At 38.0% G+C, this 58202-nt stretch overlaps 2 protein-coding genes across 3 annotated transcripts; one reads left to right on the plus strand and one right to left on the minus strand.

Annotated features, from left to right (window-relative positions):
- Positions 1–751: 751 nt before the first annotated feature.
- Positions 752–11449, minus strand: LOC139686980 (calcium load-activated calcium channel). The gene is made up of 5 exons (XM_071584030.1): positions 11281–11449; positions 11117–11194; positions 9002–9176; positions 6281–6425; positions 752–1565 (listed from the first exon to the last, which is right to left on the minus strand). The coding sequence occupies exons 1-5, from the start codon at positions 11339–11341 to the stop codon at positions 1473–1475; spliced, it is 552 nt and encodes a 183-aa protein (XP_071440131.1). The 5' UTR covers positions 11342–11449; the 3' UTR covers positions 752–1472.
- An 81-nt stretch (positions 11450–11530) lies between these two features.
- Positions 11531–57876, plus strand: dbo (Kelch-like protein diablo). 2 transcript variants are annotated; one of them, XM_071594523.1, is made up of 13 exons: positions 11531–11914; positions 20590–21028; positions 23150–23327; positions 28254–28438; positions 32207–32370; positions 34895–35053; positions 40948–41158; positions 44027–44210; positions 48111–48254; positions 51183–51316; positions 52794–53002; positions 56011–56198; positions 56595–57876. In XM_071594523.1, exons 3-13 carry the CDS (start codon positions 23161–23163, stop codon positions 56635–56637), a joined length of 1788 nt encoding a protein of 595 aa, XP_071450624.1. In that variant the 5' UTR covers positions 11531–11914; positions 20590–21028; positions 23150–23160; the 3' UTR covers positions 56638–57876. The 2 variants fall into 2 exon arrangements, with proteins under 2 accessions (XP_071450624.1, XP_071450619.1); XM_071594518.1 differs by having other exon boundaries at positions 23153–23327.
- Positions 57877–58202: the final 326 nt, after the last annotated feature.

Genomic DNA, 58202 nt, shown 5'->3' on the forward strand with positions numbered 1-58202 from the left:
TTAAAATGAAATGAAAAGTCCAACTGCACAACTATTAATATGAGGAAACTGCTATAAAGCATTACCAGTCTAGTATGTAACCTATGGTTTGAAAAGCCCAGTGTTGTTCATGTTCAAGTTTGCCTAGAGAAGGCAGGATCAGAAAAACTGGATATCAGAGTAGTTTTCTTATTTTTGCAAATGAATTAATAGCATTGCAAAATTTATATTAAGTTAAAGGAGGAGAACATATTAAAAATTATTTTAAACTTTCAATTTGCTGTATATTGTGAAGAAATAAATTAATGACATTTTTAAGATAATTCTCACTATATGGTTTGCCGGAGGTTGGTGTGGAAGTCTACCAGGTTCACCTTCAATCAACTATTGGTAAGGATTATAGAACTAAATGCCACTTTCATGATATTTCATGTGATTGTTGATCATCTATTTTAAAAATGTATATTGGCCTTTTCTTATTTATAGGCACATGTAAACAAATTCAAAAAAATTTCTTCCTAATCATTTGCCATAAGATGGAGAACGAAGGGCTAATTTGCTCAAAGATTCTTAGAATTCATGAAAGTTAAATCAAAGCAGCGATAGAGGCCTTGGCAGTTAATTTGCAAGAAACTTTTGCTTGCTTTTCAAATGTCATCAATTTTTATTTGACAACATATTTGTTTTTCTCTGAGAAGAAGGTTAAGTTGCTTATAATCTAAAATCCCAGACAGCAGAGTCATTTGGGTAACACAGAATAAAACTTCATCCATGAAAATTAACTCGGAGAGTAAATGTTTTATTTAAACTCTGTAAATATGTACATCAACATGACTTGTGGGGTCTGACCTTGTGAAGGTTTACAAGGATTCATTGTCTCATGATTAAAATATGAATACACACATTCTAGTGAGTGAATTCATTCACACCCTCATTCCTTGCACACGGTACATACTGCCAAGCATGTTGGAGGTTCATCTCCAGAGGCAAATCAATGGAAGACCTGTCAGACAGCCCACACAGTAGGGAATTAACTTCCTACAAGTTTATTTATTTAATGAACTTAATGTGGAGAATGAGACATGACAAACTTAAGTGTCGTTTTACTATCACAGGTGCATGAACAAATTTGTCCAATATTTTTACAACAAACATTTAATGACCGATTATAAAAGGTGAAAGCAAGAATAATGATATATAAAAGTCAATATGACAATCTAATTGCTTAAAAAAGACTTAATAAAAAATTAAAGCGAAATAGTGGGGAATAGAAAGTAAATGTTCATCACTCATGTGAAGAAGGATTTGAAGCAGGACGGGACATTTGACGGTTTTGATAGATAAAACTGGCTCTTCCTGAGAATACTCAATTTCTCACTTCAAAAAGTCATGAGAGTTTCATTTGTTGATAGCTTAATCTTGTGATTGCCTGCTGCAGATGATTCGAGATAGGATGGTCAGCAGAAGGCAGCTCAGCTCAGACTTCATGTCTTTCATTTAAACTGTTGAGGCGGTGGACCAAATATACTCCCGCTCTGCTTGCTTGCTGTCCTTGATGGGGCAAACCCAAGCATCTTCTGTATGTTCTGTGAAATTAAAAACACAGCATATAATGCATTCTTTTACATTTAAATTCAGAATCATTCAATGATACAACAACATATTAATTAACACTTCCATGACTGTGCAGGGTAAATCAGTTACCCCATATTACATTTTTAAAATGTAAAATCTATACCTATTTTTTTATGAAGTTCTATTAATTCATACAATATCTTTTTGGCCACATTTATTTGCTAAAATTATTCATTTCAAAGTGTCTGCAAAGGTGCTTAGGTTTTAGACTGTATCGGGGAGTATGCATGTAGAGTATATCGAGTAGACATCAATCTTCCAATGAGGAGTTTGATCTGCCTTTTCATGAAAAGGTTTCACAGAGACATGCAAACAATGTTTTGACATTGCTTAATTTTACTTATCGTTCGGAAAATTGTTGAAGAAATTGTAGTCTGAAATCAGGAGTGGAACACTAACAGCTATGTAATCAAATATTTGGGTTAAATTTCCCAGAATAAATTGAACGCTAATCATTCAGGTAATGAAAAGCCATGACAAGAGGTGCCCATAAGTGAAATATCTGCTTTTATAACAGTGTTGATTACTAAAGGAAAAAACTGGAGAAGAAAGCTTCATTTAACTGAAGTTTGGACTGAAAACAAGCTGGTTAGATAACCCTTTTACCTTGCAGTAATGTTTAGTGATAGATATAAAGCCTCATTTCAAAAGATAAGATTTGATGACTGATCTACAAAAGTAGATCTGATTGAGCATACAAGTGAAAAATTGGAAGCGATACAGTCAATAATACACCAATCAGTATTAAACTGTGATAAGGGTCTTTCATATTGCTCGAATATTATAGTTTATGAATGACTTGGCAGCATTTAGAGGAAAATGTCCATTCAGAGTCCATAAAAAAAGTGAACCTGGGCATTGTGGATTTAAAATGTGGGTTTTTTGTGATTCAGAATCATCTCAGATACTTTCACTTCAAGTTTACAATGGATTGATAGAAAATCAGAAAGAAAAAATCAAGGGAGGATGGTTGTTTCCAACATTGACCATACTATGAGACAAATTGGGGAGTCACAAGTGATAACTTTCTCACTTTCATGCTGAGAGCTCAAGAACTGTATTGGAATAAACCAACAATCAATGGTGCCCTTGGAGCAAATAAAAGAGAAATTCCAGAGAATTCCTCTCCTATCCACCATCCTTTTTCTAGCAAATTCAGGTTTAAATGGTGTCAAGGCTTTCATGGTGTGAACATTTTGAGGGCTGCAAGCTCCTGGGTTTCACTAAGTGTTCTACTCTCTGCTGGCAACTGTTTCGTGGACATTAGAGCTGGCATCTGCAGTTTGAAGTGATGATGATATTTTGGACGTCCTCATATAGGTGGGTGGCTTGATGGCATTTCACTCTCTAATTGGTCAGATTTTGAGACAAGCATTTCCACATGTTGTGGAGCTGGTAGCAGTCTTCCCTGTTCACATTTGTGGGATGTTTAGTTATTTCAATGGCTTCATGATTCTCTTGAGATCATGTTGGCCTCATCCAAGTTCACCCCATGCCCAGGCATGTTCTGCCACTGCTAAAAGGTGGAACTGCTTGTTTTTTGGGGCTCTCTGGTATTCCTGGTGGCAGCACTTAATTGATCTGCTTGACCGTCCTGTATAAGACTTCCCACAGGTTCACTTTATCTCGTTGACTTCATCGTAGGCAGTTTGTGGGATGGGGTTCTTTGGCGACAAAGGAACAGTCGGAACAGTGTTTCAAAAGGCATTCCAGCTTTGAAGAAGGCAAGATGCATGAGGAATCATCGCCAACACATATGCCTATATTGAGAACCTTTCAAAATCCAACTTTTTGGCTATGACCTTAAGTTACTGAAACAATGGGAAAAGTGTGTTGAGCTGAAAGGACAGTATGCTGAAAAATTAGAAAAAATCTACCCAAAATAATTTGTTTCTCTATATTTTCCCAAGAACTTACTGAACCGCTCATGTATCCCATCATACTTTTTCTATCTAGCTATCTAATATTCCTGTGACCATCTATCCTCATCTACATCACATTATTACCTTGCTCTTTTATATATATTCTTTTCACCTTTCATGAACCACCGCCATTTCCATCAATAACTTTCCTACTTTATCTTGTATGTGTAGTAGTATTTTTTTCCCTAGCTACATCTTGTAGATTCCTGAACCTCCCTTTACTTCTGCATTTCCTGTCCCTGAAATATCTCCATATCCTTGCACTGATTTTTCCACCATGCATCCTTAGCCCTATTGTTTCTCAACAAATTTAACTATTTGACTCTGTGTACAGTTCACAGTTTCTGGCTTGATGTGGTTGAAGAAATTCATATTTAAAATTAAAAGACTAAAGCACTTTCTTACAAAGCATGCTTCAACTGACAAGAGTTATCTTCAGGTACTAGACAGACAAATTAAGAGGATCACAGTCTACGCAATCTTCTTGGTTTGTTCGCCTTGTGCTGCAGGTGACTCCGAGTCAAAATGCATGTATAAAAAGAAAATACTTTGTTCTTTCACAAACGCAAGTGGAAGAACAAAGTATTTTCTTTTCCAGTACGAATCACTTCCACAAAGTGACACCTCCAACCATCCAATTGGAAATTTATGTTGTTTATTTAACATAATAATATTTTGAAAAAGTGCTGATTCTTTTATTTTTTTGACTGATTTTTTTTATGACAACAAGCCAGAAACTGGTTATTTAATTTTAATATAAATTTTGCCTACACTATTTGGTAAAATTATTTCAGGCAGAATTGAACCTACTTTTCAACTGGAATTTTTTAAAGCTAGAATTTGCACCCATGTGTGTGACCATTGCCATGAAAGCATCCCATTCAGCATCACATCATTCGGTGAAGAGGGCCAAGCAAATCTGGATAAAAGGGAGTTGAAGGCAAGCAAGAGAAACGTACTCCAACTGCATTTTCTCGATATGAAATGATTGGCTGTTTTTCAATTCGCTGAATGGAATGAATTTACTTTTTTCATGCAGTCTCTGGTTAATGATCCGTCCTAAAAAAATTCTACATTATTTAGAGGAAGCTTCACACATTGAATCCAGACTGATAGGTCTTCTTTCCTCAGACCACTTCTCACCAAATGTGAGACTTTAAATTTTACTATACGGTTGAATAAAAACTTATCCAGTGGTTTATTCTCCAAGCCTGAACTAGATCTATGTAAAAGTTTCAAGTTTGGCCCAATTGCTACTGTTGTGGCAGGCCCTTTAGAACACTTGATGATGACTGCGAGATAGTTCTTCTCAGTGCTCATAAGGCTTTATAACAGGCTTGTGCTGAGAACATAATTCCAGTAGTTTGCTGAGGCTACGCTGTGAGCCCTGTCTATCTAGAACCACATCCTACAGCAAACAATCAAGGTCTGTAGTTGAATCCGCAGAAAGAGGACCTGCTCATGTCCAAAGCAGACAAATGCAACTGTCTAGTAATCATGGATGGATCAGTACATGAGGTGTGTTGAAAAAGTAATGGGAACCTTGTAATTTCGCAGAGTGCACCATGGGTTCTTGCCATAAGGTCAAACAATCCATCAAAAGTATTGCTTTGCTTGCAAGAGTATTCAAGGTCAATGAAGAGAATTGCTTACAAGTTCCATTCCATTTGCATAAAAGCAACGCGAAAAAAATGCCGGTATTTGTGGCAAAACAATTCATGACTTTTGCACCACCATGATAATGCACCCGCTCAGACTGCTCACTGCTTGTTGACATAAATTTTTGGCCAAAAAGCAGCACTTTAGTAATGATGTCCCAGCCTCCATATTTGCCAGGAATGTCTGACTTTTTTGGTCAGACAGAAATAAAAACAGCACAAGAATAAAAAGAACAAAGCATTAAGAAACCAAAGACAGTTCATCCCTCCGGATTTAACACCTCATTGAAAACACTTCAGCATAACTTTGATACAAAAATTCTACACCTCAAGAAAGGGTCCTTGACTGAACCTTTTGGGAAAATTGGAGATTGTACCACATGGCCTCTATACTTAATGACCTACTTTTTGCAAACCAATCTCCCATTCCCACCATTGCTTTCCTGAAGACTCTGTACCCACACTCTTTCTTCTTATGCCTTTATTCCCTTCTGGGATGACATATTGATCTGTTGCGGCTGCACTCTCCCTACCTGCAATCGCCCTCTACTCTCCCACTCCCCCTACTTCCTTCCTGAACTTTCTTTCTGTCCACTTCACTCCGATCCTCTGGGTTTGTTCGACTAGTACCTGAAGTAGATGACTCTTGGAGTTGAAACACATGTCATTTCCTGAAACTTTTTATTTTGGTTCAGTTATTGGCAGTTTGGTCGGGAGTGAGTGGTTTGGGTAGGAAGAGACACTCTAGGAGTGTACAGCTATCAGTGATGGTATGTTTAAAAATGTCTATCATAGAACAGAGATGAATGTTCCCCATAACATATTGCTCATCACAATCAAATCATTTATTCATAAGATACATATATCGTACAAACCAGGGCATTTAGAGCTTTTGCATGGATAGTATGTACCATGCATGGTTGGATGCTTGCAAATTAGTTTTGCATAATAATGGAAAGCCTTTTGCTTTTGCCAATACATCTGAAATGCAGACAATGACTCCTCCCCAGAAAAAAAACCAGGAGTCAATTATGACCTGCTGTCAGACAGTTGATGGTTCAATCCAAAGGTCTCTCGTCAACTCACCTGCCTAATGGACATGGTGCAGAGGATGTAGAGGAATATAAATGAGCATTCGGAGTAATCTTCCCCATGCAGGTTGCGGTGGGAAAGGCCCTGGATCCATGATATTGGGATGAATGGGAGGCGGGCCACCACACGCCCATCAAATCTGAAAACAAGAAAGTACACTAAGGCTGCAGGGACGTCAGAGTCACTGAAAGAACACTTGCTGTCAAACACTTGGAAAGTATTTGACAGATATGACTGGGTGGACAAATAGTGCAACTTTTGCACTGGAATGGCCCCATACTTCAGTCAATGAGACAGAAATACAAGTCAGTGAAACTGACAATCAGTTAACTCATATTGATAATCAGTCAGTCATATTATTACCAACATAACCTTCAATTTGAATTTTACCCAGGGGATATCAATGAAGTCACATCTTGCCGACAATATTGATATCTAAGTAAATTACAGTTACTTCCAAAAGCATTTCACCACTTCTCAACGCAACCTGCCCAAAATGCGTGCTTCCCTCGTGACTCGACAACCCTGCTGTGCAGTTAACTGGATGCTGAACTCCACAGAATTCCACTGCCAGTTGCCAAAGGACCCAACTACCACATGTGCTAACAAAACCTTGCCTTGTTAGGTGAGGTGATGGACAAATTATTGTGACTGGACACAATACCTACACTGATCAGTACCCCTACCTAGGAGACTTAAGGTTAAGGTGCTACTTCCACCCGTAATGCTTGCAATATTATTCCATGTTTTTCATCAAATAAACAAAAGGATATTAAAAAAATTTGGGGGTCATTGAGATTTTAATGCTGTAAATAGTTGAACAGAATGTGTTGCTTTCATTAGGCATCCCAAAAACTTGACAAAATGCAAATGTTCAAAGTTGTTCCAAGTTTTGAGGAAAGATTTCAAAATAAATGACATTTTTGAGTCTAGAGACCAAATCATGACTTTATACTTCTTTCGATTCATCCATGCATTACATCTAATTTGCATAGTTGCAATTGGCATTCCTACCACTCAGTATGTTCTCCTGCAAGTTAATTGCAGCGTATCCATCACACATATGTAATGTATTTAATTCATTAAGAGCAAGGGATTTTCCCCATTTGGGTGGACGCCCTTCAGGCATACTGCCCATACAAACAGAATCTCTCGCCTCACCCAATGAGAACATTTCTGCTGGCACATCTGGTGATACAGTCCTTCTGCCACAAGCAGTGGCAGGCTGCTACATCCAGTCCAGTTATCCACACTGCAGGGTCATCAGATTTTCAGGGAAGCACGCAGATTAGAGGGTTGCATCAAGAAGAAGTGGCAAGATGCTTTTGAGAGTAATGTGCATTAAAATAAGCTCCAAAATTCATAACTAAAAATTATTCCATCAAAAAAAGATATTCTCACTTACTAACATTGAAGAATTTTGCCAAGCCCTAAAATTGGCTAATGGAGATTCTGAGTATAATTCTCTTCCATTTCATGAAAACCTTAACACCTATCTAGATAATTTTTAAATGGTTTTACACTGATGTTTTCCTTCAAATTGAATAAAAGTCATATTAAACAAGGCTCAAAACAAAAACTGTGCCACTCTATGAATGAATAACCTATATCTCACAAAATTAAAAATTCTTATGGTTACCCCCTAGGCCCACAACAATAAGTTAACGGCAATATAATACCCATGAAAAACGCTAAATATAAATTATTGAAAACGATTGTTGAGACGATTTCATGTCACTTCATAAGGCTCCTCAGATAACAAAACTAAAACAGCTTGGAATATGATCAATGACAGCTTCAGTAAAATACTGAAATGTAAGTCAACTAGTAATTCAATCCTTAATATTTCTCTAGTTTTTGAGCCATTGATTATGCCCACTGACCAAAATGCCCAACTCCAATCCATCAAAAACCATCTCTCTTATCCACACAATCAGATAAACTCCCTCTCTGAAACATTTTTTTAATCCATTAGTGAGAAAACAATCAACCAACTATTAATAATATTAATAAAACTGATTAAGCCGAGTGGGATGACGTTTCTTGCTCCCTTTTTCATAAGGATCTGCACCAAATATCTGTTAGCCCCAAAGGAGGTTAGAATTAGATTAAGGAGACAAAAGCTTAATAAATTAAGAATATAGCACTTTTGCAAAAAATAAAACTTCATTAAATGACGGACTTTTTGACCCACAGAGCCATTAGGTACAAGACATAGAAAATTACTGAATACAGAGCAAAAAGGGGGGACGGAGGAGGAATAAAAAGCATGAAGGGGATGTAGGTGCAGGAATGGAGGGATGAAAGAGAGGTGGGAGGAGGAAGTAAGCAGCAAAAGAGGCAGCGGGGATGGAAGGGGGAGTTGTTGAGAGGAGGATGCTGCAGGTGGAAGTGCCACTGTGAATGGAAGGGAGGTTAAGGGGGGAAGGACAAGAAAGGGAGAATATTAACACTTTGTGAAAGGTATGACTCCTGAATGAGACAAGAGGGTCAATCTTGCCCTTGTTGTTGCACAACGCTTTGACCAAGGAATCACTGTCATAAAAGCAGATACTATATTTGTATATTAATATTTGACTATATCTATTTCAAGAACTGCTCAATTAATGATTATCTGAATGAAAATCATACTAACGTGAATAAATTCTGTGAATATTCCTAATTTCCCAACAAAAGTCGGTTGGCTTAGATTTATTTTTAACTGACCCAACTTACATGCTGTTGAACATACTGAGCAGAGCTGTGAATGCAAATCCGATGGCAAACATGGACTTCATTTTGACAAGTGAGAGGTCACGGTTGTTGTTCTTCAGGCGCTCCTCCTCTCTCTCAATCTTCTTCTTTTGCTGCTTGTCAAGTGAGTCACCATGCGCCTCTTTTCGTTTCTCCACTGCAAATGACCGAAGCAAACATCTCAAGTTGGGTCATTCAGAAAAGAGGATCGATGTAGATTGGATGATGAAAAAATCATACCAGTAACTTCACAGCAGACATTCGTTGCACAGAAATGAAATGACACAGGTTAAATGCTTTGGAGGAGTTGGAAATTTGGCAATCCCTTCAGTCTGACAGTTTTGAGGTGGCCAAAAAAAAATACCTATCCCATTCCCCCTCTTAAAAGACTCCAATATCTTTCCAGACCAACCCCACCCCCACCAAGGCAGCGATGACCATTTACTGTCCCTTAATGAAGGTCAAACCATTGCAGACAAAAACCCCCATAATTAGATGTAGAACACAATGTGTTTTTCTTGCAGCTATTTCAAAGAGCAGTGGAGTGTTACATTGTGTTCTTCATTTATTGAACATAAACTTCCACAAACTTTAGTCAGAAACCTTCCAATGCATACCCTCCCCTAGCCCACTAAAGGTTTCTGCACCTGCCCTTAACTTACCCCTCTCCATCATCCCCTACATTCCTCTTTTCTTGGAGCCAGGCTATGCCGGTTGAAAAATTTTTGATTTGTGTCACCTGATGATGATACACAGCATTGAAACCATGGCCGTGAAATATTAAATCTTTATGTGGAAGTGCAAAGTTTCTTTCTTTACCCTCAAGATTGATTGAGGTTAATTGGTTCCTAAAAAAGGACGCCTTGAAAGCTTAACTGGCTAAAGCACTCGGCCGGACATCAAGGGATCCGGGTTCGAATCCTGGTCAAGGTGAATGATTTTAACAATCTGAAATTGTTGCATTGTAATGCACAAATAGTGGATGACTCCATTAAAATTTACTGCTGAAGCATTTCCCACAGTTTCTTGAAATCCTATAAGACATGTATGGAGCATGCAACATTAATTACAAATGATGGTCACAAATAAAAAAGAAACCAGTAAACAGAATGAGCAACAGCGTACATAAGAATAAAACTATTCATCAACAGAGAGAGGCATGAATTCATCCACAGTATGGAATTGATGTCTGCACAGGAATTGATAAAGTTTAGATTTGAAAGACAACAACTTTTCTATTTCTCTTAGTTTACTAGGGAATTCTTCCAGGAATTTGACATTACCATAACAAGGATCGTCAGTAAACATAGTAGAGTTGTGAGTAGCTATCCTCGAGTCATTGCACCCTCTTGTGCTATGCCTATGTACATCAGCATTGGTTATCAAATTGAACATGACTTTGTTCTGCTGTACAATAATAATAGAACGGAAAATATATGTGCATACAGGGAATAGTTAAAATATTATTTTTTTAAGTAATGCCTACAACTACATGCCCTTGGAACTTGACCTATAATTCTCACTGCCCATTTTTGCAGCCTAGAGAAGCGCATGGAATGACTGATATGAGTACCCCCACATGGCAATTACAATTTCAGTCGAACATGAATGAATGCATGATAATGAACTGCGAGAGGCGTACCATCATCAACCAGGGCCACAATTTTCTTCAGAAGGTAACGTCATACGACAACTTGAGAGCTAATTTTATCTACACGAGTTTCCCAGGGTAGAGTATGCATCCCTAAGATTTTGTTACAGTAGAAGATTGAGAAGGGACCCATTTATCCTCAAAAGTGGGAAGGCTACAAAGGCCTACTTGAATAATCTCACTGTATGATATTATGCAATCTCGTACAGATCAACTGCATGCATACTTTCACACAGTGATTCTCTTTTGTGATACTCACTGTGGATGGTGGCTACACAACTATTTCTACGGAGGAATTAGTGGAATGGATCTCCACTGTGTGGTTACATTGACACAAAACCTCACCTTTCAGGAAAATTAAAAATTGGGACTGATCTCAAATCTAGTATGCCACCAATTAATCCTAAAGACAGGTTTGAATTACTAGAAGTATGACAAAAACTTACAGCGTTTACTTTGCCTCTCAACTTCAGCTTTCAGTTTTTGATATTTTTCAGTTCTATACACCATTAGCCATGTTAAACCTGTGGAAAGATATTTCGGCATTTTCTAGTGGTAAATTAAGGAAAGTTTAATTAAAATAATGCTTAAGAAACAGTTTTTAAATTACCTTCTCCAAGAAGGGCAGTGCAAATGGAGATGAAAACAATCAGCAACGTATCGGACCACATGCTCGCCGGCAATGATTTACTTGCGGGTAGTTTGTATGGATTTGTGATTACCGTAAACGAACCGAAAAGCAATCAACTTAACAGCTTACGTTGCCCAGATTTCCTATGTTTTCTGCTACTTCGTTTCCGGTATCCGGTGATGTGATGCCATCTGTAGTGGATTGTGAGAAGCTTCTCTAATATCTCCAGTTGATGAAGTTGTTTGCAAGTGTGATAGTCACTTAGGTTAATGAACAGTTACGGTTAATTTTTTGGAGTAATGGAACTTAATAACGTTCTAGTTATACACATTTTTGAAATATTAGGAATTGTATACAGTAGTTTTGTTTTCTGAAGACTTAGAACATTTTGAGTGCCATCTTGTCAGTGGATATGTCTGAAATAACAGAACTTAATAAGGAATTTTTTTAACCGAAGTGAAAAACTTGAAGTTGGGACTGCATTTTTTGTAACCCAAATGCCTTTATTACTGAGGAAGATGGTTGTTCGTCAGAGACTTTTTAGGGAATAAGTGGTGATAATAGCTGTCAAGTTTGGAAAAGAATTGCTTGGGTGAAAACGTAAATATCGAAGGTTGGTGGTTTTTTATTTTTCCTAAAGATTAGTCCGTTAATTAAAATTACTCTATTTATTTCTGATACTCTCCAAAGTCTAAATTATGACCACAACAGGAGCTCACCTAGCGTTCCTTAGTAAGGAATTCATGTCCTCGACAGGTTTTTGAGATAACTTGAGTATATTTGAGTCGGAATGATAGTATTCCTTATCCCTCCTCTTGGAATTAGTTAATACAAGCACGAGCCAAGATTATTTTGATGAACATCGAAGTTGAATTACAATCACGTGATCAAAATGATCATGTATTGACAGTTGTTAGATTAGCGTGGAAAGCTCGAAACACATGAACCATAATGTGTTCTAATAAACTAATATTTCCAATGTATCATAGGTTTATTATTGCCTTAACGTTTGTATGGAATTTATTCTCATATTTATATATAAATAAACGGAATAACAAATATTTTTGCCGTCAAAGACAGGAATACATTAGCTGAAATCCAAAACAGTATACCTTAACCATAACTAAATTACATTCAAAACATATACCGTTACCGTGCACAGCAACATTACATAATGTAATTTGTTTGGATAGCTGCCACTATGAACTAGCATTCTTGAATTTGGCTACAGTCATTGTTCTTACTTTGCTTGGTAGCTTTTGGAAATTTATAGTACCCTTAGTGCTCCGCTGCCCATGTATCTAAGTTATTCTGCATCGAGGAAGATTCATTTTTGTACCGTATATTAATGAAATGGATACTAGACCTAGTGGGATACAAGCAGTCTTGTCTTCATATGCATGACATCAGTAAAGTTATGCATAGTACGTGCTAAATATTTTCGATGCAAGTCATAAAAAGTGGCTTTCTCTGCACTCTGAGTGATGAACCGTTCGCAAACCTTGAGGCCTTCTTTTGAATCTTTAAAGTACGTGTTTCGTCAGCAGCTTATCCATAAAATAGAATCCTAAAAGTTACATGACTGTGATTTTAAGCAAAATGTGTATTCTTAAGTAGTGGCGTGGTAGCCCCGTGAGTAGATTTCTGGGTTGGTGACTGAAGTGCTCGTGTTTAACTGATGCCCATGGGTGCCCTCAGCACCACTGTGTAATTTACTGAGTACCTGATCTTCCTGGGAAACCATTGGACGGCAGGGGAAAAGGAACTGGCCCCCCTACCCTTATTCATAAATGGCACACTCCGTATATGGATGGCTCAGTACTAGTTGAGGTCTATCCTTCTTAATCGCACCAACCTTCAGATTCATAACTGTGATTGTGGTTATATATTGTGAGGTATTTTGCTGGCATTAGCATTTTATTATCACTTTGGCGAATAGATGCATTTCAATAGCTACTAATCCTATGGTTAGATACTAATTCCTAAGATGTGTGAGCCCTATCTTAGCTATGAATATTTTAATACCCTCTAAGTTGTTTAAGTTTTGGTCTTGATTCAAAGCAATAATGCCACTAATTAAGATTCAGGTAGGATTCTTAATGTTTCAATGCTGACCTCCACTCTCCACCTTTTGTCTTGCAGGTAGACTTATCAATTCAAGTCCCTGAGCTAATAGTTTTTAAGCTTCTGTAAACAAAATTGATATACTACCTTAAAGTTTTGTAAGGTAACATGGACATGCAACATTTATCCTCAAATGCACAGGATGGTTTTGTCACAAGTAATTCTGTTGCATGGATTTTGTTTTCTTAATCAACATTAAAACAGTGTTAGACCTAAGTACACAATAAATATCTGCTCATTTATAGTAGCTTTGGAGGTTTTGCATGTGTTTGAAATAATGGAAATTGGACAATAGCTGCTCTGGTCCCTTTTGTATCTATTTAATTAATTGGTACCGACTATTGTATTATATTAATATTTATTTTAATTCTTCTGGAAATACACCACTTTGATGGCAGATGATAATAATGATTGGTATTGGTTCCAATATAGAATACTCGTGTGTTTACTATGATTTAAAAAAATGCTGTGCTTGTCTCCACTTTTGGATCTCTTATAGTTTTTATAGCATTTATAATTTCTTATGGTGAGTCCATTTTCACTTTAAATCATTCTTATTTTTTCTTGATTTTCCATGGGCTATCTCCTGGGTGCTATTTATGTTGGTAGCAATTTAATTTTGAAGATTAACAAAATATTCTTCAAAGCCATCTAATTACATAGTGGGCATAGAGTCATCCCATTTCAGAGACATGGGCACGGAGATGAAGTGGTGAACAAATATCTGGAAGATATAAAATATTCTGGGCTTAGAATTTTGATGACTATTTATTATAATAATATTTCATTGGCTTGAGCATTCCTTGCCAGTGGTACTTTCTGTATGGGAACTCTAAATAGCTGACAGAAGGGAGAAAAAACTGAGGAGGGGAGAGGTAGTCAATCACTGAAATGAAGACTGAATTAGTATCTTCAAGAGGAAAGATTCCTATCCTACATTTGCCCACCCTGACTGACATTCCCCTCCCAGGAGTCACCACCCAGAGGTTATGGTTGCTCATGTAGGTTGTCTTGAGGTCGTTGATTGCCCTTTTCTCTTCTCTGGTAGGATTAGTTCTAGGTGCTTTTGCCTTGAGTGAGATATGCCCCGCTTCCTCCCTGATGTTGTCAGGTTATTGTTTATGCAGTTCACAAATAGCGTCTTCTACTGTGCGGACAATGTCTTTCATAGGGATTCGTCTCAGATGAGGCGAATCTCACCAGAGAAAAGAGAATGGCAATCAAAGATCTCAGCTAAGGATAACCTAGCATGAGCAAGTTGCTATCTCTGTGCTTTCGAAAGGTCTTACCTATGCTGTCTGTCCAAGCCGAGTTCCTATGGAAGATATTGTCACCACAGTATAAGATGCTTGAAAACTGCATAAATAAGAAGCCAACGGCATAAGAAAGGAGTTTGGACGTATCTTGCTCTAAGCAAAACCTCCTAGCACCAATCTCACCAGAGATGGGAGAATGGCGATCAAAGGGCTCAGATCCAAGGACATCCTACTAGTAATTGAAACTGATAAGGGCAACGCCACGGTCACAATGATGAAGGATGACTGTCACAGTAAAACAAATTTATAAAAGTGGTGACAGGGAGGATCCAAGTAATTACAGACCAATTTCTCTCACTTCTATATGCTGCAAAATTTTGGAGCCCATTATTGTCTGTTCCATAATGAGATACCGTGATAAGATTAACTTTTTTAAGTGACAATCAAGATGGATTCAAGAAAACCCACTCATGCTAGACCCAATTAGGATTATTCACACATGACTTTCTTTTATTGGGTGAAGGTGGTAGGCAAGTGGATGGAATTTTTTTGGATTTTCTAAAAGCATTTGACAAGGCTTCCCCTGGGAAACTGACTCATAAACTGAAGTTTGCAGGTATAAACAAGGGCGCAATAAATTGGGTTGAAGAATTTCTTTCAGAGAGGGGCAGAGGGTAGTCCTTGACGGTGCTAGTTCCGACAGCATACGAGTGACCTGGAAAGTGTAATTGGCCATTGCTTTTCTTGATTTTTGTTAATGATTTGAACCGTGAAGTGAAAAGTAAGATTAGGATGTCTGTGGATGACACAGTGATTTATTGGGAGATACCTGGGGATGAGGATCATATAATTCTAGCACAGGATCATGATTGCATTACTAAATGGTATTCTAAATGGGATTGTCATTAAATCTTAATAAATGTTCGGTGGTAAATTTCTTTAAAAAAATCAATGGGACCTGTTCAAAAATTAGCTGGATTTGGCCTAGAAGTAGTTGATGGAGTAAAATACCTATTTGTTACAATCTTACAATAACTAAGGACTTAACTTGGGGGACCCAGATACATAAATCTGCGGGCGAGCATTTAAAAAAATTGGGATTTATTGGACGCACTGTTGGCAGAAGTGACTCCAAGGTCAAGGAACAACGTTACCATGCCTCATTTAGAATATGCATGTAGCGTATGGGATCCAAGTGAAAAAGGCCTCATTTGAGAAATTGAGAAAGTTCAATGTCAGGCAGCCCTTGCGATTGCAAAAGACTTATGATAAAACAAAAAGCGTCACTGAAATGCTTATGGAGTTGGGGTGGGAATCATTAGAAGAAAGACAATTCTATGTTACTAGGTTGAACTTACTAAATATATTCAGGTGCATATGTTTCAGCGGCGAGGTCTTGCAAATTATTCACACTCCAACATACATTGGTTGCTTGGATCATGTATGTAAAATTCAGGAAATAGATGCCCGAACTAGCAGACTCAAGGACTCCTTCCCACGGACAATACGGGATAGCAATTGTAGGGTAATAAACAAAAAAAAATTCCACTGGCCACCATCAGCGTCTAGGGAATAATTAGTTCAACTCAATTGCTTACAATTTCACTAACCGTGTTTGTTTTTTTGTCAAAACCCGTCCCGCTTGACTGCTATAGAATGAAATTAAATAATGTAGTCCTCTTAACAGTATTGCTTGCTCTGCTTTGTCTGTTTTCAAGTTTCTCCCTCCATCCCTTGTCTCTCTGTGGGGGGACCCTCCTGCTATCTACGGCGTTGTGTCATATTCCCTTTCTGTACCCTTGGTGGAGGAGACCATTGTATTTTGCATGTTAATATGGTAGTGAAATTTCCCCTGCTTACTTTTCAAAATCTAGCTTGCACGTCATTGGATTAATTTTTACCATATTCTAAGGTGCAGTTGTTTGTTAGGTGATAGTATATCTATTCGCATGGGTGTAAGTTGAAAGGGTTTATCATGAATGTATTTACTACTGTGGTGTAGATTTACATGGATCTGTTGATTTTGCATGTGGTTTTGTTCTCTTTTATGGGTGGTGACCTAACACCACCAGCCACACCTTTGTTGGGGCTTGCATGGTATTATATAGATTTATAGCTTTAACTGTGATGCCATCCAAAGAGCTGTGCAGATAGAAGAGCAGAAACAAACTTTGGCTGTGAAAAGGACCGTCGAGAAACTGACAGGGACGAAAAAACATCCACTTTCACCATAATCCCTTGCATAGCAAGTACAACAGAATGAATAGCTGAGCGTAACGTAGTGTCCAGGTTTACCTATGTCACCAAGTCAGCCGACCTTTTCCGCAAAGCTAAAGATCAGGTTCTAATGGATGTACAAAGTGGTGTATTCAAAATTCAGGGTAGCTGTGGGAAATCCTATGTTAGGAAAGCATCTGAAGGACTAAGAAGCCACATTCAAAAACACACGGGTTACGAAGATGGACAACTACGTCTCTCAGTCTGTGCTGAGCATACCTGGACAGGTCCTGTACTCAAACCAACTTCAAATAAGCTAAATTGGTTGCTAAATAAAGTACTTGCATCCCTAGACTTATTGATGAAGCCGTGGAAATAGCCAAGAGGCCCAACAATTTCAACAGGAATGATAGCTGCATGTTTTCCAGCTCCTAGATAGGCATTTTAGCAAAAAAGAGATTTGACCATCACAGTGCACCTGCTCAGACAGGAGGCCTATATAAGATGGGCAAAAACAAGTATTAACAATTTCTAACTGAAAGATGTCGACTATAATGCCGGCAAAACTGTTGTCCTAGAAAATGAATCCACGCAGAAGAAATCTTGGAAGATTTGGTTCTTCAATTTTGTTGCATGAATAAAGGCCTAATTTCCTGCAGTGATGTATTTATGCATAATCTGGGTGGTAAAAATGAGAGTGAAATGTAATGACATTTATAAAAAGGTGGAAGTGCTGGAGAGGGTTGGTCATGGGGCTCTCTACTCCTGATGGATAATGAGAGCACATGAGTTCACCATAAGGACGATTATAAATTACAAAATGTTGACCCGGCCAAGTGCTAAAAATTGGGCATTTGCAACTGTGTCATTTATTCCTTAAACAGAGAAATTAAATATTGCAAACTTGATAGAGCACTATGGCATTTTGTGAAAAAGTCATGTAAATAAACAGACATTTTGTATCATCAATCAACCACTTATGAGAGTTGAGAATTCTATGAAAGAAAATGTTGACCCTGCAAATTTTTTGGAGAGATGCCATTTGAAAAAATATGAGGAATGTTCACACTCACATAAAGTCCTTTAGAACAGGTTCTCTTGCCATAAAATATGATTCACCAAGATTGCTATCATGAATTCCAATATGATCACATCAGGATGAATATTCAGATAACAATACCTTGTCTTTTCAAATAGTTTATATAAAATCTGTTTCAGCTTTATCAGAATAATCGAATTGATTTAATCACTATCGCATTTTATTGAATCAGGTGTCTCTTCCACTCCAGTCTCGAGGCTCAGTGCTTTCATTGTGGGGTGTGTAATATTATTGCGATTCAGGATTTGCACACCACACTCTTTTTCAAAGATGATATTAAATATTATTAAACCTATGGCATAAAGTGAATCCCTATTTGCATGCTCATAACTTGTGTGGTAGTTATGGCAAAATCTTGATATTAAGTGTTGCAATTTATTAATTACTCCTATTATCAGTTGCCTTCATTTCATCCTCTATGGTACCACACTAAAATTATTACTTTCAGTCGTTAATTTATACTTCTCTGTAAAGTATGAGGAAAAGCAGTGTATTTCTGAGAATATTTGATTCTGAGATTTCAATTAAAATGATATATACTACCTTGATCAAAAAGTTCCCGGAATAACCACCGTGTGGCGCTCCCATCGTTCCGATTTGAGTTCTGTTTTTTTTGTTAAATTGGTACATCTGTTGTTGATATTCCCTTTAAATCTTAGTGTCATAACTTGACATTTGCAAAAGTTACGTAGCCAAGAGTACATCTATCTCTGTGTGTGTTGGCGATTTTTTACAATTTCAGAAATGGATTTAAATTTGCAACAACGAACTTGTATTAAATTTTGCGTAAAAAACGGATTTAGTGGCGCACGGACGTTGGAAATGTTGGAAAAGTGTTTCGGCAACGATTCTCTAAAAAAAACGGTCGTTTACCAGTGGCACGAGCGGTTCAGAAGTGGTCGTGAGTCAATCGAAGATGATGAACGCAGTGGCAGACCATCGACATCGAAAGTCGGTGAAAAAATTGATAAAGTAAAAGAAATGTTGGTCAATAACCGCAAATTAACCATCAGAGAAATAGCGGAGGACTTGAACATTGCCTATGGATCCGCCCAAGACATTGTGGTTAATGATTTGGGTTTCCGTCGTGTAGCAGCAAAGTTGGTGCCAAAAGACCTCAATTTCATGCAAAAAAGAGACCGTGTTGACGTCGCAAAAGACATGATTTGCGAGGCTGAATCCGATTCCACATTCATCAAAAGGATCATTACTGGAGACGAGACGTGGGTTTATGAGTACGACACGCAATCCAGACATCAGGCAAGTGAATGGCGTTCACCAAATGAGCCGAGACCAAAAAAACCACGTCGTTTTCAGTCAAAAAAGAAGGCAATGCTGACGGTTTTCATGGATTACAACGGTGTAGTGCATCATGAATTTTTGCCAGAAGGCCAGACAGTAAACAAAGAGTATTATTTGGGCGTTATGAGATGTTTGCGTGAAGCAATTCGCCGAAAGAGACCAGAAATGTGGGCAGAAAACTCGTGGATTTTGCACCATGATAACGCACCGTCGCACAGTGCTATCATTATTCGTAATTTTTGACGAAAAATGCAACAAATACCATCCAACAGCCACCGAATTCACCTGATTTGGCTCCCTGTGACTTCTTTCTGTTCAATCGAGTTAAAAAACCATTACGGGGAACGCGTTTTAGCAGCCGAGAGGAAGTAATGGAAAAATCGCAGGAAGCACTGATGGACATACCGAAAACCGAATATAAGAAATGTTTCGAGGATTGGATCAAGCGCTGGCATAAGTGTGTTGCAGTCGATGGGGATTACTTTGAAGGGGACAATATAGATTTAGATGAATAAACTTGTATTTTTAATTTTCTGAATAAATTCCGGGAAATTTTTGATCAAGGTAGTATTTAGAGATTTTCTGAATGTTCCGACCAGTTTCTTCATCTATCTGTACTTGAATGGTTGTATTGGTAGTGTTGGAATTTTGTGGCGTGGTAATAATTTACATAACTATTAATACAAACTAAGTAAAACTAAACATTTATCAATTTTATGTGATTAAAAAAGTGATATGTTTATTGATAATATCAGCCTCCGAGAAGTATTAAAGTTTTTTCTCTTATTACCAGTATTTCAGATGTATCTAGTTAGATTTATTTGACCAGTTCTCGACCAATAACTGGTCCCTTTAAGTGAAAGATATTTATAGGCATCAAATTTTCATCATATTTTCACCTTATCATCTATTTGAGTTCTTGTTTGATACTCAATGAAAGAGAGTGAATGGCTATTGAGTTATATTCTTAAGCAATTGGATTATCACTGTATTTAGTAAGCAAGTGCAGGTTATTTTAGCAAATACGTGTGACTAGTCATGGGATTATTCAATTAAGTCCCTAAAGATGTGAAATATTGCTATTTCAAGAATTTAAGCCAGCAGTGATAAATCTTGAAGTTGGTTTGTTGTAATTCAGATTTGTTGAGTATGATGCCTCAATGATGGCATGGTTGCAGCCCTTCCAAACGCCCCTGAGCACACAAGCATGCCCCACATTGAGGCCAATTGGGTTTGAGATTTTATTGCATTGAAATGACCCCCCTGCCCCCCATTCTCTCTTTCTTGCAGATTGACTCGGTGTGGGCCTGGGCCCCCCCGCCATCTCCCACGCCTCCCCCCCCTCCCAACCCTCCCCCCTCTAATCCATCGCCCCCACCCCCGGCACCCCCCATTCCATCTCCGCCCTCTTCTCTGCCCTCACCCCCACCCCCCCCTCCTTCTCCCCTCACCCTTGGACCGGCCTCGGGTCTCTTTGCCTCTGTGCCTCCCCTCTCAGGGGGGGGGATTATCACACCACCACCCCTGCGGCTGCGTATCTCCCCACCCCTGCCACCGGCTGGACACCACCAACCCCCCTGCCCGCGGCACCAGCCGGCGTGCCGTGCTTCGGGGCAGCAGCCACCTACGCCAGCATCCCTCCCTCCTCCACAGCTGCCCCTTCGTCTGGGCCGCCTCTCGCAGAGGCAGCCAACGCCTCTCTCTTCATCTTCGGGCTGCAACCGCAGTGGTATGGTAGCATTATTTGCATGCACTGTTTTTGGGTATGATATTCTTTTGTGTATTACTCTGCTTCTGAAGACCTTGAAACTCCAGCTCTGTCTTCAATGGGAGTAAATGCTTCTGGATTCACCGTTAAGCAGATAAATGCAGAGGGGGAGTAGCTCTAGTTATGAATAGACTCTACTCTAGGCTTTCAAATAGTTATGTTGAGAATGATTGTTCTGTTATAGTTGGAGAAGTGGAAATAGTATAGACTGTTAATCACCAGTATGCTCAAGTGTGTTTTGCATGTCTCAGGGTAGTGTTATCATTTGAATTAAGATAATGAACAAAGTACATTATCCACATGCTGCACATAGCTTTGAACACAAGTAGAGGTTCATATGCAACTATGTGGAAACTTGCTGTGGATTGAATAATTTTTCATTATAGATATTGAACAGATTTGAACCACTACCTTCCAAATTCAAAAAACTATGATAGATACCGCAGCAGTTACTTTAATGGAGGCATCCACTGACTAGCATTGAAATGGAGAAATTTCTCAGTGTAAAAATCATTCACCTTGAATTCAAGCCCCCTTGATTTCCAACCAAGTGCTTAAACCAGTTAAGCTGCCTAGGAATTTGCATTCTTGAAGAATTCTCTTACAATGTGAACTTACAGGGGATTTAATGAGCTCCACCAACCTGGATTCTTAAATGCCCCTAGAAATTCACATTGTAAGATTAGGCTTTGGTAGCTCAATTGTTTAAAGCACTTTGTTGTAAATCAATGGAGTCCAGGTTCAAGCTCTGGTCAAGGCAAATGATTTTTACTCTGTGAAATGTCTGCCTTTCTGCATCTTCCAGTTTTTAGTCGGGAGTGACATGTATTTGTTAGTCATGAAGTCATGAAAACCAGCTTTTTTAAAAGAGGGGTTGATGAACAGGGTTGCAAAATTGAGTGAATAGCTCTGCTTGGTTGTTTCCTATTGAAATAAATGATTTCTAATCGTATGCTTATTAGTATTCTTCCTTGTAGATCATGTTTGGTGTTGAGCATTTTAGACAAGTCATAATTGAGATCAGAAAATAAAGTATGCAGCACATTACTCTAGGCTTGACTTTGTCAAAACACTCAATATTCTATAAATGAACAAATAATTTTTATTATTTTCCCAAATAATCTTGAATGCTGCCCATGTTTTCAAAAGATTACTCTCAGTGATGGCTGATGATGTGAAACCCCATTTTGCATCTTTTTCATCGTGATCTCCCTTAACCATTCATTGAGAATGCTGTTGCCTCTCTACAATACTACAGCACTCTTTGAGAAAATGTTCAAATGTTCCAAAGTGAAAATATTTGCACCATTTTGTAGTTCTGCTCGTATATAGTTGCCCTTTTGGCTGTGTGCCTTAGGGCCCCTGAAAACACATTTGGCCAAGGTGTGGCCCAATTTTCACATGCTTGGAAGAATTGTATCACCCCTCCCCACAAGTGACAGTATAGCGCTCCCCTAGTCTGGCTGCAGAAAGCGACGCGATGGGATCACTCTTGCTCTCCTCGCTATTGTCTAAATGCATCCATTGGCCAATCCATGGATAAAACATGCAATGGCCAAATGATCGACTAATTTCACAGGTCCACACTTCTTGCCGTATCACAGAGAACTGATTTTGTCAAATCTATTCAGTAGCAATCTAATGTATGGAATGCGGGATAATTTTCCACCACACAAACTTATGCCCATGATTGTGTATTATCCCTGACTGAGATCTTGGAGTAGTCTTCTCCTAAAATCCAGGACTTCATAAATTTCAAACTATCTTGCATGCAGAATCAGTAAGATCAAACCCTAAAATGACATTCTCTGTGAAAATGTACGACATCAGCTTAGAGAATGTTGCAGTTTTGGGTGAGAACAGAGAATATCAAAAGATCTGAGCTCTAATACCTAAGGGCATTGAATGATATCTACTTTGAAAATGTTCTTCCATTTGTTAATACGTGCATAATATAATTGAAGTTGTATGGGAATGTACCTCAAATCTGTGCTCATAAATCTGTGATGAATGCATGTGTGTGACTGGTGGCTTTTCTTCGTTGTGAGTGTAGTCTGTAGTCATTTGTGTGTTGTTCTCTAGCAGCTGTAAGAATGGGGGAGATGGTGCTAGGTGAGCAGCCTCTCTCGCCGGCTCGCCTTGCGCACACTTCAGAAAAGCATCCCAGGGGCACACTCACGGAGCTGAATGTCTTACGCAGGCATAGGGAGCTCTGCGATGTGGTACTCAATGTTGGGAACCGCAAGATATTTGCTCACAGGTCAGTGTCCCATTTAATCAATTCCATCTTGTTCTTCCAGTTCAAATGGCATGTTATATGCCTCCTTATATTTAGAATCTCAGTTTGTCTCAGCCTTGTGGTATGTACCCCAGTGGTGACAATACGCACCCAATGGATAGCAATATGTACTAGTGTATTTTCTTGTTGCAAGGGCTAATTGAAAGGGAGGGGAGAAAGCTCCAAAGAACCCTCTGAAAAACTAGGTCATCATCTAAAGTGTTTGGCCCTTGAGTATTCATACCAGATGGTTCACACTCTACCAGTGTGTTGGCAATACATGATGTAGATTGGTTGAGATCCAATCAGGGCAAGTACTTCAGGTTAAAGTAATTGTTTTTAGTAATCATGATATTTCTTTCAAAAAAAGTTTGGTTGCTAGGGATGGAGAACTCAACATGATCAGTGTTGAGCTGAAATAAGAAAATCTTTCATGGTGACTGTATTTTGTAGGATTTAATTAGTATATGGAACAAAAAAATGTGTCAGGTAATATTTTTTTAAATAAAATGTATTAAAAAAGTAAATGGTCAATTTTAGTCTTTAGTCATCTGATTGAATCTAAAATGTGTCGTGCAGGTTTCTTACCCTCAACTTAGCATTGTTTGATGCAATAAATTTCAATAAAAACAATTTTTTCCATTTTTATTCACTTTTAAAAGTCAAAATCTCTTCTCTCTCTACCCATGACAGTATTTTTATAGTTCCAAGTGGCGCAGTTCTTCAACAATGTTTATAAAAAACTTGCTACCTGGGTAGTCTAGTCCTGGGTAGGCAAGTCCAACAAATGAATCAGATATATTTTCTTCAAATTTATTTTTATTTTTCCACATAGTCTCTTTTAAGTCTATACATGTTTTCCAGTGATGCTCTTGACTTTTTTAACCCTTCCGAGTGGGTGATGTCTTTCTCTGCAAACTAGGCGTTTACGTATGTGATAACCTCCTCATCTGATTTTAAATCTCTGTCCTCCCAGCGACACTTTAAGGTTTGGAAATAGGAGGTAGTCACCTGGGGGCAGATCTGATGAATACGTGCGGTGAGTGGTCGACCAATTCAAAGTGCAATTTGTGAATTTTAGCCATGGCGACCACCAAAGTGTGAGTAGGTATGTTGACCTGATGGAAAAGCACTTTCGTCTTCTACAAATGTGGTCATTCTTTTGCGATTTCTGCCTTCAGCTTGTCAAGTAATGATGCATAATACTCTCTTGTTATTTTTTTACCTTTTCAAATATAAAGAATGAACACAATGCCATGACTATCCCAAAAAAGCCTTTGATTGTTTCGGAGCAGGTTCACCCTTGCAGTCCTTTGTTATGACTGTTCTTTTGTCTCAGGATTGTAGTGGTGGCTCCAAGTTTCATCTAAACTTATTAATCAAATCAAAAAAACTGACTTTCTCTGCTTAAACTGCTTCAACAGGCCCTTCCTTGGAAATGTGTTTTGAAATGGGTATTGGGTCCAAAGTGGGCAATTGCAGCACCCAAAGTGTGGATAGTTTATGCATGTCCAATCCTCCTGGCAATATTCAGACAAACGTGTTCTTTTAATATGACACTGATATCTGAAAAGGGTTAGATGAAGGGGAGGGGGCGGTGTCATTGGCCACCGTGAGGATTGGGACTTTAAGGAGGGGAGAGTGGGAGGCATACAGAAATTCGTTAACAATATTTTCATTTAAACAAACACTATTTAAAATTTCTAACTGTTCTAAGGCGTCTAATCTATAGCCTTTGCTTTCAACATGTAAAATTTCTCCTCAATCCAATTTCTTCTCATCAATCCTCACGGTGGCCGATGACACCACCCCCTCCCCTTCATCTAACCCTCTCTAATCCCCTGACTCACGAGAGCTCTACAATGTAGACTTCTCCCTCCCGCTCCACATTCCATCAACATCGCGGAGGGGACGCCAAACTGCCTTCCCCTCCGGCACGCAAACCCATCCTGACTTAACCCCTCCCAAACCTTGTGTGAATAAATCGTTTTCGTGTGGAACTACAAAGTTAGTCCTTTCATTTATTTATATTGTTGAACTTCTTTGGGGTAGGGAGATGTTTTAGTAATCCATTGTGAAGATTGCCCTTTTGTTTCGATGTCATATCCATAAACTTAAAACTCATCACCTGTTATGATCCTGAACAAGAAGGTTTCATCCTCTTCAGCTCAATGAAACAGTTCCTGACAGACTAGAACTCGATATTGTTACTGGTTTGCTGTCATCAGATGAGGTATGAATTTGGCGGCGATTCGATGCAACCTAAATTTTTCAGTCTGGGTTTCATAGCATGAACCAATCGAGATGCCATACTCTTTTGCAAGTTTCCTGATAGTCAAACGTGGATTTGCAACATAAGCCTTGGCAATCAACTGGAAAGTTTCCGTGAGGATATGCAGTTTCACGCAAAGTTCACAGAATGATGCTGCTCCTTCAAAGAGCTCATTTCTGCCAATCTGATTTTTTGCTGCATTCCGCAAACACCCCTTTACATAAATGGCAGTAAATAATCAGCAAATAAAATATCAGCAAAGGGGTCTAAGATGGTTATTTGGGAAGTTTCTGTGGACACGATGCCTCCAAGCAGATTGAAAAATAACCAAATTGAGGTGTACTATAAAAAAGTTTGGTAACCTTTTGAATCCACCTGATGCAATGATAACTTGTAATGTGCTGCTGAAAAGGTGTAAGTGAACATTATACAAAATGTGTTATACTGTATTAAAATCATTTGCCTCATTTGGAGGATATACTGTAGCTTCTAAACTTGAAGTGATATGATTATTTTTTACCGAGAGTAGAAGTGGGAAAAGGAGTTCATTTTTGATGGTCTAGTAATGATTTCCTTACTGGAATTTTTAGGTCTTCCTTTCTAATGATCCTTGAAGCAGAGTTGCACAATTTTTCTTCGAGAAAAGTCCTCAAAAGATGTCATTGAAGTAGCAGATTATCTTCTGGTATTACTGCAGACCTTTAAAACTGTATTAAAGTAATAAACTAGTCTTGTGAAGTGTATGAACAGCAACTATAAATGAAACTGAATGCTTGGTCTCATACTTGAGTGCCCTGTAGATAAACCAGACGTTTTTCTGTTGATTATAAGGTTCATATAGTACTTGGATGGAGTAACAAAATTAAAATGCTATCAGCAGCATCTTTTTCAAGTGATGAAGTTTTATGTTGCATTTTTTGTTTTAATTTCAGTCTTATTTACTATGAAGGATATTCAGACTCTCAGGATGAAACTTCTGCCACTGACCTCCCTGCCTTGAGTTCATTTGTGGCGTATATTAGTTAATTTCATTTTCAATTTAGAAATAGAAATGTCATACTGAGTCAGTTTCTAGGGAATGTTTACAATCTGCCCGGAGTATGGAAATTACTCTCACTTGCATATTTTACCCCAAAATTTACTTGAATAGACACTATATTGTATATAGTGAAATTTTTACTGTGTAGGCATGTAACTGAAATTCCTTATTTGGTCTTTTGTGTAATTTTTTGCTGTAATACATTATTACAAATCAATTATGTCTCTTACTGTTGAATTTTATTTCTGATCATGCAGAAATGCAACTGAGTAGTGATCGTTAGGCTCTTATTAAGAATGAGAATTCCACAGTAAATAAGTATGCCATTGTAGAAATGATTTTATTCATTCAAGAACACTAGGTGCCTGCTAATCTTCTCCTATATTATCAAATAGGTATAGAATCTTTCCCAGTCATGAAAATAATGTCTGACTCTGTTTCATCATTCTGTGGTGCTATTCCGTTTTTGCTGATGCCTCCACATTCCATCTCTTTCTTTTAACCCTTTTGCTGTGGCTCACTCCCCAGGAACCTTCTCCTCAAATGAGATGAAAAGGGAGGCTATCATTGTCTCTCCTTAACCTTTATTATACCCAGTTTAACATTGTGGGAAATAATAAAAATAATCTAGATTCACTGTTTATTTAATGAAAAATTTTTATTAATTTATTTTTTAAAAGTTATTATTTGAGGAAGTTAGTCCCCAGTGCACCTCAAGGAGGATGAGAGGCTATGTTCATGGCAGCCTAATGTGTGAATGTACCAGTTGCATTCAGAGCGGCAAAAGGGTTAATGAATCATTCTGTGGAACTTAGATAGTCATTGCACTACATAGTTCACTGTAACTTAGATGGTCACTGCTTTGACCTGCCATAGTTGCCTGAACAACATATAATGGGGAATCATATTTAATAAAGTTATTTGTGCTACATTATTCTCAACAACTTAGAATCATAGGTGTGAATTTCAACACTCTCACTGAATTTCTTCATGGTAATTAATTTTAGTATGAAGAACTCTAAGTTAAGTTACTTCCGATTCTCTGAATTTTTGGTTTAAGTGTTTCAGATAGCAAGGAAAGAAATACCTTGTGAGCTGTGGTGGACACTTATCAAAGTGTTCTTCCAGCATAAGAAGTGGAATTATTTATTTAACTTATGATATATCCATTGTATCTGCAGGTGCAAAGGACAATTGTGAATTTTTGGAGATGTGGCCATGTGTTTTGGAGTAGTATCCCCTTTTTAGGAATAATACAGGATCACATTGATGATATGACTCTCATTCCATTGCACTGTGGCTCCTGTCTTGGAAATCATACCTCATGAGTATATGCTTTCAAGACATGCCTTATTTCCCATGCTGAGGCACAAAAACAAACTTTTGGTAAACCTGTCAAATGCGGTAAATTATTATGAATTATTAAATACCTTCTTGTTTGGTCACTATAAGGAAAATCATCTGGGGAAAGTCATTTGCTGGCATCCCCAAAGGATTTTGATACATATGTATATTGATCTAATTTGTGGTTTTTTGTTGTTCAGGGATTATATTTTGAACCATGTTATGCTTTGCCTTATTACATGTGGACTTGCAGAGTCATCCTGTCAGCATGCAGCCCTTACTTCCGAGCCATGTTCACAGGTGAATTGGCTGAATCTCGACAAACAGAAGTTACTATTCGAGATATAGATGAAGCAGCTATGGAACTACTCATCGACTTCTGCTACACATCTCATGTTGTTGTAGAGGAGAGCAATGTTCAAACACTTCTACCTGCAGGTACTGTTTCTAAGCATTTAATGGCATATGCACTGTTCCTAAAAATTTCTCTTGATTTACCACCGTACACAGTTACTAGTTGCATTTTTTTACTTCTGCATTTTTTTGGAGAATGCCACTTTTTGTTAACCTTATTGATTATGACATTTCAGCGAACTGTTTTTAAGACATTTCTCAGTAGCACTTTATCTTTCTTACTGTGTGTTACTTAACATCCAAGTCCTAATTTATATGAATAATAATGGTTGGCTGGTTTTGGTTACTTCTTTTGTACATGCAATAAAAGATGAAAAATAAAATTTGTGTACATAAGTAAACCTTCCAGAGGCAAAATATCTGAACAATGAGTGTAAAAAGATAATGTCTAGTAATGTTTGTTTTTTAATATTGATGGTCATGTTATCAGAATGTTAAAAGAATTAGTACTTTGTGTTGTTTGAAGTTAGAGATGTGCTGGAATATCAAATAGGGGAATACATACTGTTTAAAGGCAAAGAAGGTCTGCCATCCTATTCTGTTTTCCGCATTGCATTCTTTTTTTGGGGCAATTGCTCTGTCTGGACTCAGTTCCTTAGCTGATGAAGGACACTTGATCTCTAGGTTGCTGTCATCTCCAGTTAACCCATTGATGAGTCGTGGCAAGGTATGGCTCTCTATCGATAAATGACCCTCAGCATTCCTCTTAACGGCAGGTGCCTTACGCAAAATCTTTTTGAGCCAATATTTTTCATGCTTTTCTATGTGCCAATTTCATGTTCTTAATTTTCATCCCTGATTAATTTCACTGAATTTGCACTATTTGTATTTGGAGGCACCTTGCTAATCCATACATAATATGAAGCTGGGAGGAGATTTCCTTTTCTCTCTCTTTCTGATGCTCACCTTCAGATCGTAGAGTCATCTTTTGTTTGATTCCAAGCTATTACATACAATACAGTACTTATTTTTAATGCTGAGGTGTGGTAACTTCCTCACGTAGCACCCCACATTACCACCCTGGGAAAAAAAATTAGTATTTAAATAATGCATCTAGCTGTCGGCTCTTATTTCATATCAATTCAAATGCAAACGACTTACCAGACCACCAGATGTATTATAATTACTATGTCCGGTAGGTCTTTCTGCACCAACTGCTGTCTGCAATGACTGTGCTATCTGAATCCACTTTGCTCTTTGGAACTGCAATGGCAGCTTCTTTTATGGCTACTACTGGTCTTAAATTCAGTTCCTGAAATTGCCAGAAGTTGGAAACCTGAATCGAAATTTCTTTGTTTTCTGGCTCATAAGATGCACTTTTTTACTCCAAAGTGTACACTGAAACCAGCCTGCTTCTTGAGGGCTGAGAGCACATAAATATAACTTTGGGAACTTAGTCGCAAGGTGGTTCACTGGGAAAAATAATTATTTTGATTGTTTTTTTCCTTTATTAGGCATAGAAATGGTTGTCTTTATTACAAATGATGATGATACCACTGTTTTGACTCTGTAGTAAGCAATAGGGATTTAATATTTCCTGGACAGCTCTTCCTAAAATTTTCCCAAATCATAAATTTTTACAGTCTTTCATTTAGTTTCACCTCAGATGTGGAGCTGCTGCGAAACTTACATGCATTGGGCTAATGGGGTCATTGCCCCTGTGCTAATACATTTTATCTCTTGCATTAAAATTGGAGTCTGCTGGCTGTTAAACTTAGGCAATATTGTAGTGTTGTTCAATGTGCAATACAATCCTTTCTATTTAGTGCGAACCTCATGCTTTAACTCAAAGAAACTAAGTGCTGCATAAAAAATTAAAATCGGAATAACTTCATGTGATCTTAAGAGAGAATATTGTCATACAGAGTTGCATTTAAGCTGGATTTTGTGAATTACACCTCAGAACACAGAAACAGGGCAGCAAAAGGGTATTTTGGCCCACCTCCAACTGAGAAGATGATATGTGAATGAAGGAAGTAGAAAATTGATTTAGTGAATGGAGTAAATAGGAGTAAAGCAACTTAATGTTCATGTGCTCCTAAATTGCCAAAGCTGGACGAACATGTTAAGAGCTGGTTAATAAAATACAGGAAGATTTATCATCATCATCATCATCATTTTTATTATTATTGGTATTCTACTGTTTAAGGTAGGTTTTGAATGGACTAAGGCTGAACAATGATGAATTTGTTTGCCTCTCCTATCAACACTCAGCCTGACATCCCACACCACAGAAAGCCCTTTGATTCCGCATGCTTCCTTCCTCCTTTCATTCCATCAAACATGAATCCCTATCCTATCCTATTCCTTCCTCTTCCTCCTAACATTCTCCCCTCTATCACAGTCTTCAACATTCCATTGTTGATCAACATGTTCTGCATCCATCTTTATTGTCTCCTTTTGAATTCTCCCAACAATCCCCTCTCCTCCCCATCATATCCGCTATACTTCCTCATTTCTTTTCTGTCCACTTCACCTTCTCTCTCCTTCTCCACATCTGCATTCTAAAACTCTCTAATCTAGGCCTATCATCCTGCTTCAATGACCCATGTTTCTGCACCGTACAAAACCGCGCTCCTTTTAAAAGTTTTGACAAGCCTATTTTTCACATCCTTACTCAACATCCATGTAGTCTATTCTTTCCTTGTCAAAGCTTCTTTGCCTCGTGCAATTATTGACCAATTTGGTCTGGAACATTTCTAAGATAGGTAAACTTCCACTGCTCTAGTTCATGAATTTTTATTTTCATATTGTACTTTGCTTTCCTCTTTCTTAGAAGCTGCATAACTTTTGTTTTGTCTTTTCTTCATATCATTTGGTTAAAAGTTGTACATATTGGGAGGTCACACTTATTCCAGTTGGCCCAAGTACAATCATGGTGCTAGTCATGGTTGTCTATACTTTTGACCTTTGCTGGCTGATCTGCCTTTAGATATCGTTGCCTATCCTTAAGGTAAAAAGATTGCTCTGCTTCTGTTGGTTCTTCTGCTCCCCTAGGAGCCCTTTGGAAGAGCAGAGGTGTCACTCTTCCAGGGTGACACCAGAGCCTCAGTATTAGAAATAGGAGTCACCACCATGCAAAGGTGAGTTAGCATTTAGTACTTAACAGTTCTTTTGATTTTATAGGGATTATTTGTAATGAAATCCATAGTACGCTGTACTTCTGTACTAAAATGCAATTGTGTATTGATGCAGGAGGGTTGATTTTGGAGAATTTTAATCCATTGTATGGCTTTGGATCCATTGGATGGCTATGGATCAATAAATTGGCTTATATGGACTTGTTAACTTTACTTTCCAGACAAGCCTTGTATTTAATCCGTAGTACTTCCTTCAATTCATGGTTTTTGGCTTTGACCATTATTGTAAAGGATCCTGAAAAATAGCTGTTGTACAAAGATGTCAAAATTAATTTGGTTTGGAGTAAACATTTTAACTGAAGGCCACAGATTGTTAATGTTGTTATTTCAATGCATTAGTTTGCCAATATTCAGAATTACTCTGGTTAACTGTATACAATTGTTGCAAGAAATATATGTCTATGCATTTCATTGAAACAGGACCGAGACCTTTCGAAATTGGTTTATTAAAGATGAAAATTTTATGTAGGAACCTATTAGCTAAGTTCCGCTGTCTAGAGTTGTGAAATAAGGCATTACTAGTTGAAATGACAAAAGAATTTAAAAAAATGAAGCTATATTGCAAAAATTCTTTTTTTCAAATGTGAAAGAGTATGTACAATGTACTTGCATTTAGAGTATTTCATTGCTAGTTCATTTTTCCTACTTGCAGCTTGTCTTCTTCAGCTGGCTGAGATACAGGACATATGCTGCGAGTTTCTAAAGCGCCAATTAGATCCATCGAATTGCTTGGGGATACGTGCATTTGCAGACACACATTCTTGTCGTGAGTTGCTGAGAATCGCTGATAAGTTTACCCAGCATAATTTCCAAGAGGTAAGAGGCTGTATGTATACAGACTATATGTACAGTAAAGGCCCTTCTACATACATTTATGTACGCTTTTCTAGTGATCCCAGAAAAATAGAAATCATAGGGAGAGGAGAATTTTTTACTTGTACATCCTTAATTACTGCAGTAAAGGTAAAAATGAGAGACAGACTGATAAACTGAAACAAGCAGGACTATTATTTATCTCTTAAACTGGTTCTACTTATTTATATATGATGAATCTAAATAGCAAAAATACATTGCTCATCTTGTATACTTAAACTTTGTAAAAGTAACTTGTTTTGTCCTTCCTAATTGAAACAAAATAAAAAGTTATGACTCCATCATATTGCACAAAATTGAGAAAAAATTAACAGAGGTAAAAGGGAAAACCTAATGACAATGCACTCAACAGGTACTTGTGGACCCTATAAATAAATAATGTAATGAATCAAGTTCTTAATACTGGAAGAAGATATTGCAAACAAAGAGAAAGAATGAAGATGGCTGAGAGCTATATATTCCTACCCCAATCATGCAAAGATGTCAATTTCTGTACAGTCATTCTTCAAATAGTGTGCCTTTAATGAGTTAGTCATAACTTAATCCAGTGGTTGAGCTCACTTGTACAGCTTGCTGGAAAACACTGTAGCTATGCATTTCTCAAGTGGACATTCGGTGTCCTAGGCAATGGCCTGGGCACTAATTAATAAACGGTAGAATTTTCTGAGACCCTTATTTTAGCATGCAGAACAGGAAACTAATCCTTAAATATGCCTGAGATAATCCATGCTTTGGAATTTGCTGTGGACAATCTTTTTGTATATTTGAAGGACCTAGACTCTTTGATTTACCCAACAATAATGGCTGCTCCCTTCCATGTGCATTTGTAACTGTTGGCTTAGCACCCCTCCATGCCATTTGTCTTCTCCGAGTTAAAATGTTTTTGCTGTCACATATTTAAAAGATAATCCTGTCTCATCTTCATTGAAAACATCTTTCGGGCTATGTAGCCTTCAAGAAGTTCATTCAATTCTGACACTTTCCACTGAGTTGCAGTCTGAATGTCGGCACTTCTACTTTCTCCACACTCAGCCTTTAACACAAGTATACAAGTTGATTCCTATTTTAAGCCTATCCAACCAATCTTTAGACGCAGTGAAATCTTCAATTCCCATTCTTGTAGTGATGTGCAATGCTTTTTCTGTAATGATGATGCCATTCACAAGGATAATCGACACTCTAGCACTTAAAAACCACTATTTCAGTAATCCTTCTCTTTCTCTATGCTTGGAATTCTTAACATACATATATAGTTCCTCAATTTAGACAAACTCACTCGCTGGTTTGCATGTTTAATAATCGAATATTGATTTTTCAGTGTTGTATTCTGTGTAGAGGCTGGTATTCTTAAGTATTTCATCATATTAATACAATTTCCTTAATGAGAATCAACTTGTTCTAAAATTTTTATTTTGTCCTCAGTTGAAAATGTTCTTTCTTCTACTGGCTCATCTCATGTATCCATCAACAAGCAGGATAAAATTTATGTTCTTGAGTTATTTAGGAAAACTGAACTCATGATAATCTGAGCTACCTTGCTGTTTCACTTGTGCAAACAGTTGTCAAACTTCAAATTTTCTCAAGGAAGGAACATATTATGGATTTGGTGTGGTTTTGATTTGATATTGCAGGTTTCAATACTTTTTATTTATTATTCAGGGGTCATGACTGTTATACCTGTTTTGTTGAGGCAGTGAAAATAATCCCATTTGTCAGTCACCAGTTGACTTGTTTTTCATGCTTAATCATATTTGGGTCAGAAGTCATTTTTATTCCTCATAATTTCAACCTGTGTGCGATATGAATAGTCTCCCTCAAGTGTTCTTGCAATGCATACATTTCGTAGTTGACTCCTAGTCATACAATGTATTCATTTCTTAGCACAAATCTTTTCCTGGTAATTTGAGATTACCAGCTTAAGCAGTTCATATTTCCATCACTAGTGGCACTCTGTACTGCTCTGCCATATTTGAATTCTCCCATAAGGACATTCAGTTTACTGCTCCCTCTCTCATCTTTTTAAGTGTATTTGTACAAAACAAAATCAAAACAGTTCTTCATAAAAGTGTATGTACTTGAGTGACTGTTTTAGAATATAAAAATTTTTTAATCGAGCCCCTAGTGGTGAAAATAGTGGGAAAACTGTGAATGAAATCATGTAAATATGGGGTTCCACGTATGTTGGAAAAATAGGAAATTGTGCTGGGCTTGATAAATTGTTTTAAATTGTTGGAAAAGCTAAATTCCAAGTATACAGATGTGGGATTTGATTGTGCACAAAAGGCATCAAAACAGCACCAGGTTGCACCAAATCATAAAATGGCAGTGATGCATTTATTGCAATGGTGGCTTTGGTGATTAGAAGTGACTTCTGCTGGGGATGAGCACTGAGGAGGGTAGGGCGCACACATGGGGTAGTGGCGGCTCTGACGCTTGGGCTCCCTCGGCCCCAACTGACTGATTCCAGGTGATGGAGAGTGAGGAGTTCCTGCTGCTGCCCGTTGTGCAACTTGTGGATATAATCTCCAGCGATGAGCTGAACGTCCGTTCGGAAGAGCAGGTGTTCAGTGCAGTCATGGCGTGGGTCAAGTACAATGTATCGGAAAGGAGGCAGCACTTGGCACAGGTGAGAGTGAGCGCCAGAGGGGGAAGGGATTAAAGGAATGACCATCCCACCCTACCTTCACACACCCTTTCCCACCCAAGCCTATGAGTTAAATTAAATAGTATCCATATATGTATGTTGACGCAGGAGGCATAAGTTTTGCAAATCTTTTGAAAACTTTTGTCTCAATGTCACCTATTCCATTTGAGCACACGCTGAGAACTCTTGTTCATCCAATTTGCAGATTATCCTTTGCTACTCTCTCTCTCGCCTCCCAGCTCCTCAAAATTTTATTAAAATTACATATGTAAAGATAATTAAATGCTTTAAACTTCTGTATAATTTTTAAAACAATACAAGTTTTAAATACCTGGGCTTTCTTAAATGTTTTTAATTTTACAAAATCAAAAGTTTTCAATAGTCTGTAATGTTTTAATTTAAACAATTTTGTTGTTTCCCATTGTCATTTCCCTCCCATTCACCTCTGCTCTGCAGGCCCTGCTCTGTAAGGTGAAAAAATAAAAAAGTTTTACTCCATGCAGCGAATAAGTCCATAGCTATAGCAAACTGGAATATTTCAATCAGTATGTCATATGATGAATGCGAATCTGTGTAAGCGATCCTTTCGTTAACTTCGTTCTTCGCTGGTCATTTGCTATTCCTGACTTTGTGTGATTGGTTCACCTTTCTGAGGAAAATACGTTTTTCTCTTGATCCGATTGATAGTCCTGTGTTTCTGTAAAGCTACAGTTTCTCCATACTGAGTAAGCTATTTAACTCTAACGTAATTAAAAAGGTTGCATTAGCAGTGGCTTTTCATAAGAATTAATTTATAAAATTTATCATAGTGAACTTATGAATATGGCCACAAGTACTATTCACAAATGATGATGCATTCTTTATTTAGGTTATGTTTATAAAAAGTATGCTGGTAGGCCCCCAAAAACAATCAAATTTACAGTTTATAATGAATTAATCTTTAAGAACCTGATATCATGTGTTAAAAGTAGAATTCTTAAAGCAAAAAACTATGGAGTACACAAATTAAAGTGCTCAGCGAAAAATAATGAGAAAACAGGATGAAAAGGGTCTGCAAGGATAGAATGTGGCAAGAATAAGGACAAGACATCCCTCTTTGCCTTTTTGAGCATTACCACAAAAGTGAATTAAAACTGAAAATTTTCCATGCTGTTAATAAAGGGCGCAGACTGAATGAATTAGAAGAGTTACAAATTTTATGAAGTGTCCATTGTGTGCAATGAGTAAATGAATTTTTGTATTCTTTCCACATTCTCATCTTAAACCCCCATGTGGTTCCCTCCCAGTATGCTCCACAGGCAGTATCCCATCTCAATGAAACCCTCGTTGGCACCTATGCACCTAAGAGAGGTGTATAGGTGCCAACTGCTGATGCACCAAATGATGGTATTGACGGCAGTGCTGCTCTTTCCCTCCCCCAGCCTCCCTCCCTCTCCCTCCTCCTACCCCCCCTATCTTAAAGGTGTGGCAATGGTATTTCCTGTGGCAACTACCCGATTCGACATCGAAGGCTAGGCCGTGTACTTGGAAAAAATTAATTTGTGTGGAATTATTTCCGAGTGATTGCTTCCAAATCAATATGAGTTAGCTCTCGCCAATTAGTGATATTTTGCTTGCATAGCAACTAAATCAAGTGTTGCTTGTCCTATGATGGCCATTGAGAAAATTAATGGCCTTCATTTTGAATTATTTCCGTAACTGACGGTAATCAACTGCTTCTGGCATTCCCTTGCTCTGCTGCATTTGATATTCCCCACTATTCGTCTTATCAAACCAGAAAATTAAGAAAATTATTTTGGTAAAATTGGCAATAATAGTTCATTTGAGTACCAATGCTAACAGACAAAGGCGCATTAAAACCTTACTGATTAGAATATCATTCAAAGGCAGGTTTGAAAAGTGCATTCATAAATTAAAACTACTTACCTATCTAATTATTTGAGAGAAACAATTTTATTTTTTCAACATAGTTGACTTTTAGGCACATTAATTTTGTCCCTCCCATCCTCCAATTTGTTGGTCCATTTCCAATAATGCAATTGTTCCAACTCTGCAAATTAGACATTTTCTCTGCATTGACCTTCTTATTTGAATATAATTTCTGTCCCACCAGCCATTTCTTCATATTTAAAAACAGGTGGTGGTCTGAGGGAGCCAAATATAGAAAATCAAGGGGAATGGGGAAAAAGGTGGAAATGAAATTTCATCAGTTTTGTGGGCACAACCATAGAGGAGTTAGCTGGTATATTGTTGCAGTAGAAAAGGATTTTTTTGCTGTCAATTTATGGTAGTTTTTCTTGCGGGTTGGTTTTCAAGTGGTCTAATAAAGGCACATAGTATGCACCTGTAATATTTTGATCTTTTTCCAAGTTGGCTATGAAGATTATTTTGATAAATTCAAAAAACTATGGGAGATGCTCTGATAGCCACTTTAACAAAGTCATTCCCTGATGTTCATCGAAAATGCAGGATTTTCAAAGCGTAACAATAATTTGTCTTGACCAGAATTGCTAGTGACAATGTGTGCTTGGTAATTTGTCACACTGTCTTGTCCCTTTAAAGACCCTGTAAATCCAGAGTTGAAGAGAACACTAATTGGTTTAAATTGGCTTTCTTTGTAATACTTTGAATATTTGCCCATTCTTTAATTACTTCTTTGCACTCAAATATTGGGCGCAGATAGCTTCAATCTATGCCTTCATGCACTAAATTTTTATTATGTGATGGAAATTGCCAAGCTTTAATTAATAATTTTTCCTGTAAAATTAAGTCACCAACTCTTTAAAAATTGGACAAGGCACGGCAATATGAGTTTTGAATATTTGGTAGAAAAAAGGTCTCCAGAGTTGTTTGCTCGGATTGTGTAAATAGCAATGTGCAATAGCAATTCCTTATGTGGAATCATCAGAGGGCATGGTATTATGAGAAAAACAAAATTTGCTCTTTTCCCCAGATTTCAATCTTATTTATGTATTCACTTTTTAAACTATGGTTTATTTGTTGAGAGGTGCATTAACATCATGAAACATTTTGGCTGTATTGAAAAGAAATGTAATCTTGTACTCTATAACTTGCTTAGCAGTACTTATTGAGGTCTCTATAAGGAATTGTTGAAGTTACTGGCTTCAATTAAATGGCAAATGCCTACGTTGTTGGTCCTTTTCCTCCATAAAAATTAGGGAAGTGAAGAAGTAAGAAAAATATTTATGACTAGCTGAATACCCGGCTTTGCACGGGTTAGGGAGAAACAATAATATAAATATACTACATAAATAAAAACAACAAATTATAAAGTACAATAATACACTACTTCATACAAATTTAAGAATCTTTTTTATTTAACACCTGTTTATAAACTACATTTTTGTTTCATATCCAGGAGAAAGAATATATAAATTTTTAGGCGAACCTACTCTGGAGCAAGCAACATAAAGTTGCCCGTGGCTAAAACATGGCGATCTTAGATCAACACCACAAAACTTTAAAGACTGTCCCTGTGATTTATTAATGGTAATTGAAAAAGCTAGCCGGACTGGAAACTGTAATCTTTTAAAGTTGAAGGGAAGATCAGTTGGGATTAGAGGTATCCGTGGAATAAAAATTATTTCACCTGGATTATATTTTTCATTAATTTTGTCACACAGAATCGTGTCCCATTGCAGAGTTTTGGTGGATCTAAATTTTGCAATAAAATGATTGGAGATCCTACTTTAAGTATAAGGCGATGTTGTGGCAATCCAGCTGGATCAAGTGAATTTAGGAATTCCGTTGGATAATTGACGGCTTCGTCAGCATCCACTACGGTATCAACCGATTTATATTCAATCACGTCTCCTGGCAGCATGGCTAGTATCTCCTTGTCAATTTCATTAACATCATCGTTCTTAGGAGCAAGAATGACTCTTTCTCGGAACCATTCTAAATTTTTATAATTTTGATTAACGTTAGGATAGACTGCTTGTATCATATCGCGGACAGTTTTCACCAATACACATAAATCTGATGACAATTTTATCATACCAGATGCTTCAATAACTAATCTATCTTCTCCAATCTCCAAAAGTTTATTTGCAAAATTTTGAGCATTCCCATCTCTTAAGTGGATTCGCATGTTTTGTTTAAGGCTAATTTCTTGGACATGATTCCATAGAACAGATTGTTTTAAACAGGCATAAATTTCATCGGCTGGAGTCGATTTTGGAATGACAGGCAGAGTTTGACGGAAGTCTCCACACAGGAGTACCAGAGCTCCTCCCATTAAACTGCAGTTTCCTCTAAGATCTTGAAGTGTTGCTTTGAGGGCCTCAAGAGATTTTTTATGAGCCATCGTATACTCATCCCATACTATCAATTTACATTCTATAAGAACTTGTGCCTGGCCGCTTTTTTATTTATATGACATGTGGGATTTTCTTGTTGGGAAATATTAAGTGGAACTTAAGACCAGAGTGGGCTGTTCTTCCTCCTTCCATTAATGTCGCTGCAATACCTGAAGATGCAACGGCTAGACCAATTTCTCCATGAACCCTGATTTCAGCGAGAACTAAATTAATTAAAAATGTTTTTCCCGTGCCACCAGCAGCATCAAGAAAAATGAAACCTCCTTCTTGTTTATCTACTTGATCCATTATTGTTTCGTACGCGAAATTCTGATCTTCATTAAGAAGTGGCTTTTTATCCGCGATCTATGCTTCTAAGTCTAAGACATTGTAGCTAGTTTCACGTATATAATCTGGATAAAATACACCCTGTTGATCTTGTACAGGTGCAGAAAGACCGAGTTCCACTAAAGTGTCGTTAACCATGGTGATACACTTTTCCTCCAAAATAATCAAAGTTTTATTAAAAATGTCGGAGTTAAACGTAATATCCAATGTAGGATTTTCACTTCGAACTTTAGCCAGTATATCCTCACTCATTGATTCTTTAAATTTTTCCCATAATGTTTTTGGGTTAGATGGATTACAGGAGGTTATTATGATGGCAAACAAAATTCGGATTTGTCCTGGAAGAGAAATCAAACTGGCCTCTCGCAATGAGTCATCCCAGTGTTGATCTCCTTCTAGCAACCCTAAATTCTGGCAAGCTTCTCTGAATGTCACATATTTCTCCGTTTACCGTTCTTAATTCTGCAAATGAGCGAGGTCCTCTAATGGTATGTAGAAGCATTCTTAAAAAATAACATTCGGCGTTGTTAGGATGGACTGTGTAGACTCGGCCCAATGCATCACATGAATAAATATTATTCTCAGGATCAAAGTTGCCCATTTTTCTTCTACAAAAGACTTTCCACGTATTCGTACACGTAAAATGTATTCCACGTATAATATCTCGGCAATTCTGAATACAATAGTGCTCTTGCAAAAGTATCCTGCTGGCATAGTTGGAAAAATGCTGTTTCTATGACAGCAAAAAAGTAAACAAATTACATACATACAAACAAACACTCTCCTTTATATATATAGATATGTAAATGGCACCTATCATAATCAAGGTACACTTATAAGTGCTATCAAATTGCTTATTTGGTAGATGCTCCCTCCTGGTGATTGTTTATTCAAGGGGCCTCTGCCTCAGCTCAAGAATGAGACTGCTCCACTTACCACCTTTTAATGAAGATGGGGAAAGAGAGTTGTGATCCTGGGGCAGCCAACCCTGGAACAATGACCGGGGCTCATATTGTTGAATGGATCAGTGGGTGATGAACTGAGTGTTCTGGACCATCTTCAAATGAAAGAAATTTCATGACTTATATGATTTAAAAAAATTTCTTTCTTTTTGCATTTTTCACATCTTTGCATTTTGTGGCAATTAAGCAACCCCAATGTGATACGAAGCTTTGAATCCAACATGATTTGAAACAATTTGGTTTGCAGGTACTGCAGCATGTGAGGCTGCCTCTCCTCTCCCCCAAGTTCCTTGTTGGGACAGTTGGTTCGGACTTGTTGGTGCGAAGCGATGAGGCATGTCGGGACCTAGTAGATGAGGCAAAGAACTATCTACTGCTCCCACAGGAAAGGCCTCTAATGCAGGGCCCACGAACACGGCCAAGGAAGCCCACCAGGCGTGGAGAGGTCCTGTTTGCTGGTAAATATAAGCAGAAGGAATATATTTTTGTGTACATAGTATTTCAGGGTATTACGCCTGATGGTTTCATATTCCACGACATGTTTTGGCTGTTGATATTGAATTCTAAGCGATTCAATTGAAGGTAGCATGATTCTTTGTGTGAATGAAGTTGACAAAGTTAACCGCTGTTGACAAATATGTAATGTTGTGAGAGCATTTGTTTTCATTTTAGTGTTCATTTCAATGGAAATTATTTTAAAATGAGTTCAATTTTTCATATTATAACATAGAAATCATGTAAACATTATTTATTCATGAAATTATAATGAATTATGACTTTAATTGAAATTTAAAAGCTTGGTGCTAATACCACTTTCCCTAAATGAATTCCATTTGACCCACAGGGTATTAAAAATAACAAAGAAAAATTAGATGTTTTACTTTATTTCTTGATCCATAAGATGCAGCAATTTTTTAGGTTAGAATTGATGAAAAATACTTGGATCAGATAGAAAAGGATCCAAGTGTTTTGATATTAATACTTTGTGTGAAGAAAATAGGATTGTTACATCAAAATTTTGCAACTATGTTAATGCTTATTCATTCTAAAATCTCAGAAATTTTTCATTACAGCTGCTTAAATTGTGCATGCGGTTAGTTTCCCTGGGGTGGTCCCTTCCCTCACACAATCTCATTGTTGCTTCCATCTGGCACATTGTTAATTTCACATTTTGAAAAGACTTGCTGATAGTCACATTTTTAATTCTCCACAAGGACTTGTTTACTCCCTCATAACGCTAGAAATCGATGGCCATTTCATTCTTCCTTGTCTGTATACTTTTTCCACCCCACCAATCGTGGATCCCTTGGAACAGTTTACTAACTGAACTATCCAGAGGCTGTAACTGAGAAGTTAATCTACTAGAAATCCCAGCAATATGCCCCTTCAGTTTCGTAATATATTTTTGTGTGTAACTGCTTGGTTTTTTGCTGGCTCAATTATATAGCCCTTAATCTAATCACACATTAATGGAGATGATTTCTTCTGAAGATAACCTTGATGCCTGTGCCACATCTTCTGTAATCATAAGTTCATACCCTTTGCATCTATTCATCTTTTGGGATGAGTATGACTATGAATTCATGAAAATTAATAAAAGTGAAAATGAAGATTAACGTAGGAAAGCGTTTTGAATCATCATTGCAACACACAAGAACAACAGAATGGCACGTCATTTCGTCACTTGAGGCCTTTGTAATAACTGTCTTTGCACGTTTAATGTCCGCTGTTCAAACGCAAAGGGCACCTCATCCATATTTCCTTATTTGTCCATTCTCAAAACATCCACATTCTCAAGTTTACGGGTATTAGTGGAATTCTGTTACCTTTATTTCAAATTCAAGTGGGTTGGGCTATTTTAGCTCTGTACTTGTGCACATCATTTTTGTTGAAACAGTAATCCTATTCTTCATTTGTTTCATCCAGTTCTTAACATGTTCCTCAAGTCATTTAGGAGCTCGAGAGTATAAAGTTATCTGCTCCTATCTGCATTCACTGAATCAGTTTTCTGCTCCCTCCATCCTCATATCATCTTCTGTTTTGGAGGTAGATCAAAATGTCTTTCAGTTGCACTGTTTCCATGCTCTGATGTGTAATTCATTTCTTCATTTAAATGCAGTACTGTGTAACATTATTCTTATGGAGTACAATCGCGATGCGGTTGAATAATGTGTGTGTCACAATGACCCCTAGACCTGTGGGAGTGATAATTGGGGCATGCGGTCCAGATAGGTTTAAGGTTATGAGCCATACAAAAGGTAGTCCATGCAGCATCTGTTCCTCAGTAAGGTGGCTGTAAATGTGTCTGTCCCCTGAGGGGCAGCAATTTGAGTGATGACATAACATTAAAAACCCTTGAGGAAGGCAATGGGAAACCACCTCAATTAGTTATCCCAAGATAGAGAGAACAAATGCTATAATGAAATTGAATCCTGGCAACTATGAGACTCAGTCCCATCGGCTGTGTGTTGTGCCCAGCAGTGGGTAAGCCTTCTATGGTCATCATCTGACAAAATCCATGCAAAGAAGCAGCTGCAACTAAGAAAGCTACAGCAGCACAGAAAATGCAGAAAAGGGCAGAATTAGGTAGAATAGGAACTCAGAATGTTAGAACCATGGTGAGGGGAGGAGGGGATTAGAGAATATAAAGCGACAGAAGGAAAGAGAAAATGCAGATGTTATGAGGCTGTGCGTGGTGAGTTGGAAGGATAGTGGGGATTGCTTATAGTTATAGAGTAATATATAGCAAGCAGATGGGATGAGAGCAAGGGAGAGGTGGCAGTAATAATAAACAAAAGTGTAGGAAGGAGGGTGATAAACATAGAGGAAGCAACTAGTAGAATATTACTAGTAGAGGTAAAAGCAGAGCCAGTGAAGTTGGTCATTGTTCAGGTCTACATACCACCAAGCAAATCATGAGGAGAAAGAAGTTGATTGGGTATATGATAAGTTAGACAACATAATAGGGTGTGTTCCTACGGATAAACATCTGATAGTGATGAGATGAGATAAACTTCCAGAAAGAGAAGGGCTAATGTTAGCATAGGAGTGCAAAAAGTAAAGCAGGTGGACAGTTTACATGTATGGGAAGTGTTTTGGACCAAAATGGTCAAATTAGAAGGTACATAAGGAGAGGAATTGCATTAGGCAAAAAAGATTTCTCTAGGAGGAAGGAATTGATGACGGGGATGTTGAGTATGGTTTTTAAGAAAAGGCTCGTTAAAAGTTTGATATTAGGTTATGGGGTTATTTAAGCTCTTTTCCCTTACGGAGTAGCCATCTAAATGTCTTGTTCACATCCATCATTGTATGTCCTTGTCTTGCAGTTGGGGGTTGGTGCAGTGGTGATGCCATAGCATCCGTTGAGAGGTTTGACCCACAGACGGCTGACTGGAAGATGGTGGCCCCCATGAGCAAGCGTCGGTGTGGTGTTGGCGTGGCCGTTCTCAATGACCTGCTGTATGCTGTCGGTGGCCATGATGGGCAGTCTTACTTAAACAGTATTGAGAGGTAGGGTTGCATTTTTAACATTTGATTAAATATATGTAATATAACTTTGCTCCTGAAAATCTCTAATTCCTATTTGAATTGAATGCCAAGTCTAATTAGGAGTCTTTATTGAATTCAGAATCATATAAAAATTTAATATATGTACCCTCTAGTGAATGTTCATTTTTTAACCCTTTTAGTGCTCACTTATGCCAGCAGTTCTATCGAAAAATGTGGTGGGTATTTTAGTAAAATGCACTGTCATAAGAAAAATATTATGTGATAATGAAGTTTGGAATTGGATATAAATTGAAATATTTAATAATAATACTGTAATGGAACCTCCAACAGCGAGCATAATTGGTTCTGTGATCTTTCTCGTAAAGCAGAACACTGGCTCAGTGAATCAACCTTTGCTGATGAATTAATGCAAAATACGGCGATTTGTTCCATGCCAAAAAAATAAATAATGTACAAGTACAAGGATATCTCCTATGCCAGGGACCCGTTGTACTCACACAGGAATGAAAAACAAATTATATTAAAAAATCAAAAAAGAAAAAAGAGGCCCAAGTTCACGTTTGCAGTCACTGTCATGCGGGTGTGTTAGACTTTTGTGAATTGCACTCATTCATTCATTCAGGGTTTACAAGGAGTCCTCCTATGCCAGTGACCCATCAATCACACAGATGAATACAAAATTATAAAATGGATGTACACACGATTTTGTTCATTCCCTCATTCACTCAATCACTCGGGTTTGTGTGGAAATATTTGTTTGTTGTATAAAACCTTTGTAAATGGCACTCGCCCACTCGTTCAGGGTTTACAAGGATTTTACTATGCCAGGGACCCATCAATCACACAGATGAATACAAAAAACAAGGAAGTTAGTAGTTAGGGTAGGTAAATGCCAAGAGAAAACCTGACACCAGATGTTTCGCCTGCCAAGCAGGCCTCTTCTGAGAGGAATGAAATATCCAGTGAGGAAGGGTTGAATAAATGGGTCGATGAGAAGGCTAGGGGGGAGGTGGGGAAGCTCATGGTTGGACAACAGAAGAAGGGTGGGGAGAAGTGAAGGTATTGGAGGTTCAGTGGGGGGGGGGGGGGTAGGAAAAGTACAGAAAAGTATAAAATTGGGTAAGGATGAGGTGGTTCAAGAGGGGGTTTGGTGTGCTAATGGCTGGGGGGGAAATAGAGGGTGAGAGCTAGAAGCTAATGGGAAGGTGATGCACCTCTTATTTCAAAAGGCAATTGGCAAGTTGGGGGGGGGGGGCAGAGTATGGTTAATGAGGGTGGGAGGGAGGAAAGTTAGAGGTTGGAGGAGGTGGTAAAAGAGAATGGTGTGAGTCAACTGCATTAGCAAAGGGGAAATAGGCAAGGCGTAATGGGTTCTTGGTCGCTGTTCATGAAATTTGTACTGTTACTGTTTGATACCAATATTTGTGCGTGTTATGCAAATTTTTTGCTATGTGAAGTACTCCTTGTTCTACATCATTTGAAAAATTATGTATATATTATAAAATTGAACAATATTTTTTTGCAATATTATTTTTACTTTTCGGCACAATAGTTACATATTTTTTAAACATTTTGGTGTAAAACTGCTATTATTAAATTGAAGAAATAACAAAAAGGCAATGTAGAAAGAAAGAAATATAAATATACCAGGAAAAGCTGGGGAATGTTGTAACTTCTTGCATGCCTCTACATAGTCCCACTTTGTCTGACTTATGGTGAGCCAAACAAATGATGTGCACAACATTCTTACACTTAATGCGATCTTACTCTATTGTAGCCATGTTTTTCACTTCAAACAACACAATTTTCAGTAAAATAGTCATGAATCCCATTGAGATTCTGCCAGTGTGAATGGCAAGATGAATCCACAACTGCCTCAATCAGTCTTGGGGATAATATTTCATAAGTGGCTAGAAACTGTGCCATCCATATGTAGGTTTCTTTTGTAAACAGATACCGTGGCACAGAGGTGAAAAACAAGTTGAAGTTTGCAATGGGATCTGCAGTCTGTTATGGTACATGCTCGGGACCTGGTAATACTGTGTAACTGAAGGCGTGAAGACCCCAAGTGTCGTGGCCTTCAGAGATTACATTGAACTCTGGTAGCGGAATTACATCAGTCACATCCCTGATTGTGTTATCATCTTCTCTTTCCAATATAACTCTTGGCTTTGACCTCTGCATCATAATGTCAGAGTCATCTGAATCTAAATTCACATTGTCACTCTGACTCTTGCTTTTATCATATTCCTCAGAGTAGTCATCATCGCGTGGAAATAACAATTATTTTGCCAATTCTTTTTTTTTTTTAGCACCCTGCAAGATACTGCCAGGGTGTGTGGCAGGGTGCTAAACATTCATCTGCTACATCTTTCAAAGTCTTTTGCCATTTCATGTGACAAAAATTAACACAAAAATACAAATGTACATATTTGCTTGAAATTGTGCTTGATTCAACTACATGCTTTCAAAGGAAAAACTGCAGTGAACCAATAAGCCAAAAGGGGACCAAACATCTTCTTCGCACACTATCTACAATGTACTTTCAATCTCCAGGCAGAGAAAGAGAAAAGTCCAATCACAAAGAGAAATGTTTATGATGTCATCACAATACAAAGAGCCCAAATGATTACCTAGGACGGAAGGCAAGAGAAAGAAATATGTGCGTAGTAATGCTTTCAGTAGCATGGTTTTGCTCAAGTCTTAGCAGTGTGTATCAAAACAGTTCATCATGAGGCATTCAAAAGTGTGCCAAATTAAACAGATCACACACACACACTGTGGGATATCATAGTAAAAAGACCACTCAGCAAAAGAAACCAGCATACAATTAGGCTGAGCTTCCCCACAGGCAAACAGTTCAATGTAAAAAATAACAGTGAGATTTATACTTTGAAAGAAAGTATTGACATTTAAAAAGCATATGATAGGAAGCAGAGAAATCATACTTTTGATAAGAAAAACAATGGAGAAGATTTTATAAAAAATTAACAAATTATAGTGATTTAACCAATAGCCTACATTTGAGCCAATATATCAGCCCCCTGCACTTTTTGCCCAAGATGCAAAAGCCAGTATATTGGCCCACTGTTGCACTAAAAGGGTTAATGAAAGAAATTAAAGTGCAATTTATATTTTATTATTTATCTGCAAGGTGCCTACAAAAAGCAAGGGCCATTTGCTCATTAAAAAATTACATTCATGAGAAAAAGTTTCCTTCGGCAAATTTAGTTTGCTACAAACATACTTCACTTTACTACATAATTGTGGATCGCTCGATCTCAATACTCAAATGGCAAGGTAGCTCAAATTCTCATGTGTTAAGTTTTCCTCAAATACTTGGGAATGTAAATATATTCCTGCTTGAAAATGGAAAGGCAAGGTGCAAAAGAACATTTTCAATATTGATAACTCACCTTTTCCTCTATTTTCATTTTCTCACATTGTAAACTTTATTTCTGGGAGTTCTTAGAAAAGTTCAAATAAGGAGTTTTACTTGTACAAATACATAGAGGTTACTAATCTTTCTCAAATAACCAGAATTCACTTAAATAGATATTTTCCATTTCAAGATAACCGTATGTGCTTAACATAGAAGCTCTAAAAAATTACGATGTAAGTAAAATTTTTCCGCAGACTTGAGTGTGGGGAAATGAAGGGGAGAGAGGGGCAGACAATTATAGTATTACCTGGTAAATGCAGTTGAAACTATATTGAAAAGAGGGCATTGACCGTTCTTCCCATCAATTTCTTTTCACTGATGGTTAAGATCTGTGGTGGTATTCAATTTTTTTCCTGGAGAGGTCTGAAACTGAATTGAGTCCTCATGTAAAGCATTGGCTCAAATTTAGAAGTGCAAAGAGTGTAATTGCAGCTCATTGTTTTGTCCACCTGTTGCAGGTATGATCCTCAGACCAACCAGTGGTCATGTGATGTGGCACCCACAACATCATGTAGGACAAGTGTGGGTGTGGCAGTTCTCGATGGATTCCTGTATGCTGTTGGAGGGCAGGATGGAGTTCAGTGCCTTAACCATGTTGAGAGGTGAGTTCCTGTTCCCATTCTACTTGGCAGTGTGTGTCCACCAACCTGAAAAAGGCAGGGGGTTTTAATCTGGGACTCTGGAGGATACTTAGCAGGAGCCACTGTTTGTCACATTTGACATTGGAGAATTCCTTGCCTGCCATTTTAAGATACATTTGGGATATGTCATTAATTTGCATGCATACTGTTTTTTGCTCTTAAGAAGTAAAAATCAACTAAGAATTCAAACTTTGCAGATGTGTGTGTAAAATACAGAGGAATACCCTGTAGGATGGAGGTCAACATTTTACTTTTTGTGAAATCAAAAAAATTATTTCAGCTAGAAGTGCCACATCATCTCTGTTTTTCAAAAGCATTGACTTATTGGTTTCTTCAGTTTTACCAGTTTTACCAAACTCCCTGAGGCACTAGCAAAGTCTTGATTCCTCAATGTTTGGCTCTGTAAGAATCTAATTACACCCCTGATCATAAATATAATTAAAGGCTGATACCTACATTTGCTTCTAATTTGCAAGAGATGCAAACTGCAAATTTTATCAACAAGTTCTATATCACCTGTCTTTGTGGAATTCATTTATAAGTGTTGGCAATGGGTACATGATCTGTTTTTCTGACTCCCATTACATCCCTCATAAAAGGACAGCCCTTTGATTTTGTTTGCTGACATGTTAGTGACTAGAGTTACATCACATTTGTTGTGCCAATAGAACATTGTTAAACTCTTAAGTGAAACCCTTGGAAGCATGTTAGGTACCCCTTGACCCTTTCTGTTAACATTTTAGTGGAGCTTTTTGAATCTGATGATCCCTGATAGCCAAGTTCAACCTCTTCTCCAATGTGTGGAGTTTATTGAATGCAATGACGTAACCCACCAAAAAGGACCCCACAATCAACTTCCAGAAGAACTGCAAAAGTGTTTTAGCATCCTGTAATCTGACGATGCTTCGTAGGGAAAATTATTGTTTCATTCAATTGAATCCCAGAGCACCAAGGTTCTTCGGATTACCCGAGACTCACAAGCAAGACATCCCAATGAGGCCAGTAGTGTCCAGTATTTCTGCACCAAATCACCTGATTGCCAAAAAAGTGTATTCCCTGTTCTGGGCATACTCAGACTTTGTCCCAAAATATGGAGTTGAAAATTCCACTGACTCAGCTGACTACGCTGATATGTGTAACCCTCCCAATGAAGTGCATCCTAGTTGGTATCCCTGGATGTAAGGACTTTACGAGGGTGGTGCAATAAGTACCTGTGTTGGAAATGAAGAAAACGTTTTTTCAAAAACTTTTCTTTCCTTTTCAACATAGTCCCCTTTTAGAAAGATACACTTCTCCCAACTTTCCGGCCATATTTTTAACCCCTCCAAAAAATAGGATTTGTCAAACTCTCCGAAATACACCTCTATCTTGGCAATACCCCTTCGTTTGAGCTAAATTTTTTTCCCGCGAGCCATTTCTTCATGTTAGAGAATAAGAAGTCGCTGGGAGCCAGATCGGGTGAATATGGGGGGTGTGGCGGCAATTCATAACGTAGTTCATGCAGTTTGGCGGCGACAACTCCGGATCAGCTTTTTGTCCACCATGAGCAATCGCGGCACCAATTGGGCCGACAACTTTTTCATCGCCGACCTATCATGTAAAATATTAATTGCCGTTCCGGTCAACACACCCACGGCCTCTGCTACTTCGTGCACTTTCGTTCATCGATCAGCGAGAATCATGGCGTGGACTTTTTGAATGATTTCCTTGGTAACCACGTCTGCCGGGTGTCCTGGTCGCTCCTCAACAAAAACTGATGTTCGCCCACGTTTAAATTCGTTGAACCAATATCTAACGGTGGTCATAGATGGCGAAGTGTCCCCATAAACAGCATCCAACTTTTCTTTAACTCCTCGCATTTCTTCCCATCCGAAAACAAAAAGCGAATTACCGAACGATACTGCTCTTTTTCTATCTTAGCAAAAATCATGAAACACTTCTTACTCGAATGGCTGCCAAATCCAAACTAACCTTTAAATCAGTCTGAAATTTGTTTCACCGTCGTTTGATAGATGGCAGCACACGATGATAACATAAACTTCCCTCAGGAATGCCCTTTGTCGTCAAACACGGGTACTAACTGAACCACCCTCATATTTACTAGTTTTCCTGGTAAAGAAGCATTAGTGCTACCAGAAGCCACACTAGTCAGGAAAGGCGTAGCGGTCCCAATGATTTCAGAGCTGTGTTTGTTAATGGTAGTTTGTGTGTCTCAGAACATATAATCAATCAATTCAGGCATAAATTTGTGGAATTGTTCTATGATAGATAATGTCAAAATAAAACTTAGTAAATCCCTTTGAAAAATAAACTTTAATGTGACCCAGGTTCCACTGCGGTGCAGCATCATCAGGCAAAGAAGTTACATCCATGAGGTCTATAGATGCATGTATTAGCTGTGGAGATGAGTCAGTGATTAGGAGAGGGATGGGTTGGGTATAAAGGGAGGAGTATAACACCGTCCTTGACTGCCAAGTGTGTAGTTAGGGACAAAGTGAGGGTGGGGAGGGGGAAAGGCAGAGAGGCGCATCTCGTGGTGGGGGTTGGGCTTCTCCGAATTGAGACCCATTCATCCTGCCTGTTGGACTTATCATTCATGGATCATGTTGTCTATGGTGTCCACAATTATTGGGTTTTGCAGTGGTTTTAATATGCAGAGGTGGCTTTTGTGGGTGGGCCATGCGGAGTATTAGGTGTGATGTTGGTTTTTTGTTTCAGCGAGCATCTTATGAAGCAGCATACATTTTGTCGCTTATTTCACTATCTTTTTTACATACTCCCTCAATTAGTTCACTTTTATACTGACATTTCTTATCCGTGGAAGCATTCTTGTCTAATTTTTCCCATGACCTGATCTTTTGATTCCATGTGCTTTTCCCCTTGGCACAGGTACGACCCAAAGGAGAACAAGTGGACTAAAGTGGCACCAATGACGACACGGCGCTTGGGTGTTGCTGTTGCCGTCCTGGGAGGATTCCTTTATGCAATTGGTGGCTCAGATGGGCAATGTCCCTTAAACACAGGTATCAATGCTCTATTACCTTAGTTTTATTGAATGTTGTAAGTAAGGTTATTGTGGCACCAGCAAACTTTTTGTGAGATCACAGTATCAACCATTGAGTGCTTTTTGATACCATAGCATTTAATTTTGTATAACATTTAATTTTGCGGGACTTAATCGTTGGCTTTCTTGAAATCCAAAGATACTACATCCACTTGTTTATTTTTTTGCCCCTATCTAAGGGTAAATAAAAAGTCCTAATTGGGCTTTGCAAAATCTGTTCTTCCTAAATCCATGCTGGTTGTGCCTTAGTATCCTCCTACTGTTGACAAATCACATAACGTTACTAACAATAATGTGCTATAATATCTTACATGGAATGAATGTTTAAGAATTGGCTGCTAACTGGGGAGATTCTCACTATCGCCATCTTTCTAGATAGGAGTTAGGCGAGTCAGCTTCTAGTTTCAGGGTACTAAGCCTTCTTCTATCGACCTAAAAAATTAATTGCATAGTTGCAGGCATGATATTATGGAATTTGAGCATAATAATGAACAATATAGACACACTTTTCTACAACATTTTTATTGAAATCATGTCTGGTTTCCTGACATCCTGAAGGTGATGTCGTACGTTGAAACTGATCATGGTTTAAATAAATATCTAGGGGAAAATTGCTACTATTTTGCTCATTATGAAGAAAAATATTTTCTAAAACATAAAAATATCTTCAGCTATTCCTTCATTATTCTAGAAGGTATTTCTTCTGAACCTAGTGCTTTGTTGACTTTGATGCTACAGAGCTGATGTTTTATTCTTTTCTTGGCCAGTATTATGTCGCTCATGTGTTCCAGGGTGTTTGAGGGAGCTTGTACTGTGCATTCTTTAGGACCTTATGACAATCTAAGGACTCTATGGAAGGGCAGACCCTTGTGGTTGAGAGAATCTTGGAGGATATCACAGAACAATAAACTAAATGCATTAAAGCCAGTAACATTAGCGTGGCCCATTTCTGTCTGTAGAAGGTGAAGGGAAGAGCTGCAATCAGTCTTACAAGGATCAAGTGTTATGTGCGTACTTACTCATATAAATGTTTTTAGAAATAAGATAAGGTCCCCATAGTGATGATTAAAACTCATCATTTAGTGAGGTGTCTCCTGATGGATTGTAAATTTGTTTGGAATGCTGTACTTTAATGGGAACTATCCCCATAGTCATGGGGATAGCCTGTAGAATGTCAATTGCATCGTAATATTTTTCCAAAACTATGCTTTTTAATGTGTATGTGTATATGTAATACTTGTATATTAATTTATATAACATGTTTTATAGATTCTTTCAATTTTTACTTGTGTTCTGAGTGTGTTGCAATAAGTTGTCTGGAATAGACTGAGTTTGATAGGTTTTGAGCATTGCAAAATGACCTTTGTTGTGAAAGCACTCACAAAGAAAAGTACCTGCCTACCCATGAATTTATTCCTTGTTGTTATTTTATCTAGTTGAAAGGTATGATCCTCGCCAAAATAAGTGGGTTGCAGTTTCTCCGATGTCTACAAGACGCAAGCACCTGGGCTGTGCAGTGTTCAACAATGTCATATATGCGGTTGGAGGGAGGGATGACTGCATGGAGCTATCATCAGCTGAGCGGTACTCTCCGCATTCCAATTCATGGAGTCCCATAGTGGCGATGACATCGAGGCGGAGTGGGGTATGTGAACAGCCACCTCCCCTCATGATTCCCCCTCCTCCAATCTAGCTGTGGGGTGGGGTTTCTGCCTCTTTGCCATCTGTTATCTCACTCAAGGATAGAAGATATTTTGGATGATTGACAAGTTTATAATATGTTAATTCTTACAGTAAACAAGAGAGGTATAAATGTGAAACATAAGTTGAGTATAAACCTCATAAAATGATCAAATCAAAATTTTATGGCAATAATTGATGCAATTGCTGTCCTGTAATTAGGAAAACCATTGTATGATTAGTGCCTTCCCCAATAGTTCTTTTAATCTGTTTTCATGTGTTTAAGTACTTGGGTAAGTAATATATCTCATTTTTCTTTATGTACAGATTATGATCTGCAATATGGGGCAGGTATGATAGTCAAGACCTGATTGTCTTTTGTTCAAATAATTAGACATCTTTATTTCTTTTATTTGTTTTGAGTCCCATATTACTTTCATTTTACTTCTTTGTTCTTTTTATAAATTATAGTTCCATTATACCAGCCTGATAAACCTAAATGTCGAATGAATATTCTTTTTATGGTAGTCCGATGCTGAATGCAGATTTTGTATGTGCACACAGACTAACCACTGCAACATTTCAATTGCTCATCAAAAAATACACAACCCAACACCTTACTCTACAATAATCTCCTCTTCAAGTCAGCGTACTTTTAATCTCCCTTCATTCTGTTCAAGATGCATCTTCTTTTCTTCTCCTTACTACTGCTGCCTCACATGTCACAGTCTTCAACATTCTATTGTTGCTCAAAATTCTCTGTGTCCACCTTCCAGGCATCTTCTGGATTTTACCCAACAATCCCTTCTCATTTCTAATCATGCCAAGGACTTCATTTTTTTTCCTGTTGTTTTTACCTTTTTAACTCTTCTAGGTCAAACAAAAGTCTTTAACCATACTAAAAAGAAAGACTTATACTTTTCCACAGATTTTATTATATGGTACAACGCGTTTCAGGGACTTGCAGCATCATCAAGTACAAATTTGCTAAACAGTCAGTGCCAGACTATATACCCTTAGGACAGAGTGAGGGCGGGGAGGGATGGAAGGGCCTGAGAGGGATGGGGGGGCTCATGAGCGTTGAGGGGTTGTGTTGACCATTTCCAGGCTAGTTTCTCGGAGAGGAGTGGGGAGGGGTATGGGAACGATTACTCATTACAAAGGGTCGTGATGGGGTTTGCCAAGTGCCTTCTTATCTCTAATTGCTTGAGAGCGTCCATTTTTAATCCTTTTGGGAGTGTGTGTAATATCTCAGGGACAAAGTCACTGCTGTGGTCTAATTCCAGTAAATTCTTGGCAAAGAGAGAGTTGGTATCCTGATTTTTGTGACAGCTTGCGTGTTCACTTGTAACGTATAAAATATTCCTACCTGTCTGACCGACATAATTGCTGTTGCAATCCTTGCATTTCAGTTTATAAACACCTGATTTGAGAAGGCTATCCTGGGTGTCTTTACCATTGACTAGAAGTTTGGAGAGGGTTATGGGTGGGTAGAAGGCTGCTTTGAGTGAGGTGGGTAGGCAGTTGGAAATCCTATATGAAATATCTCCCAGAAATGGGATCGAGCACCACTTAAAATCATTAGATACTGTGGGCTGTGAAACGAAAGTAAATAGGAAAAGTCTTTCATACTCTTATCCATCAATCTGTTTAATCCATCAAAGATGCATCAAGAAAATTACTCAAGGCAACCTAAAATTGCTCCAACAAAGCTGAATTCCGATGAATGTGTGAATTTTGTATTTATGCTGTATTAAAGTAGGAAACAGTTACAGTGGTACCTCATGCAAGGAGCATAATTTGTTCTGCGATCTTTCTCATAAAGCAAAACTCTCTTTTAGAGAAAGTATTTTTCGCATATAAATTAATGTAAAATACGATCAAGGGTTCCACGCTTAAAAAAATAAATATGTGCGAGGTATATTCAAAGAAAATTATATGTATGTACATTATTTAGGGCCATGGATCATGTTCATCTTTTCTTGAATCACCGAATGAAGCAACTGGGAATGTGAACTCGACTTGTAAATGCAATGAAGGATCAAAATACATGTAAATAGTATTAAATTATGTGTACCAACTTCCTTTATACTATAAAGCGGTCTCGAGGCGTTTGTCTTTGTTGATACTTCTAAATTTTGTAAAAACACTCAGAATTATGATTAAATAAATTTCTGTGGTGCATCACCTGCCTTTTAAGGGCGATGCCTCATACACGAGGTACAATGTAATAGTTTCCCGTGACCCCCACTTAACATTTAGCCAGCCTTTTGCTCTTAACACCTAAAGGATCAGGGAGTTTCTGAATGGTAAACAAGTAGGGGTTTAGTTATCAAATTGCCACATGCGATAGCAGCACGATATTGCTTTAATTGGTTTGTGGCCTGGAAATGCATTCTCTTCTACTGTTACATGTGCACATATAGGTTTGTTTCAGCATCTTCTTCCAGAAGAGACCTGTCTTGTCTCAATTAAAAACCGGTTGGGGCAGGTAACTGTCAGAATCTGTGACCTTCTGAAGTCACCAATGAAGTTTGAGTCAAAGCTTGCTGCGTCACCATGCCTGACAACAACGTGGATGCTGATTCTTTTCATAAACTTCTCCAACCATGCACAATGCCCCTTAAATACTTAAACATTTCTTCAGCCTTTGATGATTGATTCTAACATCTAATGAACGAGGTCTGCAAATGTGACTCTTGATCCTCTTCGCATAAATGAGTTTCTCGTCAATAGTGTCACATTGCAGTTGCTTTTTGTTTATCCATATGAGAAGCAACCTTTCCAATTTGTTGAGAATACATAACGGGTGAAATCCACAATTATACTGCAGAGCATTTTTGTATCCTTTCAGTGACAGCTATTTTCACAGATCTTTTTGCATTGTGTTTCAATATGCTTTGCTAATATCTTGGCTATAATTCATATAAATGTTTAATTTTTTTTCCCCTATTCTTGCCTTTTGGGTATCAGGTGGGCCTTGCTGTTGTCAATGGACAACTCTATGCAGTTGGTGGATTTGATGGAACTGCCTACCTAAAAACCATTGAGGTGTATGATCCAGATCAGAATCAATGGCGCCTCTGTGGTGCCATGAACTACCGTCGCCTGGGTGGTGGTGTTGGCGTCATGCGAGCACCACAGACTGAGAATTACTTCTGGTATGGTCATTTTTTTACCTGGTGTACAGTTGTTTTGTGTGCATGTTAATGAATTATCATGATTTAGTTCGAAGGCTCATTGTGCTCTCATGAGTACAGTAAATTCACTCAAGCATATCTAGACAAAAACTGAAAAAAGGTACACTAAGAGGAATACTCACTGAAACGTTAAGACTCACTTTTTTGTGTTTGTATTTCACCAATATTAATAGAATTATTGCATGCCATAAAAACATTGATTCCAGCATTCATACTTATGGTGCCTCACTGGTCATTAGATGCATCCATCTATTTACTTGCATCCCCCTCGGGATAGTGACCACTCACCATAAGAATGGGGGGAGAGGTTGCCTCGTAAACCTGCCTTTATGTTTGGTTACACTTTCTTCATTTCAGCATTTTTTCATCATGTTTTGCCACCCATGACAAGAAACTGTGAGGTACTGGTGACTTCTCAGAATGGAATTCTTCCATGGGTGGATTTGATGTGACAAGGATTGTGGATTCCGAAACTGCACGTGGAAGAAGAATCAGGGCAAGTATGTGTCAGTGCAGAAGTTGGAGGGCATGAAATGTGTGCAAGTGGTCGTGTGCTTCTGTTGAGTATTGCAGTTGTTTGCAGCCTGTCCCAAGTGGAGAAGATGTGACCCATATCCCTGCCCTTTTGTGGACACTGCAGAGTCAATTCTGCTGGCATTTTGATGTGACCTTCTGCTCAGTGCTGTATTGTTGCGTAAATCTCATCAGTTTGGTGCAAATTGCAAGTGGTCCTTAAACCATTTAATGCATGCTTCCCACATCTCCGCACAAGATCTCTCCACTGGATTGATTGACCTGGAAAGGGAGTTCACCATTGGATTGGCTTAGGAATGGAGAGATACAGGCCTGAAGTTCCATTATTTTCACATAGCCAAATTTACCTTCTCTTTGGGAATCATTTCACTTGTTTTCAGTTGGCAGGTGTGCAGGGAGAATGCATCAATCGAATTTGTGCAATGAGCTTGGACCAATTGCATTTATGTGTACATATATATTAAACATTCCCACTGCCAAGACACTGTATCTTAATTTCTTGTCTGTTGAAAAGTGTTGCTATTCTCAGTGCTATGAATATTGTCCTCTGCCTTTGAACTCCTGCTGTTCAATCCCTGATATTTAATGGTGGAAGGACTTTGCAGTAGCTTAGGCATCATTTTTAAAATATTTGGTGAACAGACTGGAAAATTCATTTTGTCATTGTCTCATATTAATGAGTGTTTTATAGCCTTGTGATATTTTAAGTGCTTTTGTGGCTGGTTGCAATTTTAAAAGACTGATCCCAGTTGCTGCCAAACATGCTGCTACTTATGCTCAGACTATTTTATGTTGGATCAAGACTTCATAAACTCCTCTTGGTGAAGAATTTGTTGCCCACAAGTGTGTGAGAACTTCTTCTAAAACTAGTGTACAGAAACTAATTATGGCCCTGGAAATTGTTAGTTTTGAAATTGAAAATCTTTTATCTAGACACGTGAGTCTTCTAATTGTTATCATAATGTTTCAATAGTTTGATTTGATGGATTCCCATTTTGGTTTTTGGAGAAACCATCCCACAAATTGTATTAAGTGGAAATTAAAATTGTTACATTCTGAAAGATGTCAGAGTGCTAATGACTTGTGGTAAATAAAAGAGCACATTGTTGGTCGTATGATTATTTATAATTCCTGTGAAATAATTTTTTTTATGATTAGCAGTAGGTGAGGTGCATAATATTATGGATGCTATGACCCAAAATCAGAGGCATATTCATTAATAATTTTTTCAGGATTTCATTCATGTTGACTGTTGTAAATTAACCATCAGCATGATAGAAAATGCAAAATGGCAAAATAACAGGTATGCTTTATACCCATTCTTCTAATACATTTGCATATGCACTTGCCATGTTGAATTTGGCCCTCAAACCACACTCATGATGGGATACCATGCAATTTATGTCTCTAAGGATCCAATGTTCATGTATT

This window comes from Hetaerina americana, unplaced genomic scaffold (genome assembly GCF_022747635.1).
Source record: "Hetaerina americana unplaced genomic scaffold, ioHetAmer1.1.p SCAF_1, whole genome shotgun sequence".
Taxonomy (NCBI): Eukaryota; Metazoa; Arthropoda; class Insecta; order Odonata; family Calopterygidae; genus Hetaerina; species Hetaerina americana.

Coding starts and splice junctions, on each gene's coding strand:
- LOC139686980 (XM_071584030.1), bottom strand. CDS start 11,341: ATGTGGTCCGATACGTTGCTGATTGTTTTCATCTCCATTTGCACTGCC. Junction 9,177..11,116: donor TGAGAGGCAAAGTAAACGCT/GTAAGTTTTTGT, acceptor GGTCATTTGCAG/TGGAGAAACGAAAAGAGGCG. Junction 6,426..9,001: donor CTCAGTATGTTCAACAGCAT/GTAAGTTGGGTC, acceptor TCTTGTTTTCAG/ATTTGATGGGCGTGTGGTGG.
- dbo (XM_071594523.1), top strand. CDS start 23,161: ATGGGGGAGATGGTGCTAGGTGAGCAGCCTCTCTCGCCGGCTCGCCTT. Junction 35,054..40,947: donor GGAGGCAGCACTTGGCACAG/GTGAGAGTGAGC, acceptor TTTGGTTTGCAG/GTACTGCAGCATGTGAGGCT. Junction 41,159..44,026: donor TGGAGAGGTCCTGTTTGCTG/GTAAATATAAGC, acceptor CTTGTCTTGCAG/TTGGGGGTTGGTGCAGTGGT.